The 72,089-nt window shown below is 40.9% G+C and overlaps 1 protein-coding gene across 2 annotated transcripts; it reads left to right on the forward strand.

Annotated features, from left to right (window-relative positions):
• The first annotated feature begins 4,149 nt into the window (after nt 1-4,149).
• Nucleotides 4,150-48,060, forward strand: Sucla2 (succinate-CoA ligase ADP-forming subunit beta). 2 transcript variants are annotated; one of them, XM_036199078.1, is made up of 11 exons: nt 4,150-4,293; nt 11,726-11,906; nt 18,344-18,443; nt 18,574-18,736; nt 28,686-28,814; nt 31,237-31,375; nt 41,488-41,649; nt 41,741-41,883; nt 43,820-43,940; nt 45,458-45,546; nt 47,283-48,060. In XM_036199078.1, exons 1-11 carry the CDS (start codon nt 4,204-4,206, stop codon nt 47,355-47,357), a joined length of 1,392 nt encoding a protein of 463 aa, XP_036054971.1. In that variant the 5' UTR covers nt 4,150-4,203; the 3' UTR covers nt 47,358-48,060. The 2 variants fall into 2 exon arrangements, with proteins under 2 accessions (XP_036054971.1, XP_036054972.1); XM_036199079.1 differs by lacking the exon at nt 4,150-4,293 and adding an exon at nt 4,394-4,604.
• The last annotated feature ends 24,029 nt before the right edge of the window (nt 48,061-72,089 follow it).

Here is a 72,089-nt window from a genome sequence, read left to right on the forward strand (position 1 = left end):
GCCAGGCTTTTTTTCTCAGGTCAGGAGGGTAAGGAAAAAGTCAACCACCTTGGAAATTTACTATCTCTATTATCTAGTCATGGCCCTTCTCCCTATCTGTCTGCCTAGCAGGGAATCTGTCTATCTCTGAGTTGCTCACTTCAATCCTCTAATTTGCTTTTTGAGACAGGGTTTCTCTGTGTAGCCCTGGGTGCCCTGGAACTCACTCAGTAGACCAGGCTGGTCCCGAACTCAGAGATCTGCCTGTCTCTGCCTCCCGAGTGCTGAGATTAAAGACGTGTGTTGCTATGCACAGCTTCAGTTCCTGATTTTAAGGCTGATTATCTAATAAAACAAAGTTGGCTGGTTTGGGGGAAGCGGTCATTCTTCACCTTCCTAAATTTTTTTTAAAAGGGGTATCTGGGTACACAGAGTGTATAGTTCTAGGTTTACCCACATGTCCTTAAATTGCCTTGGACTCACATGGTTAATTGTGCTCTGCTTTTTTTGTTTGTTTGTTTGTTTTTGTTTTTTGTTTTTTTTTTTTTTGAAACAGAGATTCTCTGTGTAACCCTGGCTGTCCTGGAACTTGCTCTGTAGGCCAGGCTTGCCATACTATGGAGGCAGAAGCAGGCAGATTTCTGAGTTCAAGTCCAGCCTAGTCTGCAGAGTGAGTTTCAGGACAGCCAGGGCTACACGTAGAAATCCTCTCTCAAAAACCCAAACAAACACAACCCTGAAAACAGATGTTATCAACCTATATCCACTTGCTGCTTCCAACATCTCTAGGGTATTTGTTTTAATGTTGTTTTCAACTTTTTGGCTGCTTTCAGCAAATGAGAACCACAACACACACACACACACACACACACACACACACACACACACACACACTGTTCTGGGTCAGGGCATGGAAGAGTATATAACGTAAGAGTAAAGCTAAGTATTTCACTTAGGTTGTAAAACCTGATTATGTTGGACATCCAAGACATAGTTAGGGTGGTACATTGTACTCCTAAAGATAGGTTAAACTCAAATAGGCTAAGCACACAGTAGGATAGTAGGTTGAATACATAGTTTTAAATGCTCTCAAGGAATAGTATTAACTCAGCTGCTAAGTCTAGAAAAAGTTCAGTCTCTTTGCTGGCAAGAGGGCTTTTCCAGAAAAATGTTATCACCACATCCTGGAACTTACTATGTGGCCAAAGATTACCTTTGGACTTCTGATCCTCTTTCCTCCAACACTTGAAACGCTCGCTGACTCTGCAGATATGTGCCACTGTGCACATTTGTGTGGTGCTGGAGATTGAAACCATGGCTTCATGCATGCCAGTTAAGCAATCTGTCAACTGAGCTACATTCCCAGTACATCTTCCACACAAGTCAAAACTCAGTGATCCTGGGAAAGGGAGCAGCCCCCAGTCATCTGGCTAGCAGGGGATTTTATGGCCAGTGCATGCTTTTGTGATGGTTGGCTTTAATTATGAATCTGACACAATTTAGAATTACTTGGGAATCGAGTATCCTTGAGGGATTGTCTGGATTAGGCTGGCCTGTGGGCATGTCTATGAGGAATTCTCGACGTAGGTGGTACTGTTTCCTGGGCGAGGAATCAGGATTGTATGGGAGTAGAGAAACACAGCTGAGCACTTGTGTGTGGGTAGTAGCCCGTTGTTTTCTGCTCTTGACTGTGCAGTTGTTTCAGGTTCCTAGCATCTTGATCTCCCACAATGATGGACTGTGACCTGGAGCTATGAGCCAAACAACCCTTTACGGTCTTAAGACACATTTGTCAGAGTGTTTTATCAGAGTGCCAGGGAGTGAAATTAAGATGATGTATGTGTCTGCTCCACCTAGAGACTCTAATAAAAATATCCGAATTTCTTCCTGGAGTGGGGCCTCGGGTGCTTTTCTTTTTCATTTCAAACATTTTAATTTGCATATGTTAGCATATATCAACTATATGTAATAATAGGTTTCATTATAGCATTTCATACTTTTTTTTGTGTGTGGAGCTGAGGATCTAACCCAGGGTGTAATTGGAGTTTTCCTGCTTGGCCCAGTCAGGACAAATCTCTCTTACCCGCCAGTCCCACAGTCGCTCAGACCCAACCAAGAAAGCACACAGAAACTTACATTGTTTAGAAACTATATGGCTGTGGCAGGCTTTTTGTTATCTACTTCTTCTATCTTAAATTAACCCATTTCTGTTAGTCTATACTTTGCCACATGGCTTGTGGCTTACCAGTGTCTTTACATGTTGCTTTTCGTGGCGGCGGCGGCTGGCGGTGTCTCTCTCCAGTCTTCTACTTCCCAGAATTCTCTTCTCTCTTGTCCCACCTATACTTCCTGCCTGGTCACTGGCCAATCAGAACTTTATTTACACAGAGCAATATCCACAGCACCAGGGCCTTGCACTTGCTAGGCAAGTGCTCTACCACTGAGCTAAATCACCAACCCCATACTTGTTTTTAATACATTTTAAATTCTCATTTTATGTGTATGGATATTTTCTCTGCATGTATACCTGTGTACCACTTGCATGCCTGGTGCCCTTGGAGGCCAGAAGAAGGCATCAGATCCTCTGGAACTGGAGTTACAGATGGTAACTCTCTGGCTCCAATATAGAATGCATTTTGGTCATATTTAACTGTTTTCTTCTGTTTCCCTCCCAATTCTGCAGATCCCCTTCCTCTTTCCAAATAATCTCACTTCACTGTCATGGTTTTTCTTCGATGACTGAATAGGTTTCAGTAGGCTCGCTTACAGGAGGATAGGCTACTTACTTCATTGAAGAAATTGGCTCTTCACCAATTAGCTATCAATTAATCCTCAGGGAGGGGTGGGGCTTCCTGAGACTCTTACCCACTACATGACAGGATGCTGATGGGTCCCATTTATATTGGGATATTTCCCCATTTTTCTTTTCTTTCTTTGTTTCTTCCTTCCTTCCTTCCTTCCTTCCTTCCTTCCTTCCTTCCTTCCTTCCTTCCTTTTTTTTTAAAGACAGGGCCTCATCAAGTTTTAGAGTAGTCTAGAAGTCTTTAACTTCCTGCCACAGCTTCTGGTGTGCTGGGGTCGCAGGCATGCATCACCAGGCATGTGTTGGGGTGGGTATATTTTTAAAAACTAGCATCCAGCTAACAGGTTTCCTTACGACATTTTTATATGTAGTTTTGGTCGATCCCCTCCTCCTGTCCTTCACCTCCCTGCCCCTTCTCACCTGTGTCCTATTAGTTATCACACCCCCACCCCAAGCATATTGTTCTCTCCTCTGTGGTTTCCTGGCCTCTAGCCCTTACTCACACATAAATACATATAAAAAATTTAAAGATAAGATCTTTAAATGAGAAAGAACAAGTAGCATGTCTTTCTGGGTCCTGGGTTATGTCGCTTAATATAGTATCCAATTCAAAAGTGACAGAACTTTCCTTTAATTGTATGTATGTGTTGCTGTATGTATGTGCATGTGAGTACAGGCACTTAAGGAGGCCAGAAGAGGGTTTTTACTTGTAGGTCAGATCTTTGAGTTACAGCAGTTGTTAGCCGCCATTTGAACCCAGATCCTTTACCTCTAAGGGAGAGCAGTCAGTGCCCTTAACCACTGAGCCATCATCTCTCCAGACCCCTGAAAGAGGGTTTTTAGATCCCATAGGCAGTGGTGTGCTTCCTGACATGAGTTCTGGGAACTGAGCTTAGGTCTTCGGCAACAGCTGTACCAGCTCTGAACTACTAAAGCCATCCCTCCAGGTCTCTTTCCAAGACATTTTGCTCATGTTTTCAGAGCGTAGTCTGCTTTAGTGAGTGACAAACTTTCGAGTATCAGGGCGCTATTTTATTTTATTTAAGCTATTGTATCCTAAAGACTCAGAGCATACATTCACTATCACGAATTAACCTCGTTTTTTTTTTTTTTTTTTTTTACAGGTGAGGCCACTAGGGCTCAGGGAAGATAAGTGGCGACGCTGCAGTTCTCGAGGAAGCGTTCCGGTGGCCCCCTGGCCACAGGGCACCCTTTGAGGCGGAGGTGAAAGTTCTGAGGGTCAAAGTCTGTTCTCCGTCGGCCGAGCCAGGCCGGTCCGGCCGGTCCGGCAGCGACAAGGTTAACGCGAGGCCCCGCCCCCTGGGGCGGGGATAGTCCAGGTTCGCTGGCCCGGGGTGCGCGTCGGAGGCAGTTGCGTCTCTGCGCCTGCGCGGTGCCGCGGGGACCGGTCGGACTCAGAAATGGCGGCGTCCATGTTCTACGGCCGGCAGTTGGCCGCGGCCGCCCTGAGGAGCCACCGGCAGCAGACTACGCTGCGGGCCGCCGCCCAGGTAAGTCCGCTCGGTCGGCTTCCGCCTCGGGGGTCGGCGGGCGAGGCGCGGGGCGGGGTCGCGGCCCGGCTGCCGGGCTGTCGGCGGCGCTGGCGCGTCCCGGGTGCGGTGCGGGGCTCGGCGGTGAGGCTGCGAGCCAGGAGTCCGAGCCCGGCGCATGGGCAGCTCCTCTCCGCTCCAGCCCGCGTCCCCGGGAGGCCCGGCCCGGCGCCTCGGCTGCCCGGCTTCGACTCCAGGAGCGTGGCAGGGCTGGTCGAGAGGAGCCTGGGGTCGTCCTGGGCCAGGCCCGGCGCTTCCGGGGCCCCTCTGGGGTAAGGGGGATGATGCCCTTCAAGTGAACCTTCGTGTCCCGGGAGCTGTCGTTGCCGGGGAAAGGACTTCGGAACACTAGCGGAATCGGCCTACCTACCCTCCTCAAGTCGTTGTGTTTTCATCGGTCAGCCCTAGCAGCGAGTGCTAGGGACGAGTTTTAAGTTTTCCCAGCTGATTAGCCGGGAGAGTAAGGAAGGAATCTTTCAGAGGACTTCATTTCTGGACGGACTCCGGTGTGGTGCCGACTTCTTTTTTTGTTGCTTTGTTTCTTGATATTTAGAGTGTGACAGATGTTGACCTGAGGTCATTAGGCTTGTCAGCAGCACAGTTGTCATTGATGACGATCTTGTGTGGCTAAGAGAAGTACTTTGGCCTCGGAGACAGACACAGCGGACGGGGTGAAGGCTGGGGTTTAATTTCCACGACTGCCCCTTCCTGAAGCTGTGGGTGTGCTTGTGTGTGCTCTCCAACGCCAAGAACATCAAAGCTGGGTGCTGGGGATGCTGTTCGTTTTGTTGAGTACCTGCCTAGCGTGTAGGAAGCCCTGGGTTCCAGCCCCAGCATCTCTGTAATCCTGGCATTCTAAGGGGATCAGACATTCAAGGTCATCGTCGTCTTCATAGAGAGTTCAAGGCCAGCGTAGGCTACAGGAGACCCTGTCTCAAACCAGCAACAAACCAATTAAACAAGCCCCATAAAGATTGGCCCTCGATGTTAACACCTTAAAACTTCCAGAGCAGGATATGTTTCTGAGCTAGTTCCAGAGTTTTTGGTTATGTTCTGCAGTAACTCTTCAGGCACATCATAGTTGAATAGATTTAGTCCCCCCCCCCCCCTTCCTTAAATGATGATGCCTAGTTTTTAGAGAATAGGGATTTAGTGAACAGATATGTTTTCATTCTAATAGTTTTCATCTGTTTGGAAATCCTATTAAAATGCCTTCGCCTCTTCCCTGTGGGATGTGTAATATGTTGTCTTTGTTGCAGCTCTTAGCCTGTCACTTGAGCATCAAGAGTGTAAGTGTGGAGTTTTGTTAGTAGTCTTGACACCTTGCTTGTCCATATGGACATGTCTTAGGAGGAAACTTGTTCAAGGTCACACATTCTATTTAGCAATTCAGTTCTTTAAAACAATTCCTGGGTTTGTTTTGGTCACCTTTTCTTTTTCCTCAAGTTTCCTTTTAGTTTTTTAGTTGATTCATAATATTTTAATTTGTGTGTAGTTAATGATTAAGTCAGGGTAGATAATTAGCATTTTGTTACCTCTTTTTTTGTGATAAGAGTATACATAGCCACCTTTCCAGCTGCTTCAAAATAGAAATACATTATTATTACCCACAGCTTCTGCAGTAGAACACCTAAACTCCCTCCTCCTATCTAACTGTAACTTCTGATGCTGCCCAGTCTTTGCAGGGATGGTATAGCTAACAGAATTTAAAACTAATGAAGTTTGAAGTTACAGCAGCTAGTGCTGCAAGGAAGCAGTTTATCTAAATACTTCAGACATTAAAACTCTTAAAGAGCTGGGCATGGTGGCACATGCCTTTAATCCCAGTACCCTGGAGGCAGAAGCAGGGGGATGTCTGAGGTCAAGGCCAGCTGGTCCATAGAATGAGTTCCAGGACAGCCAGGGCTACACAGGGAAACCCTGTCTTGAAAAACAAAAATCAAAACCAAACCAAACCAAACTCAAACTAATTAAAGTGTTCCAGTAGTAGTACAGTGGATACTTGTAATGCTTTCACCTAATTTAATATTTTGCATCCCCCCCCCCCCCCATTCTCTGTATAGTCTTTGCTCTGTAGATCACTCAACTCACAGAGATAGATCTGTTTGCCTCTGCCTCCTGAGTCCTGGAATTAAGGTTGTGGGATGCTGCTACCACTACCTGGCTTCATATACTTTATCTTTAAAATATTATATGCATGTATCTAAGAGTCAGAGACTACCTAACAAAAACCCCAGTAAATCTGCAAGGTAAATCTGTTCCTGAAGACACCATGTATTTCAGAAACGGGACCCAGAGACCCTTGATCTGGAACTGATTCAAATGCCCCCTCCCTGAAGACTGGCTTTCATGAAAGGCACCATGAAATCTCCCCAAAGGGAGGCAACCAACAGCCCTACCCAACAAACAGTCCTACTGGACTGTGATGCCTATGAACCATATCACAACCAGCATGGTACTCTAAGGCTGTGGTAGTGGCACACATGCCTTGATGGTGATTAACAACTTTCTAATTAGACTTAAGATCTGCTCAGTAAGAGAGAGACCACTTTATACTGGAAAGCCCAGCTACTACTCAGTGCTGTTGAAGTCATGGTTATTGGAGTAGAATCTACAACCACTAATTTATTAAACCATCATGATCCCTAACAACAGTCTATAAATATTTGTCCTTATACCCACATGTAAGTGTAGTAGTCTTCATCCCTCATCAAGGAAACTTCTCTTTGCAACAAATGGAGACCCCCCATAGAAAACCACAATCAATCAAAATGCAGAGTTGTGGAGCCCAGTCCCAGTGGATACATCTGTGGAACATCTCATACCTAAGGCTCAGGGAACATTGAGGAAGAGGGGCCATAAAAATTGTAGGAATCAGGATCAGGGAGTCTGTTTTGAGATTGTGTCTCAGTAATATCAGAAGCTGTACCCATAAAGTCTCACTGACATGACTGCTCAAATGTAAGCTGAACAAGGATGACACCAAGTGACGTGCCAGACTGATGAAGAAAAGCCCACAAGGCCTCCACCCGACACCAGGAGCTACAGGCAATTGAGAAAAGCTGGAAATGGGAGAGGTGGCCTTCCCCAGGGAAGAGCACATCTATTAGTTACTCAGTGCCAAATGATCATCCTTGAAAACATACATACAGGTAGCATTAGATGGACTGAACATATAGGAATGTATTTATATATATTTAGGAATATATATGTATATGTGAATACATATTTGCATACAATAACAACTAGTGGAAAAAAGAGGTCATGAATTTGAAGAAGAGTGGAATGAAAAAGGGGATGTATGGGAGAGTTTGGAGGGAGGAAAGGCAAGGCAAGAGATAAATATTATAATTAAACTATAATCTCAAAAATTATATATGCATATAAAATCACACCATTTCGTTTTTTGCTAAAACACCTGAGAGTAAGTTGCAGGTATCATGGCATTTCACCCATGGATACTTATATATCATATAATTTTTTTTAATGGTTTTTTGAGATGGGGTTTCTCTGTGCAGCTTTGGAGCCTTTCCTGGAACTCACTCTGTAGACCAGGCTGGCCTCGAACTCACAGAGATCCACCTGCCTCTGCTTCTCTAGTGCTGGGATTAAAGGCGTGCACCATTGGGGGTTGGGGATTTAGCTCATAGCACTTGGGAGGCAGAGTCAGGTAGATCTCTTGTGAGTTCAAGACCACCCTGGTCTACAGAGCAAGCTCTAGGACAGCCAAGGATACACAGAGAAACCCTGCCTTGAAAAACAAAACAACCAAAACCAAACAAACAAAAAGAATAAAACATATTGTGTAGTATGTGTAGTACCAGCTACCCAGGGACTGGGATATCAGTATCACTTGACTCCTAGAGTTCTAGACTGGCCTGGGCCACCTCAAAACAAACAAATAAACCAAACCAAGACAAAACACCCCCAATCCTCAAGGAATAGGACCTCCCAAATAACCATAGTGCACTCATATATGTAGGAACTTCATTTAAAGTGAATATCTAATGTGTAGTCCCTACAGTATCCTTTAGATTTTATGTTTTAGGAATTGGGATCCTTTTCTGTGGTATTTCTTTTTGATGCATGCGGCTGAGGAGGTGCCATCTAGTGGCATATACTGCTGTTTGACTCTTTTAAAAAATTATTTTGTTTTTAATTATGCATGTATGTGACTGTGCATGTGTATGTGCACATGTGTGCCGGTGTCTATAGAGTCTGGAATTGAGCACCTGATCCCCTAAAGCTGGAGTTACATGCAACTGTGAGCTCTGTTCAGTTGTGGATGCTGAGAACAGAACCTGGGTACTCTGGTGTATGTGTGTTAGTATGTGCTCCTAACTCTCTAGCCCCAGCATTAAAAGGTTTAGCATTAGTGCAACACTGTCTCCTATGGAAACATTAAAAAAATGAGTGTGACAACTTTACTAGGTTTATTTTTGAGGTATAGTTTATGTGCAGTAAAATCTATGATTAGATTTAATGGCTAGATTGATTTTTATGTTTGTGTACAATTTCTAAGTCATCACTCAGGTAAGATGGGTGTCTGAGTTTTCAGCTCCCGAGAGCTTCTTGTGCTCTTCCTTTACCAATACTCCCTTGAAAAGTAACCATTGGTTCTGGCTTCTGCCACCACAGGCTAATTTTTGACCGATTTGAGCTATGTAAAAAACACAGGGGCTGGCAGGATGGCTCAATGGGTAAAGGTATGTACCACCATGCTTGAAGACCTGAGTTGATCCCTGGGACTCACATGGTGGCAGGAGAGGACTGACTCAGGCAAGTTGTCCTTGGGCATGTTTGTGCCATGACCTGTGGACTCACGTACATAAATATAAAAAATGTAGTGAAAATAGGAAATACCGCCTTTAATCCCAGCACTCGGGAGGCAGAGCCAGGTGGATCTCTGTGAGTTCGAGGCCAGCCTGGTCTCCAAAGCGAGTTCCAGGAAAGGCGCAAAGCTACACAGAGAAACCCTGTCTCAAAAAAACCAAAAAAAAAAAAAAAAAAAAAAAAAAAAAGGAAATATCTTGGAAGGTTTTATTCTTATCTTTGGTGTCTTTACTTCAGCATTACATTTGTGACTTTAATTTACTATGTGAACAGCAATGGGTTTTTTCCCTCTCTGAAGTATCCTATTATATAAATATTTATAATTTATCCTGTTGGTGAACAATTCGGCTGTTTACATTTCTGTCCTATGAGTAAGGCTGCTGTGAATGTTACTGTATGTGTCTTTGGGTGGTATAAGACTCATTGCTGTTGGTGATATCTAGGATCAGGTCAGGAGGTAGACATCCAGAACAGTGGGAAGTTGCTGCGTTTAATTTCAGTGACACGGAACTAAGCTATTGAGTTAGCCAAATGAAATGTTATCCAGGTTTAATTTTATTATTGTTTGTTCTTGCTCTCATTCATGTTCTTCTTGTTCCTCCTCCTCCTTTCTCAGTGTGTCTCCTTCCTCTTCTCCCCGTGTGAGTGAGTGAGTGAGTGAGTGTGTGTGTGTGTGTGTGTGTGTGTGTGTGTGTGAACTCTGTGCACATGGAGTTCAGAGGACAACTTTGTGGAGTTGTTTTTTCTTCCACCTTTACTGGTTTTGGGGCTTGAATTCTGGTCACTAGGCTTGTATGGCAAAGCCACTTCTGTCTACTGTACCATGTTGTGGACCTTAGCCAGACTTTTAACTAGATGAGTTAGTGGTAACTTGCTATTATATGGGATTGCCTTGTTAGGTTAGAGGTTCTCAAACTAGGGACCTTAAGAATCAACTAGGTGATTTATTACCAGTTCAGATTTCTTTGAGTCCAGTTCAGACATTCTGGTTTTTATAGAGAATGGAGTCCAGGAATCTTCATGTTAAGAAATGTTTTAATTTTGATGTAGTAGATCAAGAACTCATTTCAAGAAATGGACTTTATGTAAGGCTCTTTAATTCTTATGGGACTGTACTTGTGAGAATTATGTTTTGGTGTGTTGGGTTTCATGTGGAAGTAATGGGAGTGTACAGCTAAAGCTTAAGAGTCCGTTGCAGCGCAGTCTTGGAAGGATTTTGTGGCTAATTTGTTCTGTATTGCCTTGGAGGGTTCAAAGGATTGAGGATTTTCAAAGGGAAGGCAGGTATTTTAACATTTTATTAGGTTTAGCTTAGACTCTGACTTGAAGTATTGGGACTAATAGATGTTAGAGCTCTAACTGATGAGTATGCTTTCTGAGTTGTGGCCTTGCTACAGGAAGCTGAAAAGCTAGCTGCATATTTCTTTCTTGTTCAGCAGTAGAGATTAGAGATTTCTTTTTGACATTCTGTTTAATAAGAAAAAATTGTGTGTGAGTGTGTGTGTGTGTGTGTGTGTGAGAGAGAGAGAGAGACAGAGAGAGAGAGAGACAGAGACAGAGACAGAGAGACAGAGACAGAGAGACAGAGACAGAGACAGAGACAGAGAGACAGAGACAGAGAGACAGAGACAGAGACAGAGACAGAGAGACAGAGACAGAGAGACAGAGACAGAGATAGAGTATGCTAGAGTGATATGTCTTCTGTGTGCTGGGTGTGTGTGTGAATGTTCCCCACAGGGCATGTGTGGAGGCCAGAGGACGACTTTCACTTTTGTAAGGGATCTGAGGAACTTAGGTTACCAGGTGTGCACTGCTAACACCTTATACTTTTTGGTCATAATTCTGATTAAACTGAAAACGGATATTTTAGTATCTCTCTGTATGACACTCTTTCTTATTGCCCTCTGGCATGTTTGTTTACTGCCTGTCCTTGTGCACAAATACACATTAGAATTAAGCCTTTGAGGATAATTTCACTATTCTATTTCTAGTTCCTGTGTGCTTTAAATGTTTAATAGAATGAATGATCATTCAACATGGATTGAAAAGGGAAGGAGTTTGTAATAGCCATGTTCTCTTGGAAGGAGTATGGGTCCAAATCATTCAGCTATCATACATCTAATGCCAGGTGATATAGATCTTAGAGAAGGGAAGAGAAACAATTGGGAATCAGTTTTAGTTTTGTGGAGAAGATGAGATTGGCCTTAGAACTTCTGAATTTATCATTCAGTTAGCCATTTCCTGTAGGCTAGTGGAGATATGGTAATGAAGCACAGATGTCAGATAAAGACTAGGGATGGGTGATGAGGAAACAGTTAAAAAGTTACAAGGGTAACTAACATTTGATAATTAACTGGTAGACCAGCTTTCAGTTTTATTATAATTCAGATACTCTGTTGTGTTTGGATGATTTAATGTAGCAATTTTGTTGTAGTTAAGAAGAACCGAGCACTCTATAACCAAATATGAGGGGTGGTTCATTTGCTCTTTCCTTCTTGTAAAACAACTGATAAACCACTGTCATACTTAAGTATGTCTCCATTTTTTTTTTTTTTTTTAGGTTCTGGGGAATTCTGGTTTGTTTAACAAGCATGGACTCCAAATACAGCAGCAGCAACAAAGGAATCTCTCGCTGCACGAATACTTGAGTATGGACTTATTGCGGGAAGCTGGCATCTCAGTTCCCAAAGGCTTTGTGGCAAAGTCATCCGATGAAGCTTATGCAATTGCCAAAAAATTAGGTACTTACAAACAAAACCAAAAACACCTTAGTCACCTTGACACAGAAACTTGGATAAGATGTAAGCTTTACTTGTGGTTTGATGACTTTTGACATTTGTTTATTTCAAGAGGTAGGTTCTCATGTTGCCAAAGATGTCTTTGAACTCAGAGTCTCCTGTCTGCCTTCTCAAAATGCTGGGATTAGGTGTGTGCCACCACATTTTACTTGGCTTTTTTTTTTGAGAAGGTAGGATTTTACAACGTTTGAAAATTTAGTTATTATAAGATGATTTTGAGCTGTGGTGTTAGTGATTTAAGAACCACTTACATTGGCCCTAGAATGCAGAAATCCTCTTTTTAGCTAGAACAGACTTACGGGGAAAGTGATTCTCTTTGTAGCTTGAAGGATGGTGGCTGTGAGGAGGGTTTTTTGTTTGTTTATATTTTTTGTTTTAGAAAGATTCTGAAGGGGATCTTAGCTGTTTGTGTGTGTGGTTGTGGGGAAGGCGACATGCACTTCCTTGCTTCTGGTGTGGGAAACAGCTGACTGAGAGTGAAGAAGCTGAGCTCTAGACTGACTGAGCTCCCTCCCAGCAAGCTGCGTCTGCTCACTGACCCATCCTAAAAGCTTAGAAAGAGGTCTGAGAATGAGGTAATGATTAGGTAGTCAGTACACAGTCGAGTTTGTTGAACGGGTTCAAGCATGGCCCATATTTTCTAGTACAATCTTTTATCGAGAGAATCCTTAATAACTTTCATTAGTTTGAATTTGTAGAAATATCTTAAACAATTTTTGAGTCTAGGAAATAAGCCTAAATTTACATTTTCAAAGGTTTAGCATGAAAACATAATGAAATAGTGTAGTGTCTGTGCACTGTTTTCTGTACTTGACGTTGGACCAGTTTTTAGGTAGGTGAGTAGGCAGTCATCTTGGATGTACTTCTCGTTACTATGCTATGACTTTAAATGTGCTTTGGTGAACTTTGTGTGTATTAGCTTTTCACATAGACTAGAGAGCATCTAAGAAATGTTTAAATTTATCTTAGCTGTAAAAATGAGAATATTCTTTAAAAATGAGAATATTACTATATAAGCTGTGTTTTGAATGAGATGGCTGTTGTTTTTTTGACTTGAGAGTATGACTTTATAGGGTTTTTGTGTGTGTGTGTGTGTGTGTGTGTGTGTGTTTCGAGACAGGGTTTCTCTGTGTAGCTTTGCACCTTTCCTGGAACTCACTCGGTAGCCCAGGCTGGCCTCGAACTCACAAAAATCTGCCTGCCTCTGCCTCCCGAGTGCTGGGATTAAAGGCTTGCACCACCACTGCCCGGCGACTTTATAGTTTTTATTGCTATAATCAAAAAAATTTTTTTCTAGATTTTTCAACAAAAGTTTTGTGGAATACTAATTTCAGTGAAATGCCTGTTAATTGAATGCAGTGGGATTTGAATTTGTGTGTGGTCAATGTCAACAGGTCTTGATTTATTTATGAATGAAGTTAGTAAAACTGTACCTATTTCAAAAATATTATTTTTTCCACTTAAATATTTTCTGAAAAAGTAATTGAAAACTTAAATGAGATAATTATTTTAATACTTTTATATTTCTGACAACTTGTGTGGATTAGGACCTAGACCTGTAAAGGACAGGTGGGAACTCTGACTTTAAAAAGAATTGTTACCTTTTAAAAATTATTTGTGTGTAGTGTGTGTGCCTGTGTGAGTACGTGTACCACGTGCATGCAGGTGCCCACAGAGCCCAGAAGAGGGCATGGAATTCCGCTGGAACTGGAATAGCAGGTGGCTCTGAGCCGGCTCTGGTATGGCTCCTCTGCAAGAGCTGTAACTGCTCTTAACCAGCAGGTCAGGGAGCTCTGCCTTGCAGGCCTGTGGAGGAGAGAAAGTTTGTTCTTGGCAAAGACTGAAAATGGTGAGAGGCCATGCCAGTCTGTAACAGGATAGCACTAAAGCTCTGCCAGGAGAGCCTGGGCTTTTCTCTACCCTGTTGCCTCTGCATCTTCTGTGGGGGTCTGCAAGGAATCTGTTGCACGAATTAATGGAGTTGGTTAAACTTTTTAATCATTTGACTCCATACTTAATTTTCTAATCCTTCTCCCCTTCTGCATATCTTTGAATGTAAATGAATATTTCTAAAATACTAGAGAATCCAGAGTTGGCAGATAGCCAGGGAGAGCTTGAATGAATACGAGCTTTTTGTTTTAGTGTGAACAGTGCCTGTCTTCTGGTCCCTGAGGCTACCTGTTGATTTCTGACTAAGGACATTATTGTTAGTTTTTAAATTAATGTTTAAACTGCCTTTAATTACCTATTACTAGTTTTCAGATAGTTGTGAGTGGTGGAGTCTGTGGCATATTGAAAAGGAATGGTTTTTCCTAAATAAGGCACTTCTGAGAGGCTAGTATTTTCAATTCTCGGTTTTTCAGGAACAGTGGAAAATTATATTAGATTTAAGAAAATTCTGTTCCTTGTAAATATGCTCCTTTTTCAACATCTAGCAGGATGTGTCGTCTTAGGAACTCTAAGAGCAGCTTATACACATCAATGACTACAGCTAAGGTTCTGCTGCCTGGAGCCTTGTTCTAGTGGGGAAGCCAAGCAACAAGTGAGACAGAAGGCTATGTATTAAGTCAGAAGTTGGTGAGTCTCTGGTGGGAAAAGCAGATCAGAGAAGGGGAATTGGCCAGAGGTAGGCAGATACATCACTAACTAGGCTTGTCAGCATAAGTAAGCCTAAGGCTCAATGTGAGGCTTGGAGAAGCTTGGCAGGCAGCTGACTGAAGAGTACCTCAGATGGTTAGAGCGAGTCCTGGGGGCAAGAGGAAAGGAGTGTGGCTGGAGTGCAGGGAGGGCCCGGGAACTAAAGGGCACTGTCTAGGCTCTAGGGTCTTGGAAGGCCCTTGTAAATAGTGAGTGTTTGAAGAGTTGTACGTAGAGCGCCATCTGCTCATTGGCTACCGCTTCAACTAGTCCATAGGACTGCGAGTCATCCAGGTGAGAAGAAGGCTGGCCAGGGCAGGTGTCCAGCTGTAGGAAAGAAGCAGTGGCCAAGTACTGCATTGTGGCAATGGGAGTATCCTCTTTGTTCCTAAATACTACCGGTAGGGCCATGTTCTGATTTAAGAAGTAAACATTTCTAATGTAGCTAATTTACATCATTCATTTTATAAGTGTTCTTTTGTAGTAATCATGTATGTAGTTTACTTTTTGTTTTTCAAGACAGGGTTTCTTTGGGTAGCCCTGGTTGTCCTAGAACTTTCTCTGTAGTCCAGGCTAGCCTTGAACTCAGAGATCCACCTGCCTCTACTTCCCAAGTGTGTAGATCAAAGGTGTGTAGCTCTATACCTGGCTTAGTTCACTTTTTATTTGATCACCAGAAGCATTTATTATCTCATTTATTGATTTGTTCATTCTGCTTTGTGCAGTGGGAAATGGCTTTTTCTCATAGTAGAGTACCTATCTTCAGCCTGTTCAAATACATATTTATAGGGTAGTGGTCATATCCCAGAGATGATTTTGTGTTAGAGATACATCAAATAGCACTAGCAAAAGGCCCTATATAGTTTTGCCATAATATGGTAAATGATACTACACTGGCAGGGTAGGCAAAATGTTCAGAGAGGCAGAATGAAGAGGACCAGAATTCCGCATGTCTTTGTGACAAGAGAATGCCTTTCTAAAAGGTATTAATTACCCTTGATTATGAACAGTGAGTAAAATCAAGATTAACTACCCAGTTTGCTAGGTTTGGGTATGAATGCCCCTGTGTAGGTGCATGTGAGGCCAGAGGATCAGTGTTGGGTATCTTCCTTTATTGCTCTCCACTTAAAAAAAAAATCTGTGTGTGTGTGTGTGTGTGTGTGTGTGCGCGCGTGCGTGCGCGTGTGTGTGTGTGTGTGTGCGCGTGCGTGTGTGTGTGCGTGCGTGTGCGTGCGTGCGTGTGTGTGTGTGTGCGTGTGTGCGTGTGTGTGTGTGCATCTGTGTGTGTGTGTGTGTGTGTGTGTGCGCGCGCATCTGTGTGTAAACACGAGGACAACTTTTTAGTTTTCTTCTGTGGGCCTGGAGATTGAACCTAGGACCCTAGGCTTGTGTGGCAAATGCTTTACCTGCTGAGCATATTGTTAGACCTCCACATGATGTTTTTGAGACAGGCTCACCTACTGAGCATGGATACAGTGTCAGTCGGCTGGCTAGCAAGCTTCAGGGTTCTCCCTGTGGCTGTAGATGTGCACCTGTGCCTGGCTTCTTATGTGGTTGCTGGGATGTGAACCCAGGTCCTCATGCTTGCACATCAAACACTGAGCCATCTTCTCAGCCCCAGGTTTGCTAGTTCTGTACAGTAAATTGGAAGTGGGGGGAATATAGTGTTTTTTTCCTGCTGGTTAAAGAAGTAGTATTATACTATTTATAAGCTATGTGAATGACATATGAGTGTAGCATTTAGGATTTTTTTATATGCCTATCTTCCTAACTCTTAGTAAGTAACTCTTCGAAGCGTCACTGCTCAGTGATGTATGGTAACAGAATTTGCTGTTGTGGGGTTTAAAACATCACCAGTCTAGGTACTGGAATTATCCCAAGTCCTGCTTAAAGTAGTATTTGTGACTCAGCATTTACAATGTAAGTTTACATCTGAACAGAGAAACTAGGAAGGTTTTTTTTTTTTAATTAGATTTGTTTATATGTATGGGTGTTTTGTTTGCATATATCTATATATGTACACTACATGCATTCCAAGTGCCTGTGTAGGTCAGAAGAAGGCATTGGATCATTTGGAATTGGAGTTACAGATGGTTATGAGTTACCATGAGGGTGCTGGGAACTGAGCCTGGTTCTGCTGGAATAGCAACAAGTGATCTTAACTACGATCCATCTCTCCAGCCATGGGAAGGGTTAAGAAAACATTTTAATCTTAGTATTGCGATTTTAATACCTTCCAAAGCATTAGTCTGATTCAGAAATGATTTAATGTGTCTAATCTTTTAAAGGTATAGATCTTTTTATAAAAATTTATTTATTCTTTCATATTTACATCCCCAACCACCGTTTCTCCTCCCTCCTTTTCTCCCAGGCCCTCCCCCCACCTCCCCACTCCTCCAGATCCACTCCTCCTCCATTTCCCTTTAGAAAAGGGCATTCCTCTAGATAGCTGCCAAACATGGCACAACAAAGTTACAATAAGACTAGGCACATGCCCTCATATCAAGACTGGGTGAGGCAACCCAGGAGGAGGAAAAGGGTCCCATGAGCGGCAAAAGAGTCGGAGACAGCCCTGCTCCCACAAGAACACCAAGCTTTGCAGCCATAACCTGTGTGCAGAGGACCTAGGTTAGACCCATAAAGGCTCCCTGAGTATTGCTTCAGTCTCTGTGAGTCCCTATGAACCCTGGTTAGGTGATTCTATGAGCTATGTTGTTATGTTGTCCTTGACCCCTCTGGCTCCTCTTCCACGGGATTCTCTAAGCTCAGCCTAATGTTTGGCTGTGGGTCTCTGCATTTGCTTCTATTAGTTGCTGAATGAAACTTCTCTGATTGATGATGATTATAATAGGCTCTGGTCTAAGAGTATAGCAGAATCATTTCATTGACTTTTTTTTTTTTTTTTTTTTTTTCCGGTCATGTTTGGTGTTATCCTAGGTCTCTGGGATATCCAGCCTCTGGTTCCTGGCCCTCCAGGCAGTGTCAGGCATGGACTCCCTCTTGTGGACTGGGTCTCAAGTTGGATCAGTCATTGGTTGGATATTCCCACAAGTTCTAGGCTACCTGTACCCCAACACATCTTGTAGGTAGGACAGATTGTAGGCTGAAGGTTTTGTGGCTGGGTTGGTGTTCCAGTCCCTCCGCTGGAAGCCTTATGTAGTTACAGAAGATGATCAGTTAAGGCTCCATATACCCCATTACTAGGAGTCTTTGCTAGGGTCACCCTCATAAGTCCCAGGGAGTTTCTATCCAACTAGGTTTCTACTTCACCCCCAAAATGCTTCTCAAAGTCCAGTTTTCTCTCCCAGTACTCTCTCCCTCCATCCTTTCACCCTTATTTGATTCCTCCTGTTTCTATCCTCACCTGTTCCAAGTCCACCCATGAAGTCTGTTTCCCCTTTCTAGGGAGAACCATACATCCCCCTCTTCAGCCCTCCTTGTTACTTAGCCTCTCTGGGTCTGTGGAGTGCAACATGATTATCTTTACTTTACAGCCAATATCCACTTATAAGTGAGTATATGCCATGTTTGTCTCATCTTTTAAAAGCATACATCTTTTAGATGGTGAATGTTCTACTTTTCAAATCTAAATCCAGAAAATCTTTATACATGGAATACCTCAGTCTTAGACATTGTAGATTAATGGGACTTCATTTAATAACACTACTTAATAATGAGTCTTAAATACTGTCTTGTGTGTGACTCCTGTTTCCTGTCTGTAATAAGAAGTATTTTTCTTCTAGGATCAAAGGATGTTGTGATAAAGGCTCAGGTTTTAGCTGGTGGCAGAGGAAAAGGAACGTTTTCAAGTGGCCTCAAAGGAGGGGTGAAGATAGTTTTCTCGTAAGTCATAGTTTTTAAAATAAAAACCTTATTTAAATTATCAGATTGTTGAAAACACTGAGATATACCTGTGATACAGATTTTTCTCAATTGGAGAAGAGAAGAATTTGAATTCTTTTTCTTATTATAGTCCAGAAGAAGCAAAAGCTGTTTCCTCACAGATGATTGGGAAAAAATTGATTACCAAGCAAACGGGAGCAAAGGGCAGAATATGCAATCAAGTTTTGGTCTGTGAGCGGAGATATCCCAGGAGAGAATACTACTTTGCAATAACAATGGAGAGGTCATTTCAAGTGAGTACTTGTAGACAAAGACACATGAGGATTTATTTATGACATTCAATTTCAGAAGTTGAACATTTTATATATATATATATATATATATATATATATATATATATGTATATGTATATGTATATATGTATATATATATGTATGTATATGAGGAATAAGAAGTATTATCCATAACTCACACAGAGAATTTATCATTTCTGGAAAACAGTTTATATAATGTAATATAATTTTTAAAAAGCTGTAGGAAAAATCCCACTGTAATACATTGGGTATTCAAGTTATTAATTCACTAGAAATCTTTGGAGATCATATTTGGGTTAAAAGACTGAGAAAATTAGTTTCTTGTATAGCAAAATAGTCTTACTAAAGATGAAAGTCAGAATAAACAAAAATGTGTATCTTTTGCCATCTTGTTCTTTTTTCACTTGTAGGTATATTTTATTTTACTCTGTTATGTTTTTTGGTTTCAACAGGTTATTTGGAGTGAGTTGAAGGTGACATTAAATAGTGAGTGATAAAGGCCCATTAGTACTACTTTGCCCTATGGAACCTAAAGTTCAAGCATTGAACATAAGCATTAGCTTCAGTTAAACCCTTTCACAGACAAGATGCATGGCAGATATCCTGTGGAAGTCCAGCTCTGACCTGTCGAAGGGTTCTTGTTGGGAGAAGAGAGGAATGAGGAAGTATTAGATAGAAAGATGAAAGGAGATGTTAAGAAAGACAGAGACACAAGATAGCTTTAGGGGGAGCCTGGGTCAATCAATACCCAGCCACCTCGAGGTTTATTCCAAAGGGCTTTTTATACAATGCCAAGGGGCGAGGCAAAAGACCTCCTCCTTTCAAGATCAAAGCACAATGTACAGCCAAGTATAGAATCTTTAAAACACCTGGTAACCATGCCTGGGGCCAAACCATCCCAATATGCAGCCCTGCTGGGTAAAACAAGCTCAAATTCTCTGACCTTGAGTAAGGTCTTACTAGGGAGTCGCTATGTGCCCCAACAAAGTCCCCCTTCTTAATAATATAAAGATCTCAAGTGAGGGTACAGAGCTTAACTCTATGCAGCTCTGAATCAACTTTCCACTAAGCTGTATTATGGCTGCTGTATCTCCTAGTAAAGGGGTAGAGGATGGTAAAGATAGAATGGCCTTTTTGAATGGGTCTAAAATAACTACAGAAGTTTTAGCTGCACCAAACCCTTTTTTTAAATCAATAAATTTCTGATGCAACTGCATCAAATCTAAGGACTCTTAGTATCACCATACTGTGGTTTATTAACATTAGCAAGTTAACATCATAATTCTAGTATGAATTACTATACAAAATTACAGTTCTCACAAACAAAAAGCAAACTCTTAATAGAATTATTTACATTTCTAAACATCCAAAAGTTTTTTTTTTTTTGGTTTTTTGAGACAGGGTTTCTCTCTGTATAGTTTTGGTGACTGTCCTGGATCTCGATCTGTAGACCAGGCTGGTCTCGAACTCACAGGAATCCACCTGGCTCTGCCTCCCAAGTGCTGGGATTAAAGGTGTGCACCACCACTGCCCGGCTCAAAAGCAATTTCTTAATAGAACTTTATGCATTTCTTGCTAACAGAACATAGGGTACATTAATACAGGCTAACATTATCCATACAAAGAACTCCAACTCATCTGTACTTTTTTTTTTTTTTTTTTTTTAATTAAATAGACTGAGGAATATAACAACTCCTTTTGAAGCTGCATCTTGAGCCTGGGTAGAAAAAACAAACTTCTCTATTTCTTTCTTTTCTTTCTTTTTTTTTTTTTTTTTGTTGGAGCTGAGGACTGAACCCAGGGCCTTGCGATTGCTAGGAAAGTGCTCTACCACTGAGCTAAATCCCCAGCCCCAAACTTCTCCATTTCTACACCAAAGAGTTCCATCCAATCCTACACAGCAGTTCCATTTCTACACAAAACAGTTTGTGAGTCACCATAGTTGATAGAGTATATATGTGTAGGTGAGATCAAAATTGTCCCATCACAATTGTACCACTCTTGTCCATCCCATTTCTTAATTCTGAAAAGTTCAAACAGTCAATTCTGATACTAGTCCTAATGTTCTACTGAAAGCTCAAGATCAGGGCCTGGCTCACCAGCTGTTCTGAGGTCTTTGTAAAACTGTCCAAGTCATAATGAATCTGAAGCAAAAGCTCCAAATATGAAGAATCTCACAACCAAAAATTTGTTGCAGTTCCCTTATATGTAACAACCCTGTTCAAACAAGAGTCTCTGCCAGCAAATAGAAGCAGCTAGCTCTGTTCCATTTCCTCATTTATAGTCCTGATCTGTCTGCACCTCCTGCCTCTGGCCTGCCAGCCCTGAGACCTTGGTGTCCTGAGGCTCAATGGCTCAAACCTGCCTCATGCTGCATGGCTCTGCCTTACCCTGCCATTGGGAACTCTGGCTGGCCTGAGTTCCAGTGCATCTCTGCTGCCATTCAGCCTGGAGTGTGGCTCTGTCTCATTCAGCAGTTCCAGCACTGCTGCTGCTGCTGCTAGGGACTCAGTCCTTGTGCTCAAAACCTCAGCTGCACTTTCTATGCCTGGGCATGTCTCCATAGGTACCTCAATGTCTCCAGAACACACACTCAGACTTGGAGGCACTTTTTCCCTGGCCTGCCAGGTGCATGCCCCATGGGCATCTTTCTCTGGAGGCTTTGTTTCTCAAACAGTGGCCAGGATGCCCTGCCCACTCGCCCTCCAGCTGCCCTCAGCTCTTCCCAAGCTCTCCTGGGGCGTCCCTCATTCAGTTCTTCAAGATTGCAGAGCCACATTCTCACAAACACCCTGTCTGATTGCACTCTCCTCACTGAGGCTCCACTATGGCAGAAAGCACACAGACTCTCGCTGCTCCAGACCCTCACCCTCACCGCTCACCCTGGCTCTCTTGGTGTCTGCTGCTGCTGATGAGTTGATGCCTCGGGTCTCAGCTGCTGCTCCTGCTGCTGCTTTCTGAAGCTGGCATTCTCTGAAGCAGCTTCTCATTCTTGGACTGCTAAGTCTGCAGTGGCTGCTCAGTCCCAGACGCTGCTTTCTGCATCCCAGGTTCTGTGCTGCCTGAAACCTACTCTGAGTTAAACCTTCTTAGCCAAGTCTTCACCATATCCCTATACCTAAAGCCTGTCTTTCTCAAACCTCACCAAAACTCTTATGACTTAACTTATATACAACTTTAGACCTAACTTAGAGAGAGAGAGAGAGAGAGAGAGAGAGAGAGAGAGAGAGAGGAGAGAGAGAGAGACAAGCTTGCTGTAGCCTAACTTCTACTATTACCTTGTTCTTTATTTACAGTTTTACTCCCAAAGAAAAGAATATCACCATATCCCAATTAATTATCAAGCACACCCAGTTAACCTGTAGTGTTCCTTCTCTTTTGTCCTCCATACCCAAACTCTATGTTCAGGTTCCATATGTGGGAGTCCAGCTCCAACCTGTCAAAGGGTTCTTTCTTGGGAGGAGGAGAGAGGAATGAGGAAGTATTAAAAAGATTGAAGGAGACAATTAGAAAGACAGAGACACAGGATAGCTTTGGGAGAGCCTTGGGTCAATACCCAGCCACCTCAAGGTTTATTCCAAAGGACTTTTTATTTATACAGTGGCAAAACATACCCCTCCTCCTCCAAGATCAAAGCACAATGTACTGCCAAGTATAGACCCTTCAAAACACCTGGTAACCATGCCTGTGGCCAAATCATCCCATTACTCAGCCCTGCTGGGTAAAGCAAGCTCAGATTCTCTGACCTTGAGTAAGGTCTTACTAGGGAGCCCCTGTAGGCCCCCAGGGTATCCTATACTGTAACTGACATTTTGAGCTCAGTAGGTTTTTAGATGCTCCCCAAAACAATAATAGGTCCAGCCTTTTTTGTTTTCTTCCAGGGTAACGACCAGCTGAGGGTTCTAATCTGAGGGATATCAAATGAATCGAAGCACACTGAGTTCTTTAGTCCATTCACTTTATTCTTCTATGGCGATTCTATCTAGTTTCTTTTGTTCTCATTCTTAGCTCTCTCTCCGTCCTTTCTGCTCTTCTCTGTTTTCTCATCATTCTCCCTAGTTCTTTCCTTCTCTGTCCTCATCTTTGTTCTTCTACATCAATTTCCCTAGTGCTGTGAGAGAACCAGTCTATATACACATGCAGTAATTCTTTGGCAAAGCAATTTGAGGCTCGAAGTTTTCAGGGTCGCAGAGAGAGGTGATAAGGATCCACACATAAAGCAATAATTGTCAGCTTCCAATTACAACCCAAAAGGGGAGTGACTAAAGGGAGTTCTCTAGTAGGGTCAACTAATGGCTAAGATCAATTAGGGAATTCTAAAAAGTCTTGTGTAAATAAACCAGGATGAAGGTAAAGAGTTGAGGTTTTTATTGTTAGTGGTTATTTTGTGTTACCTGTAAGTGAGATGAGCAAATCTGTAAGTGAGATGAGCTAATGTTTATCTGCATTTGTCCTTGGAAAAAAAGGTATCTTAGCTGAAATACTTTTGTCCGGAGAATGGCCCTGGCCAGATGTATGTAAAATAAACACAGCTGGGGAAAGTTATCCAATTATCCCAAATGTACAGAGAAAGTTGTGCCCCAGCTTGAGATACAATCATGAGATTACATGTACACATAACATGGAAATGCACAGTAACGGGGAGAATCATAGCTGTTATTGCACAAGGGTTTACAACAAGAAACAGCCAATTTCATGACGCCTTGTGTTGTCCTTTCCTCTAACAGAACCCTTAGTTCTGATAGGTTGACCTTCTGAACTCTAGTTGTCACCTGCTGTATACTCCTATGGTCTTTTGCTATCAGCTGCTCTCAGTGGTATGCTACTTGGTATGTTAACTAGTAATGTTTGGTTAAAACAAGTATCTAAAAATTTTTAATTTTTATAAGGTATTTCTTGAGGTATAACACTAGGTGGTAGTAAAAACTCACTCAATGCGATTTTTAAAAGCATTCTTTCATTTTTTGGCATTCTTTCATTCTTCGGTGAGAGCTGTAGAGATATCTCTTTGTGGTGTAATTTAACTTTGTAAGTTATCACGTAGATTTGCAGGAGGTGTGTTTTATGCATTTACTTGCTTTCTTTACACATTCTTTTCCTTTTTAGTATACATCAATACCTATTGTGTTAGTAAATGTCTGAACAAACTAATAGAGACTTTATTTTTTTTATTATGTTTATTTTGTTAGCTAGTGAGTATGTGTGTGTGCATGTGTACAAGCATGCATAGGTACATGGGACATGTGTGCCATGGGGCTGTATGGAGATCAGCAAGCTCCCAGGGCCCACTTCTCTCCACCTGCAGTTGGTTATGGGATACTGTGTTGTGCCCAAAGCTTGTTTTGAAGCCCATGCTAGCCTTAGACTTGCACGGATCCTTTTGCCTTAGCCTCCTGGGTGTTAGGATTACAACTTCTGCCCAGAATAACTTATTTAGAATGTAGTTAATGCAGCAAACTGAATGTTTTATTGTTAAGGAAACTAAATATGTTATTAAAGATAGGACAGAGCATTTGGGAGAGAATCAAAGTTGAGTTCATTTTAAGGACTTCAATATTCAGAGAAGTATTTGGGTCTTTCTTACTAATGGAAACGTGCTTCTATTTCAGTTATGTATTTGTAATGATTCAGATTGAATAGTGAAATCATTTGGCCAAAACCACTGTAGTTAGAGTTTTCCTGCCTGGCCCACAATCAGGACAAATCTCTCTTACCCGCCAGGCCCATAGATGCTCAGAACCAACCAAGTAAACACACAGAAACTTATATTGTTTACAAACTGTATGGCCGTGGCAGGCTTCTTAAATGAACCCATTTCTGTTAGTCTATACTTTGCCACATGGCTTGTGGCTTACCAATGTCTTTACATGTTGCTTCTTATGGCAGCGGCTGGCAGTGTCTCTCCCCCAGCCTTCCACTTCCCAGAATTCTCTTCTCTTTTGTCCCGCCTATACTTCCTGCCTGGCCACTGGCCAAACAGCATTTTATTTATACAGAGCGATATCTACAGCACTTCCCCTTTTCTTTTTTTTTTTTTTTAAAAGGAAGGTTTTAACTTTTACATAATAAAATTACATATAACAAAACAATTATCAAGCAAGAATTATAGTTATAATATCTAGTCTATTTGTTTTGGCAAAATTAAACAAAATATTTTATCTATCCTATATTTGTGAGTCTAAGGTTTTTATATCTAACTTATCTTTTATCGTAACTGAGGAAATTATAACTATCTAGTCTTCAACCACATCAAAGACCTCAGAAGGATATAATATTACCTGAGAACCGGGAGAAGGATGCAAGTAATTTTCGGGAGTCTTGCAGGGTAGACAGAGACAGCTGGCAGCCTGGACAGTCACCTAATATTCCTTTGTAAAGTTGGGGCATTTGTCTTCAGCCCACAAGGCTAGAGTCTCTCGGTCACTTCTCTCAGTGTCCTGTGGAATTTCTGGCAGTTTCCTCTGTGAAGCAGGTACCTGAAGGACCGTTTTGTCAAACAAAGTTTAGTGGTCACCTTTCTATGGGTCCTGCATGTCCAGTTGATCAAGCAATCCAGGCAAGAACAGTTTCTTGCCCAAATGGCTATTTTTGCCAAGGTGAAGATAAACTCCATATGAAGTGTCTTCAATGCCCATCCTCCTCTCGGTATTGTCAGGAGCAGACATGTCTCATTGTCCAGAAAGTCTAAATTTTAAAAATATTTTAAATGCTATATTCTGTAGGTCTTTGAAGTATTTGAAGATTACCTATCTGAAATATCTCTATGTATACCTAGAAGACTTAACTAACGTGGCTACGAGTATGATTATCATAGACGATTAATTATTAATCTATTTTTAATTATCCATTACAATTTTGCTCATTTTGTTTGAGACAGAGCCTCCTTCTACGTCCCAGGATGGCAAATTATGAAACTCTTTGATGTTATCACCTTAGATTGATAGAGAATTGGTTGTGCTTTCTGGAGTATGACTAGCTTTGGGAAAATCCCATGGATAGGTCTTGGTTGAGCAAGCAAATCTGGCAGTAACTGGGAACACAGCTAAGTGCTTACATAGCATGAATAGGTACTAGGTTTTAAAACCAAGTATATCAAAAGTCAGTTAGCAATTAAAGCTAGGAAGCAAAGAATAGTCTTTGATTGAATTAAAATTATAGACACGGCTAGGTGTGGTGGTGCGTGCTTATACGCCTAACACTGAGGAAACTGAGGTAGGAAGCAGGAGATTTCTGAGTTTGAGACTGCTTGGACTTCCTAGGGAGTACCAGGCCAGCCAGGGTTCCTTTTGTCTTTAATACTTTAGGTGGGGGTTCCTCTGGTCAGAATACTTGGGCAGGTATGTCTGTGAGTTGGTGCACCAGAGGGACAGACATTAGGTTACCCATTCTAGCACGTTGTTAAATGAGAGTTACTGACATTGCCTCCTGCCTTTTGGTATTGACTTTGTCCTGAGAAAATCGAATTCATCAAATGACCTTTGCTATTGTACTTTCCTAGTAAAACTTGGTATCATCTGCTGAATAAGTGGTTCACCTGACTGTCAGATTTTGGCTTTGCCTGAAATAGATGTGTACTAAAACAATTCCATTTTCTTAAATAGATTTTTATTATAGTGAGTGGCTACTATATACTTTAAATTCAAACTTAATTTAAGGTAAGGATTCGTGAAAAACAAAAAGGACAAAGAACTTAGGTTATGAAAATGAAAATAACATTATTAGTATAAATGTATTTGAACTTATACTATTTCCTCGAAACCAAATTGTTTTGAAATATTATAACAGATTTAAAACTAAAAGTCATTCTGAAGTGATTTTTCAAATGCATATAGAAAATGAACAGATTTTTATTTAATTGGGAAGGATGTTATAGAATTAGTATGAATAAAGGCTTTTCACCTTCTTTTATGTATTATTCCATATGTATCTATTTTTAAATTGGAAAACAATTCTAATTCCTTTTTCTTTTTACATTTTTATTTTATGTGTGTGTGTATGTGTTTATGTGTATGTGCAAATGACTGCCCACACTCATTGGTGGTGTAATATATGGGCTAAAGGATTCAGTTCCTTCCTTCTCCCTCTCCCTTGTGGGACCTGGGGTACTGAACAAAGATCCTTGGGTTTGGGGATAAAATCATGGCCTGCTGAGCTATCATGCTAATCCCCCCCCCAAAAAAAAATAAAAAATAAAAAACCAAACAAACAGGGTTTCTCTGTGTAACAGCCCTGGCTGCCCTGGAGCTCATTCTGTAGCCCCGGTTGACCTTAAACTCTGAGATCCCCCTGCTTCTGCCTTCCAAGTGCTCAGATTAAAGGTGTGCACCACCGCTGCCCACCCCACCTTCTATCTTTCCTTTCCCTCCCTCCTTCCTTTCTCTCTCTCCTGATGTTTTTGTTATTTGAATCTTAGTCTATTTGAGAGTTTGTTAATGTTGATTTTTTTAGCTTTCTAATTCTTAGTTTTGTTAATGGTTTTTAAAGTGTTTTTAAATCCCTGTCATACTATCACCAGATGGCCATCATTTGTTCTAGGATGTTACCATTGGTTAAGTTTTATGATGGCTGCTTAAATCAGCCCTCTTCTGAGACATTCTGACTACTGCCCATGCCTTGTCAGCTGGAAGCAGTTAAGAACAGTGCCTCAGTTAGTGTTTCTGTTGCTGTGAAGAGATACCATGACCATGGCAACTCTTATAAAGGAATGCATTTAATTGTGGTGGCTTGCTTACAGTTCAGAGGTTTGGTCCATTATCATCATGACGGGAAGCAAAGCAACATGCAGGCAGATGTGCTAGAGAAGGAGCTGAGAGTTCTTACATCTTACAACAGAAAGTGGTCTGTCTCACTGGGCATGGCTTGAGCATATATGAGACCACTATAGTGACACATTTCCTCCAAAAAGACCACACTTACTCCAGCAAGGCCACATCTCTTAGTACCAATCCCTTTGGGGGCCTTTTTCTTTGAAACCACCATAAGCAGTATACACCTCAAAACTCCTAACAGCAGTCTGGCTGGTAGTATCCCACACCCTTAATCCCCTCATTCCGGAGTCAGAGGCAGGCAGATCTCTGAGTTCTAGACCAGCCTGGTTTCCAAAGCGAGTTCCAGGACAGGCTTCAAAGCTACACAGAGAAACCCTGTCTCAAAACAAACAAACAAAACAAAACAAAACAAAACAAAATGAAACAAAAAATCCGAACAAACAAAAAACCCTAACAGCATTTAGGTGACTTCTGAGAGTGAGGAATGAGATGCTCGGAGTTACAGATTCCCTGATAGACAGACAAGAAAGATGATTAATTTCCAAGATAGCTTCTTCCTCATTCTTCTGATCAGAGACAAGCCTGGCAGCTTAAAAAGCCTTGTGGGCTTTTCTCTTGACAGTGAGGCTCCTGCTGATTTAATCATTTGTACTTAGGCCTTATTTTCTTAGTTGCTCATGGCAGTAGCCAGGGCTGTTCTTACAAGGTGATTTGTTTTCTTTTTATTTGTTTGTAGGAAGACTAGAAGCTCAGAAAACCTGCAAAATTTTCCTCAGATTCTTGTTTTCACTTAAGCAATACTTTAATGTCTCTTGAGATTTATGTGAAAAATGCATGTTATATTTCATGTATTTTATTATGTTTACATTTTGGTGTAAGTGTGTGAGTGTGTGTGTGTGTGTGTGTGTGTGTGTGTGTGTGTGTGTGTGTGTTTCTCTTGCAGGCAAGGTATCATTTTTGTTTTCTTTTTCTGTTTCTTTTTCATTTTTCAGTTAAACATTTATAGTGGTGAATTGTTGGAGATATGTTATTTTGTCAAAGAAAATTTAAATATGATATAGAATCAGTAGATACCCATATTAGTTAGTGCACAGATGAGTTTTAAAATTGTGTTGAGTCTAAAGTAAAATGTGATGGTTTGTCTTCTTCATTCCTTGTAGGGTCCTGTATTGGTAGGAAGTTCACAAGGTGGCGTTAACATTGAAGATGTTGCTGCTGAGAATCCTGACGCCATCATTAAAGTACCTGTTGATATAATAGAAGGCATCAAAAAGGAACAAGCTGTGACAGTATGTTATGTTCTGAAACATCTTTAGCTTTTAATTAGATAATTATAATACTTAAATAAAGATAGTTAACTTTATAAAACACACAAAACAATTAAAGCAGTTTAATTTCTTTTTTAAAATTGCAGTTTTTGAAAGTACCTACAGTACTTTTCTTTGTAGGCTCCATAAACATTTCTGTATTTCTTTGAAAAATGGGGATTTTTTTTTTTTTTTTGCCTCTTTCCTGGAACTCACTCTGTAGACCAGGCTGACCTCGAACTCACAGAGATCTGCCTGCCTCTGCCTCCCGTGTGCTGGGATTAAAGGCGTGCGCTACCATGGCTGGCTGGGGATGCTTTTAAATGGGTCACTGTGCCATTGCTGTATCTAGAAACATTAGCAGTTATTCTTAATGTTTTCACATATCTAGTCATTCACAAGTTCCTAATTATCCTGTTACTACTTCTTATAGAAGTTACCTGAGTCAAGATCGTAAGAGGTCTTCCATTGTGACTCATTAACATGGTCCACAGCACCTTTTTTCTAATGTACAGGTCTCCTTTCTCTTACTTTTAAATTTCAGGGTTTTTTTTTTTTTTTTTTTTTTTTTTTGTTTTTGAGCTGAGGATCGAACCCATGGTAAATTTCAGTTTATTTGTTGAAGAATCAGGGGTGATTATCAGTCATTGCTTTTCATAGTGTGAGTCTTCTTAAATGTTCCCTGTCCCCATTCTTTCCAATAAATTATGTACGGTGATGGGAGGCTGTCTTAAAACACACACACACACACACACACACACACACACACACACACACACACACGAGTAACATTTGTTTATAGTTTCTCTGGTTTTCTGTACTGTCCTTCCCTCCCCCTCCACCTAGCCTCTATCTGCCTGCTCCTTTCAAAGTGCTGTGTCTGTAAGGATTGCTTGATGTTTTTACTGATGTTGTTGAATTAGATTATTTGATTTATGTATAAAAGCAAGTTCAAGTGTTTGCTGTGGATAGAAACACAAGGTTTATCAGCTGCTCTGAGAAAACACTGTTAAAATAAACTTAGTCATTGAAGTCCAGCTACATAGGCTTTGACTCACATAAGGCCCACAGGACAGGAGGAATTTCTCTAGTGAGACCCATGGTTTAAACAGATTTGATTTATTAGGAGTTATCTGAGAGTGATGACTAGAGTGTGAAGTTCAGATGAGGAAGCAAAAATTTGATTCTTAAGAGCTAAGATAAAACATTTTGAACACAGCAAGAATGATGCATTTCTCTGTGCTTGGCAATGTAATGCATATTGGATTATTGAGAACCATTTTGCAATTCTTAAATATTTGTCTATATACAACTAATGAAAATCTTTATAGTGAAATGGTGCTTTTGTAGTATTATTTTTAATTTAAAAAAGCTCTTCACCCAAATGACACTTTTTTTTTTTTTTTTGGTCAGCTACTTTATTTTTTACTGTTTGGCTCTTTACATGAATCGTATTCACCCTCAAAGGATTTAAGATTTTTCTGTTACTGAAAATCAAGAATGTGTTGCAGCCTTTGATAATTGAAACAGAGGAAAGAATTCTGAGCTGTCTCGTGTATCACTTTTGAAATTTCTCATGGCACTTTGAAATGGATAATTTTTCCAGCTGAGAAGATAGCTCGGTGGTGGAGCACTTGGCATGCACGTAGGAGGTCCGAGGTTCAGAACCTGCTAGTAACCTAGCAAAAGGATGTATACTTGCTTCATCCTAGAAGTTGTGAACCAGAACTGCTTGCTTATGACTTTGATATTTGTTGTTTAAATGTTCCTAGATGTCTCTGATTCAGATTTCTGCTCAACTCTGTAACTCTTCTAGATGAGAGACTTATTACCTGGATCTCTAGGACCTGCCAGAGTTGAGTTTTGAATGGATGAGATAGTGTCTTTTAACTGTATCTGGTCTATTGGCCCAGCAGACCCGCCTTCCATTCCCTTAAAAGGAAGTAGGGTGCTTTAATAACTTTGGTCAGTGTTTGGACATTATCAACCCACTGTGTAGATGTAGTTTTAACACATAAAAGTTTATATTTCTTCTCCACACCGTTCTAATTTTTAGTTTATGTGCTGCTGAAGTGAGCACACATGTTTTTGTTTCAGTGTGGGTTGACTGTAAGTTTGGAGGCAGTGGGGAAGGTATGGAATGAACGCTGAGACTGGAATCTAAGAGAATAGCCAGCACTCGACCTCTGAGTCATTTTTTGATTGGTAAAATGGGCACAGAACCTACCCTGGGAGGATTCCAAAGCAATAAGTTTTATTGTTTGAATCTTTAGTGGCAGCTCTTTCAGTGATTGTTAACTATAGCTTGTGTTTATCTTTTTAAGTGATAAAGTTTCTATTTGCAATATTTTAATGCTGATTGGACATATGCAAACTACTACTGAAAAAGGCAAATTACTTTCAGCTTGCACAGAAGATGGGATTTCCAGATAACGTTGTGGATTCTGCAGCAGAAAACATGGTCAAGCTTTATAAACTTTTTCTGAAGTATGATGCAACTATGGTAGAAATAAACCCAATGGTAGAAGATGCCGATGGACAGGGTAATGTATCTCCTATCAGATGGTACCTACCGTGTGTCATCTGTTGTTTGTGACGCAGAATGAGCAGGCAGGACTCGTTCCCGTGTAGCAGCTTCTGTTCTCATGAATTAAATGTGAGCAGATTGGAAAGAAACCTACTAAAAAATTAGAGTTGCACTACCTCATATGGTGACCACCAGTCAGTCATGGGTGTCTGGTTAAATTAATGAAAGTGATACCATTTGAAAATCCAGGTGAGTAGTGACATTGGTCACACCCCAGGGCATCATATCAGATGGGGCATGCTTGGATGTTTTGTGGGAAAGGATATGCTCAGGCACGAAGTCATGTCAGTATTTGGAGCCACTAAAGTGTAGCTGATCTGTTGTGAGCTCTCTTTAGCATATGTGTACCTAGTACATCATTTCAACCGCTGTGCCCTCCAAATAGAGAGTTTGTCTTTTTTTTTTTTTAATGTAAGCTGGTCTTTTTGTTTTTTATTTTTTGTTTTTTCCAGACATGGTTTCTCTGTGTAGTTTTGGTTCCCATCCTGGATCTCGCTCTGTAGACCAGGCTGGCCTCAAACTCACAGAGATCCTCCTGGCTCTGCCTCCCGAGTGCTGGGATTAAAGGCATGTGCCACCACCATCTGGCTAGGTTGTTTTTTTCTCCTACTCTAATTTCTTCTTGTTATTTTGTATTAGCTGCTTCCACTGTTGTAATTATTTGGTTTTGTTTACAGGCTGTTTGGACAGTTAACTCCCCTTACGTATTTGTAGTCTCTCTTTCATACCTACAGTTCTTTCTGTTCTTTATGTAGTCATTTATGTGGTAACGTAAAGAATGAATAAAGTGTCTTATAACAGTAAATACAATTTGTAAAACAGAAAACACTGAAACATTTTTTGGAGAGTGATGGGTTACCCATGTAAAGCATCTGGTGTTACTGTTCTGATTATGTTCTTTGAGAGAATAGTCAGTTAACACTGTCAACAAGCCCATGGACTCGTTCCAGCTGAATTACAGCAGCTATGAGCTGCTATTGTGGGAATGCCTTCATGCTCTTAACTTAGTATGCTTGTTTTTAAGTTGTTCAGGTTTTCTTAGTGTACTTAAGTGTGTGTTGAGGACATTGTGTGCTTATTAAAAATGGCAGTGCACAGGGGAAGAATTAGTACAGCCCAGGACTATCTGTATGTGCAGTGCCTACTGGGCCATACTGTACTCTATTGGTGCCTTTCATCTCTTACCCTTAAAATACAGAAGTATCTTTTCTAGCTGTTTTGACTACATCTGTGATTGTCTTTCATACAGAATTTAGAAGATTTTTGGGTCAAATAGTATTTTTAAGGTATGTTTTGATCTTTCAGTAATAAGATTTTGTGATATCTTTTCCTAGGTAGGTTTCTTCTCATTCCATCTCTCCTATTCCTTTCTTTTTCCACTATTCTAATATATTTTTCAGATTCAGTCTTGTTGTCTACTTTAGCTGGAAGTTTTTCTGTGTCCCGTCCAGCCTCGCAGTCCCTCAGCTGCTTATAAAATAATCACTCAGAAGTAATATTAATTACAACTGCTTTAGCTCAGGCTTATTACTGACTAGCTCTTACACTTAAATTAACCCATAATTCTTATCTATGTTTAGCCATGTGGCTTGGTATCTTTTCTCAGTTCTGCCTTGTCATCTTGCTTCCTCTGTGTCAGGCTGGCAACTACTGACTCAGCCTTCCTCTTCCCAGAATTCTCCTTGTCTGCTTATCCTGCCTATCGTTCCTGCCTGGCTACTGGCCAATTAGCATTTTATATATCAACACATATTCATAGCATACAGAATGACATTCCACAGTACCCAACCTTAAAATCCTCTCTGTCCTCACCTGTTCCCTCTCTGTCCTAATTTTGGTTGTCTTTTTTTTTTTTTTTTTTAACTAAAACATTAGAAAGTATATTCATAATTATTCCCATAAACATTGTAAGCTATATGCATTTTGCATCTTGCAATATTCACTTAGTAATGTATCCTGGTGACATATCCAGGAATACAAGCTCTTTGTTTATTAAGGATGCTAACTTCTTTTTTGGCATTTGATCTGCATATTTTACTTAATTCTATTGTTTAATTTTGCTTACCTTGGGGGGACTTATTAAGGGTTGTAGGTTTTGTCTTAGAGTTTCTACTGCTGTGAAGAGACACCATGACTACGGCAACTCTTATAAAGGAAGACATTTAATTGGGGCTGGCTTACAGTTTTAGAGGTTTAGAACATTATCATTGTGGCAGGAAACATGGCAATGTGCAGTCTAGACATGGTGCTTGACAGGAGCTGAGAATTCTACATCTTGATAAGCAGGTAGTAGGAGGAAGGCTGTCTCACACTGGGTGTAGCTTGAGCATATGAGACCTGCCTTCACAGTGACACACTTCCTCCAACAAGGTCACACCTACTTCAGCAAGGCCACACCTCCCCGCTACTGCTGCTCCTATGGGCCAAACATTCGAACACATGAGTGTATGAAGTCCATTCTTATTTAAACCACCTCATTCCACTCCTTGGCTCCAGTAGCCTTATAGCCATACCATAATGCAGAAATGCATTAGGTTCAACTTTTTAAAAGTTCTCATAGTCTATAATAGTATCAGATTTGTTTAAAAAATCCAAAGTTCAAAGTCTCTTCTGAGATTCATGCAGTCTCTTAACTACAATTCCCTGTAAAAACAAAATCAAAAAGCAGATCACATACTTCCAACATGGCACAGGATATACATTACTGTTCCAAAATGGAGGAAAGGGAGCAGAGTGAGGAAATGCAGGACCAAAGCAAGACCAAAAGCTAGCTGAGCAAACTCTGAACTCTATCTCCATGTCTGATGTCAGAATGCTCTTCAGATTTCCAACTCCTTTCAGCTTTGTTGACTGAAACACTGTCTCTGGGGCTGGTTTCACTCCTTATTAGCAGCTTTTCTCAGCAGGTATCCCATGACTGTGGCATCTCTAACATCTTGGGCAATCCAGGCTTCACTTTCACAGTTCATACATTGGCCTCTTTGGGCCTCCATTCAGGGACACCCCTGACTCATGCCTTGCCTCTGTGGCTTTCCTTAGACGTGGAGGAAGATTCCATAACCCCTTTCTTCTATCCCTGACTTATAGCCAGAACTATGTGGCTGAAGCTGCCAAGTTCTGCTGCTTGCTTGAGCTGGAACATGGCCCCCTTATTCAATTACATCTTCATTTACTTTTCTGTTTTCAGTGGTTTCCTTCATTGCCTAAACTTGCTTATCCTGGAACTTGCTCTGTAGACCAGGCTGCCCTGCATTTAGAGCTCTTCGGCCCTGCCTTCTGAGTGCTGGGATTAAAGGGATGCACCACCATACGTGGCTCTTAGCTTTCCTTTAATTCCTTTTCACAAGTTGGAAACTTAGCTGGATTTTGTCTTGCCCTGAGGTCACCACTCTCTTTAACATCCAGCTCTTTAATCAGTTTATGTCTTTGAACATAGGATTTAGCTCCATTCCACTTCCTGGTGCCCCTTTCTCCTCATTCAATATATTTGGTATTTTTACTTGTTCAGCATTCTCCTTTTTGTTATAAAGTGTTATATAATGTTCATAAGAATGAATATTAGTAACCACATGACAGAGTCTGTGCTAGGCTGTTTTGAGATTTTATTTGCCAATTCAATTAATCCAAAATTCTTCACTTTAGCTTCAGGCAAACTTTTTTGGACAAAGACAAAAAGCAGCCACCTTCTTAGCCAAAGTATCATAAGAATAATCTCTAGGCCACATACTAAAATTCTTCTCCTCTGTAATCTCTTAAGCCAGTCCTCAAGTCTTCTTCCATTATTCTACTAGTATGGTCCATTAAGCATCCCTTAAAGAATTCCACTGCTTGCCTAGCCCAAAGTTCCCAAATCCACATTCCTCCAAACAAAAGCATGGTCAGTCCTGTCACAATATCCCACTCCAGGTACCAACTTCTTAGGGTTTCTACTAATTTGAAGAGACAGCTATGACCATGGCAACTCTTATAAAGGAAAACATTTAATTGGGGCTAGCTTACAGTTTCAGAGGTTTAGTCCATTATCTTCATGGCAGGAAACTTAGCAGGATGCTAAAGAAGGAACTGAGAGTTCTACGTCCTGATTCATAGGCAGCATAAGGAGACTATATACCACATTGAGCATAACTTGAGCATATAAGAACCGAAAGTCCACCTTAGTGACACACTTCCTTAACCAGGCCACACCTAATAGTGCCACTCCCTGTGTTCGAAGCAATCAAACACATGAGTCTGGAGGCCATCCCTAGTCAGACCACCACATATTTCAGTTAGTCAGACCCCTATTTGATGTCTTTCATTTTCAAGATGAGATTGTTTCCCCATACCTCAAGAGCAGTAACTATTAATATGTAATGTGTTCTTTTGTTATTGTTTCATTTAACAACTTTTCAGCTGAAAAAAAAAAAAGAGTTAATCCCAGCTCTTGGGAGGCAGAGGCAGGTAGATCTCTGTGAGTTCGAGGCCAGCTTGGTCCACAGAATGAGTTCTAGGACACCCAGGGCTACACAGAGAAACCCTGTCTTGAAAAACACACCAAACCAAACCAAACCAAACAACCAAACCAAACCAAACACCAAACCAAACACACCAAACTAAACACCAAACCTAACCTAACCTAACCTAACCTAACCTAACCTAACCTGACCTAACCTAACCTAACCTAACCTAAGAGTTAGAAGAAGGGTGGTTTCCAGGCTTGTGATGTGGGGAAATGGGAAGATACACTGGTCATAATATTAACTTTGAGCTATGAATATCTCTAAGACCTAATTATGGCAGGTGATGGATAGCACATTAAAATGAAGGAGAGAAGTTTATTTAGTTCACAGTTTGGCTTCCTCCCTGTTGGGCTCCTAATGAGAGCCTCTCTTGGGAATGGTTTTCTGGGATAGGAACATACTGACAAGTCACACCATGGGGCAGGAAACCAAGAAGATCCTGGATGCAGTCTTGTTTTTTTTTTTTTTTTTTTTTTTTTTTAACTACAGCTTGCTCTTATATAAACTAGCTAGTTCCCAAAAGAACCATGTTAACCCATTCAGAGAGCAGCACCCTCTATTAGTTGGCTGCACTAGCCTTTCCTCTTTAAGGTTCCAGCACTTTCTACATACCACACAGGACGGAACCTCTGCAATACAGGACCTTTGGGGGTGCTTGACAACCATACTCAGATTGTTAACACTACCTCAGGTCTCTTGTGCAGCCTGCCCTCTTACCTGTAGCCACCTTTCTAGCTGCTGGTTGCTGTTTTGAATGAGATCTTTGCCATCATTTCTACTAGAGTGAGACTTTGGTGTTTGCTATAGATTTTAATTCTACCTTATTGTTTTTATTTTTCTTAGTTAAAACAAAAAGCCTTTTGTGTAGCTTGCCCTCCATGTTTTTTTAAAATTTCTTTTTCTTATTAAACATTTTTGAATTCTGACCTTACCAGCATGTATTCTAAGTATAGTAGGTTTCTATAGTAAATTTAAAAAATCTATTTTTCATTAACAAGAATATACTGTTGTAAGTACAAATGTGGACCTCTTTAGTTCTTTTAATATTGACAGTACTTCTGTGAGGTAGGTATTATTGCTATCTTTATTTTATAGATTATGAAACTGGGATCAAGATATCAAGCTTGCCTGAGGAATTGTGATTAGTTGTAAAGATGTGCTGTCAACCCCAAACCAGTGACCTGTAGGACTTGAGCTCTTAATTACAACACAGATGCATGCCAGGTTTATTTATGTTAGGGAAATGTATATTGCTATGTTGGGAGCAGAAGGAGATTAGAAATAGGGTAGACTTCAGAGAGCTGTGTTGTAAGGTATAGTTACAAACATTACAGATTGACAGATGGTACATACTTAGTTTTGAAAGTATTTGTTAAATATTTATCTTTTTGTAAACTGTTGTCATAAAACATATAGTGTACATTTGGAGAAGTTTACACATCAGTCTTTAAAATAGTAGTTTGAAGACATTTTTGGTAACTAAATTTAGAATTGCTGCTTTGTGTAGTTTTTTGGGAACATATCTACTGGGTAGGATGAAGTATATCTCGTAATGTATACAGTGTAGTTGTTTGAATAATTGAAAGATGGAGACCTAAGAGTCTGGTTTTTTAAGTAATGGGAATACAATGTCTAAAACAGGATAATATAAAAAAAATAATACGGAGTTGGGCATAGTGGTATGTGCCTTTAATCCTAACACTTGGAAGGCATAGGCAGGCAGACCTCTGAGTTTGAAGCTAGCCTGGCTTGCATAGCAAGTTCCAGGCTAATCCAGACTACATAGTGAGACCCTGTCTTAAAAAAAAAAATCTGAACAGATTTTGCTTAAATGGCTTATCATCCATTGTCATTGGATCTCCTTGAGGTCCTTCAGTGATTACTTCCATTCCCTGCCAGGATTTCAATCAAAATGGATGTGATAACTCAATTACAGAATTAGATAATCTGTGTACTCAAATGCTTGTCAGTAGTAGGACAGAATTAGCCCTGGAATAGCAGGTAACTCTTCTCCTGAAGCTCAGTCTAAGAGAACATAGATTTATAATGTTTGCTGTTATTAGACAGATAATTTGTTCTTCATCCTCTGGGAAGAAGTGAGTATAAAGAGGAGGAAATGGGCCAGAAATCATGTTAATAGTGAATCTTTGTTTTCGTGACCTTACCTCAACTCTAGTATATTGGAGTGGACATAGAGCTCTTGACAGGAAGATAGTCGCTTCCTATTTGGACTTGGACTTGGTGGCCGCTCTTCCCAGTCTCATGACAAGCTAACATGTTTGCTCCCAGAAGTTTCTAGTAAATAATATACTCATTACAGCTAGGAGAAAGTGTTAGATGCATCCTGAAAATGTATTTTCTTTTCCCCATAGTAAATTATGTTTAATCATTTTGTTTAATGTAATATCAGGAATTCCTGCAGTGAGTTTAATTAGGGAATTAAGATATTCTAACTAGGTGGTGGTGGCACACGCCTTTAACCCCAGCACTCGGGAGGCAGAGGCAGGGGGATCTCTGTGAGTTCAAGGCCAGCTTGGTCTACAGAGCGAGTTCCAGAACAGCCAGGGCTACACAGAGAAAGCCTGTCTTGAAACAAAGATATTCTAAATACTGCAATAATAAACCGCCTCAGGACGCATCTGGAACCCAAAGACCAAATGTGGTGGAGCCCAAAGGCCCTTAACTGAAGCTTCTGCGTTGGAAGTCTGTAGCTGTTTTCATTTTTTGTTTGACTGTTAGAGGGGGATTAACAGAGTAGAGGCAGAGTTAGGATTGTTTCAGTCAATGTCCTTGCTTCTCCCAGGAATGGGCAGTTTCTTCACAGACTTAGAAATTATATTGTTTGGATTTCAAGTCTTTTATTGTGCCTTACTTTGAAAGCAATAAGATATTTATAGACCCAAGTGTCTCACAACTTTGGCTTCTTAGCACATTTACAGCAGCAGTAAAATCAAGTCTGTAAACTCTAGCCATTGAGGGTCAATCACCAGTTCCCCAGGCAGTATTTGTCTTAGACTTTCTCTCAGCCCTTTTTAGTGTTATCAGAAGTCACATCAAGTGTGTAGTGCTCATAGTGAGGAAGATTATCAAACGTGATAAGCAGTTTCTTAGTAAATGATGTAAATTTAAATACCCAGGAATTATGCAATAGTGCATCAATGTGCAGTTCATGTAGGAAATGAAAGGTAAGAATTGTCATTTTTCCCCCTTGTCAGTATTAATTATGATGGGTCATTTATTAAGTTAATTACTGTCTCCTCGTGTGTGTGTGTGTGTGTGTGTGTGTGTGTGTGTGTGTGTGTGTGTTTGTGTTTAATTTGGTTGATTGATTCTTTCATTTCCAGAGTTGTATTTGGTTCTTTTTCAGCACCTCAATTTCCTTGCTGAATTTTTCTTTGAATTTCTCCTCTGAGTTATTGATGGTTTGTCTACCTTGGTGACTTTCTTGTCTAGGCCCTGCCTGAGTTGATTTTCTCCCTTTTTCCCTCTCCATGTTCGCTGACCCTTTTTGAAAGTGGAACTTCGCAGTCTTTTTCTGATTGTTGAGAAGTGGTTCCTTGTGGCAGTGTTATGGTATACTATTGTCCCATGTATCTGAGTTTCTTTGTTGTGTTTAACACATCTGGTGAGATGAGTGTGTCCTTGAGTTTTCTTTTCCCCCTTTCCCACTGTTTTTATTTGTTTTATTTTATGTGAGTCCTCCAGGAGAGTTGGCTTCACTTGGATTTATTTTCAGAAGGAACACTATCTGTAGCAAATATAGTGGCTTGGTAACCATTCTAGTGTTATGTTTGAATAGTACAAGACACTTGTGAACTTCAGCTGTGCCCCTAATAGGTTCAGAGACAGCAGCACAAGGGCACTTGTTATGGGAAATGTAGTTTATAGGTGTCTCATTTGATCTTTTTGAGATTTATTTTTATTTATAAGTGTTTGCCTGAGTGTATATCTGTGCCTCTCATGTGTGCAGTGCCTGGGGATGCCAGAAGAGGGAGTCAGGTTCTCTGGGACTCTAGGTACAGTTATCAGCCACCATGTGAGTGCTGGGAATTGAATCTGGTCCCCAGGAATCACAGCCAATGCTCCTAACTGCCTAATCATCTCTTCAGCCCTAAGTTTCTTCTTGTAAAGCTAAGGAAACCCTCAAGTAGCAAAGTGAACAGGAAATAGGCATAGGAATAAAGACTTAAAGTAAATGGAAAGACTGTTTCCCCTCCTTGGTGGGGGTGAGGGCTGCAGTCTGAGGAGTTCAGACAAGAGAAGTCAAGCTGATGAAGATTTCTATGAATGACATCCACTTTCTCCAAGAACTCTCTGATCTGACTCCTTCAGCCTGTAGATTACAGCCTCATTGCTTGGAGATCAACCTGTGCAGGGCTTTCTGTGACTGAGGCTGTGAGGGTATGGGAAGGCCTGATCACCCGGGTTAAGTTCCAGCTTGCATTCCCCATGGTCAAGCAGGCACTGATGGGTGTGTTGGATGTAGAGACAGTAACTGAAGCATTAAACATCCCCAACTCTTCTCCAAGTTGGGAATCTCTCAGCTTCTGAATCCTGTGCCACACTTCTGCTTCTGTGTTCTTACCCTATACTGAGAAGGGTTAGGCTACTGAGAGATAAGTCAGAGAAACCGCTTCATAGGGCTCTTGGTGTTGGGCTTGGTGTCCTGTGCCTCTGATTCCTACGGAAGCTGAAGGGGGAAGAGTGTGAGTTTGACTTAGAGTAAGACCCTGTCTCAAACAACCTAGGGTTGGGATGTAGATCATGGGTAGAACTTCCCTACTATGTGCTGTGCTCTGCGTTAGATGCACATAATACCTAAAAAAAAAAAAAAAAAAAGGAAATAAAGAGTGAATGATAGGAGCAAAAAATTTTGTGCTTTATCAGCATTCACAGTCTTGAGGTTTGGAGTTTTTCTTATTTTTGTTCCTCTATTCTCCTGTTCTACTTCTTAATCTTTTAAAACTGTGAATCACATTCTTGGTTCAGAAGTCATAATAGAAATAGGCAAAAGCCATCTGGTCCTTGGGCCATAGTTTGCTGACTCTCACCTCTTCTTAACATTCAAGTCTTTAGGGTTTCTGCTGCTAAGGATGAGAAGGGGGGGGGTTTGAGGGAAATTTGCATCACTGTTCACACTATTTTGCAGGTCAGTGGGATTTAGCCATTATGAAAGGGGGAGTGGGTTTAGGATTTACCAGAAAACAGAATATCCTTGAGAGATAAGAGGGCATGGTATCTGGGCCCAAGGGAAATGTTTTTAGCTAAGAATGCAGTCAGTTAATTCTTGGAAAGGTTAAAAAAAATATGTAATGTCTTTGAGGAAAGTTTTTTTCTTTTTTGTTGTTTGGTTCTGGGATAGCTGCAGATAAAATAACTTTGGGGAATTTTAAATTCCTATTTTTCATTAAGAAACAGTTTGAATTCATTGTGAACATAAATTGAAACATTTTGAATAAATAACAATTTAAAATGTGCTCATTACCCTTAAACTAGACCATGTTTATTGTTGGATAGTTTTTGTGTCTGTCATAAAATTAAGATTACTTTCCTCATTTTCCTCTCTAAGTGCTATGTATGGATGCAAAGATCAATTTCGATTCAAATTCAGCCTATCGCCAAAAGAAGATCTTTGATCTTCAGGACTGGAGCCAGGAAGACGAAAGGGAGAAAGAAGCAGCTAAAGCAGATCTTAATTACATTGGCCTTGATGGGAACATAGGCTGTCTAGGTACCTACTGTGCTTTCATGTTACAGTTGGCTTTCTAAAACTTAATGCATTTTCTCTGTGCCTTATACAAATCATCTTTCCCTCTTGCTAGTAAATGGTGCTGGCTTGGCTATGGCCACAATGGATATAATAAAACTACATGGAGGGACTCCAGCCAACTTTCTTGATGTTGGTGGAGGTGCCACAGTCCAGCAAGTAACAGAAGCATTTAGGCTTATTACTTCAGATAAAAAGGTAAGTTAGATGGGGCTTATATGTTAGAATTGGAGTTGTGAGAAGTAACTTAATTGGTAGATGTCATTATGTTAATTCAACATTAAAATTTAGAGTACTACAATAGTTTGAAAAGAGGAATTGAAATCTTTAAGTGAAATACAAGTTAGAGAACCTTTGACAGAATTAATTAATGTTGAAATTTAGCAAACAGTGAAGAACTTTGATAAAATTAGATAAAGATATTAATGCTTCTTTTTTTAGCATTTTATTTATTTTTCTATTATTGGCTTGATACAGTATGATATTAATGCTTCTGATGAGCTTGCATGGGAGCCATTCATAAGGAAAATAGTCTTGGTGGTATTATTTGACTGCAGAAGCCTGGGATTGTGAAACTATATGTACTCATGCATAATTACTTAGTTCATTAATAAATATTGTTGAGGTTGCTGACAATATTTAGGTTTTTGGCATTAGACTTTAGGAAAAAGGAAATCACAGAAGATGCTAGAGGTGGAAACTATTCTTTGTTCCTGGATAGAATTAAAAAAGACTTTTTTTACTGTCTTTCCCCTGGAATCTCATAGTTATTTACCACAAATAAATAATATTACACCAAGGATTCAGCTAAAATGAGGCGCATTGGGGGCTGGTGCTGTTGTACTACAGGGGCAGTGGTTAAGGATTTTGGAATCGATGTGCTGAGCTTGAGTTGTGTTGACTATCTAGTAAACAGTTGGTTGTAAATATGTTATACTTTTAAACATTTTATTTTCATTCATGTATATGTGTGTGTCAGTGTGTATATGTGCAAGTGGGTGCCCACAGAAGCCGGAAGAGGATCTCCTGAAACTGGAGTTACAGGTGCTCTCGAGCCCCCTCATGTAGGTGCTGGGTGCTGAACTCTGGTCCTCTGCAAGAGTAGCAGTCACTCTCTCTCCAGCCCCAGGATGCTATCCTTCTTCAAATGATTGGAGATAGATTTGAAAGTCCTCAGCATTTGGGAAAACTTGAGTTCTTAGGCGATTGGGAGATGAGGAACAACAGAACCTGTCCCCCAGTGTTGTACAAAAAGAAAAGCTATGGAAAGAGAGAGTAAACTGACAGAAAGAAGTGAGATCACCTCAGGAGAGGTTGATGTCTGGGCAGACAGTTTGAAGAAGTGAGATCACATCAGGAGAGGTTGATGTCTGGGCAGACAGATTGAAGAAGTGAGATCACATCAGGAGAGGTTGATGTCTGGGCAGACAGATTGAAGAAGTGAGATCACCTCAGGAGAGGTTGATGTCTGGGCAGACAGATTGAAGAAGTGAGATCACGTCAGGAGAGGTTGATGTCTGGGCAGACAGTTTGAAGAAGTGAGATCACATCAGGAGAGGTTGATGTCTGGGCAGACAGTTTGAAGAAGTGAGATCACGTCAGGAGAGGTTGATGTCTGGGCAGACAGTTTGAAGAAGTGAGCCTGTAGGCAACAGTGAAGGCGACTGAAAGAGCTCCCGAGATTGGCAAGACCAGCTTGTTGAGGACTGAGTTTTGGTTAGCTAAAGGGACGGGGATGCAGAGGAAGAATAGTTAGTTGTCTTATGACCTGGGTTTGAGTCAGTCAAACATTGGTTGTGTTGATAGGGCTGAATGAAGAGAATAGCAGATGAAAGCTACTAATGGCGATGCTTTCTGTGACACTCCTGTAGGAGATGATCTGAAATGATTGTGTTGGTGAATAGGGAGTAGATTGAATTACAAGGTTTCATTGTATGGGATATAGTAGAAAACAAATAGAAGCGAGCGTTGCAATTAGCAGAAGTAAGTTATGGTTGGTAGTGGACTGAAAGAAAAGAAAATGATGGTTTTATCTGAAGATGTTTCCATGGGATTGATTTTTATAAGACATGTATACTGCTGTTTTGGGAGAAGAGGACAAATACTTATTCCTTTAATTTACTTTATTGATTAGGTGCAGTCTATTCTGGTCAACATTTTTGGAGGAATCATGAGATGTGATGTTATTGCACAAGGAATAGTTACGGCAGTAAAAGATTTAGAAATTAGAATACCTGTTGTGGTACGGTTACAAGGTGAGTGTTAAAGATATTGTTTCGAGTTGTTTAAATGATGTAATTGTAAGGACACAGTTAATTTAAAATATCATTTTACAGATAACTATGTCCTTTCAGTGAAAGTATTAAATATAAAACTTGGAAACTGTGTTAGTTATTTTTCTGGTGCTGTGATAAAATACCATGACCAAATGCAACTTAAGGCATGGGTGGCGCACGCCCTTAATTCCAGCACTTGGGAGGCAGAGGCAGGCGGGTCCCTGAGTTCAAGGCCAGCCTGGGCTACAAATCGGGTTCCAGAAAAGCTGGAACTACACAGAGAAACCCGGTCTCAAAAAAGCAAAGCAAAAACATAAAGGCGACTCAAGGAAGAGTTTATTGTGGTTTACAGTTACAGAGGACAGGATAGCCATAATAGTGGAAAAGGCACTGTGCAGGAGCAGGAAGCTGAGCTCCCATCTCAGTCACACACACAGTGGAGGAGGAGGAGGAGGAGGAGGAGGAGGAGGAGGCCATAAACCCATCTCTAGTGATGTGCTTCCACCAACAGGTCTCTCTATCCTAAAAGTTCTGTAACCTTCCCAGAAAGCGCCAGCAACTGGGGACTCATCTTCAAATACATGAGCCTGTAAGGGTCATCACTCACTCAGACCACCACAATGATTTTTTTTTTTTTTTAATTTACTACACTGGGCAAAAATGCTCAAAGTTTTGCTTTGTGTAATATGACATGTTAGACTTTTTTTTCGGGACTACCGATCAGCTCCTAAATCATGACACGGAGACTTATTATTAGTTATGAATGCTCAGCCTTATCTCTTATTTTGTTTCTCTTTATGTCTTGCCTCAGGGCTCTTTTTTTTTTTTTTTTCAACCTTTCTTTCTTTCTGTATATCTTACTTTGCTGCTGTCTCTATGTCTGGCTGGCGGTTGCCTGGCTTCTGGCCCCAGGCAAGTCCCTCTTTGTCCCTTGTGCTCTCCTCCTCTTCCTCCTCCTGCCTAGATTTCTCCTGCTTATTCTCTCTGCCCGCCAGTCCCACCTACCCTCCTGCCTAGCCATTGGCCCTTCAGCTTCTAATTAGACCTATTAGGTGCCTTAGGCAAGGTGAAACAGATACAACACATCTTTACATAATTAAACACGCATCCTTACATAGTCAAACAAATGCAGCATAAACAAATGTAACACACCGTTACACAGTTAAAGTAATATTCCACAACTTAAACAAATGTCATACATCTTTACATAATTAAAGTAATATTTCACAACAGTGATGTGTTTTGTGATTTTTCTGAGATTCCGAGCTTTTATTACTATGGATATGGTAAAATGAAATATTTCACAAGGCAGTTTTAAGCTCTTACAGTATTTTTCTTAATAAGTATTTGTGTTAAATAGTAGAAGCTCCTGTGCTAAAATACTCAATGTGAAAAAGATTTTAAATGCTTTTGTGTGTGTACATATATACACACACACACACACACATGTATGTATATTTATCTCATTTACTTATATTTGTGTAAATTGTCTCCAGGTACACGAGTTGATGATGCTAAAGCACTAATAGCAGACAGTGAACTGAAAATTCTTGCTTGTGATGATTTGGATGAAGCTGCTAAAATGGTAAGTGGGCTCTGATTATCTAAGGAGAAATTTGTATGTAAAGGATCTATACATCTTTAGATTCTAAAATGATCCAGCAAAGTATTAAGACTGCTAATATTCGTGCTTAATCTGCATATATGGAAAGCAAGCTTAATGCTGGGGAGTGACAGCAGTTTATACATATTGCTGAGATGGAGTTTGCAGTGGGGGTAAAGATTGTACTCAGCCTCAAATGCAACAGGAAAGGCGGGAATTTCTATCCAAGGATCCAGACCTTGTCAGCAAGTCAGCAAGTGGGAGATTACTAAAAGAAATCAGTGTAAGAGATCTTGTTGAAACTGGACAATGCAGGAGAGTTTGGAGGCAATGAGAATTGAAAAAAAAATATTTTTTAGAACCTCTTAAACCTTATATCTATTGTTCATCTTAAACAGTGGCCAATTTGTACAAATCTTGTCTAATCTATATTCTTTCCTATTTCCTCTCTCATTTATTATTAGTTAGTAAATCTCCATGTATATCATTTTATACATCCCAATCATGTATATGAAGGTGAAGTAGTATAATGATGTAAAGCAATTACTGTTGTTTAAATAGGACCGTGAACTAGGTGGTGGTTGCAAGCCTGGTGGTGATGGCACATGCTTTAATCCCAGCACTTGTGAGGCAGGGCCAGGTGGATCTCAGTGAGTTCAAGACCAGCTTGGTCTACAAAGCGAGTTCTAGGACAGCCAGGACTACATTGAGAAACCTTGTCTTGAAAAACCAAAAATATAAATAAATAAAAATTAAATAGGATGCTGGTGTTCTTATTGTGGAAGTTCAGTAGTTATCTCATACCATCTAGGTTCTTTGTTAGACGTGGGGTCAAACTGTTTGTACTGCAGTTGGGTATTATAATTGCATTTTTAAATCTGTAGCCCTCCTATTTTAGAGTAATCCTCCTCTGGAGTTTATTTGTTAAATATTGTGTTAAGGTCCTGTAGAGTCTCCTTTGGTCTGGAGTTAATAGTTACAATCCTGGGTATCATCTATTTATTATGTTCTTCTGTTCTCTGTATTTTCTCCTAAACTGGAAGTTCAGTCTGTAGTATTGACTAGGTTTGACAATGCTTCCCGCCACCCCCCCCCCCCCAAGGATTCTCTTGGTGGTAAAATTCCCATGTATATAGATGAAAAAATAGTTTATATAAATTCACTTATTTAAAGTCATATTTCTCTAACCCTAGACTCTTTGTAACTACTTTACTGGGAGAGACATGTTTAATTTGTATGACATTTTGTATGGAAACAGATATTCTCATATCTTACAGGGCATTAAAGTTTTTGTTGATATCATTACCTCACAGAAAACATAGTAGCAACTCTTATATCTAAACTCCTTCCCTCATATTATAAATTATAAATTAAGCTTGTGAACTTTTTCAAAGTAGATTTTATTTAGTTGTGCTTTGAATTGTGGTATCTTATAAGGGTACTCACTGTCTTTGTCTTCAAGATCAAATTTAGGTAAGATGTATCTAGTTATATATCTTTATCAGAACATATATGGTTGACTATATATTATGAAGAATATCAGACTTAACAATCTTGCAAGTGTCAGTTCCTAAAGACAGTTGTTTAACTAACAGCAATGTCAGAATAGCCCTAGTGTTTTAAATGAAAAATATTCTGTATTCATTTTGTCTTGGTTTATAATGTGTGTTCACCTTTTTATGAACATAGAATCAGAGATGCCCTCTTCTCTCTTTCAGGTTGTAAAGCTCTCTGAAATAGTGAGCTTAGCTAAAGAGGCCCACGTGGATGTGAAGTTTGAGTTGCCAATCTAAGCAAGAACTCGGTGGATGGCTGAGGTGTTAATGTGCTGTAATTCTTTATTATACTGTGGTCTCAGCTATTGTCCCTTTTTAGTGTGTGGAGAATGTACTCACCATATAGCGCCTCACAAACCTTTAAAAGCATTTGGTCTGCATTTGATTCTGCTGCTCAGAATGAACGAACTGTTTGTATAAAGAATATATGATGCAAAGTGCTGGTTTCTTTTTTTGCAACCATCTTTTTTGCTTCCTCTACAGAATGTCACTTGGAGTACACCTCTTTTCTGTTGGATACAAAGTTCTTTGCTAAGAGTCCTATAAATAAAATAACTACAAAGATAAAGCTTTATTCTTTAGTATGAAAATATATCTAATAACTGCCTCATTAGAACAGTGGCGTGTTAAAACACTGTTTTGTGTAAGAAATATTTATCTTCAGCATCAAATAGATCTTAACTGTATCTTAAATGTATCAATCATTATTTATACCCAGAACTTTCAAGCACTCCTCAGAATATCTTCTAAGTATTTCAGAGAAGTAACTTGTTGATTATTTGAACATCGTTTTCATCATTACAGGACAGTGATAACTGCCAGTCTTCATGCTTCTGTGGTGGTAAAAACACCTGCAGGTTGATATCTAAGACATTTATTAAGAACTTGCTGGGCAAAATTAAGATTGCCAATTTAAGTTAATAAAAGTTTCCCAATGTAATTTGGAGTAATGTATTTTCTTTTCTTTTGAAATAACAGTTGTAGGTGATCATTTTAGTAAGTAGGTCTAAGGAGACAATTTGTAGATTATACAGCTAGCTGTATGTGCCAGTACATGCTCTAAAGCTTTCTATAGAGGATTCTGTAGAATTCTGCTGTTCACGGACATACTTTCTAGTATATGTATCATTATTCCTTCTAACGTGTATGTTTGTATCTTTCAATTTGGGAAGGGTATATAGGGATGCTTTTCTCTTTATGGCCCTATGTACCTCTTCCTTAAAAAGCCCATTTTAATGCTTAAAATCTCTAGTTTATAGTTAAGTTATAGTCCATATACACTACACTAGTTTCTGTGGAGACTTTAACAAATTTTAAGTGTGTGTGTGTCTGTGGTTACATAGATGATTTGGGGGTTAGAATTTATGGCCTCCTGTGCCAGGCAAACACTTGACTACTGAGCTACAGTACTAATCCTAATTTTGCCTCTTCATTTGGCTTGGTAGATACTAAATCTCCTCGATGATATTACTGTAGCGGATGTGTGTGGTCAGGAGGGAAGAGCAAAAACAAAGCTGTGCTCAGGCAGCATACTGAAGCTGCTGGTGTTGGTGGCATGTATTATCCAGCGAAGAACTGTATTTAGAGAAAACCAGTGAAAATCTGTGCTTTCTGTGGAAACAGGAAGGAGAAGAGTGTGCTAATCAATTTTCAGATTTTAGTAATTTGTAGTGTAAAAAAATGTAAATTGAAGGTTTGATTTTAAAGAGTTGAAAATGAACAGTAGTGTTGATTTAGAAGTTGGTATCTAAAATGACATTGAAGAGCTGGGATTACAAAGCCATGAGTTCCTGGAAACCAGGATCGGCTTTACTGATTAATATCTGTACTCATATAGGAGGGCCTCTGTCAGCTGGAGCCAGCCTGGTCTATATAATGAAGACAGATAGTATTCTGCTATCTCCGCCATTGAAGTTCCCCCTCTCCCCTGGCTTCCTGACTCTCCAGACACTCCAGGTTAAACATACAAGTCTAAAATGTCAAAGCTCCCACATGCTAGAGAGAACTTAGTGTTTGTCATCCTGGGCTTGGTTATCTCTGATTTAGTTTATTTTCTAGTTTCTTCCATTTTCCTGAAAATTTCCCAAGTTCATTCTTCCTTGCAGCTGATCAACATTCTGCTCTGTACATGTAGCACACTTCATTACTCATCAGGTGATGAGTATCCAGGCCGATTGTTTCCTAGCTATAGTCAGTAGAACAGCAGCGAACATAGTTGTGCAAGTCTCTATTACAGAAGTGGTAGTGCTGGATCATACGCTAGTTCTTGTTTTGCTTTTTGAGAAACCTCCACACTGGTTCTGTAGTGGCTGTATTAACTTACACTCACATCAGCAGAGGCAAGTGACTTCTTCCCATCTTTACCAGCATTTGTTGTCATTCATTTTCTTCCTTCTTTTTTTTTAAATCTGTGTCTTTTTTAAATCTATTTTGCCGGAGCTGAGGACTGAACCCAGGGCCTTGTGCTTGCTGGGCAAGTCATTTGTTCTCTTGATGATTGCTGTTCTGAGTGGGGTGAGGTAGAATCTCAAGGTAGTTTTAACTGGCATTTCTCTGATGACTGAATATTAAATCATTGCTGAACACTTTAAAAAAAAAAAAGCCTGTTAGTCATTTGTATTTCTTTCGAGACTCTGTTCAGTTCCCTTAAAATTGGGTTGTTTTCTATATTTTTAGTTCCTTGATTTATTTGTCTATTGATGTATAGCTGGTGAGGGTTTTCTCACATTTTCTGGGCTGCCTCTTCATATATTGACAGTTTGTGTTGCAGTTTCCTGAGGTCTCATTTGTTGATTATTGATGTTATTTTCTGTGTAATCAGTCTTCTTTAGAAAGTCCTTATTTTACCCGTGCCTAGACTCGAAGTGGATGCCTTAGGCTTCTAGCAGTTGCAGGGCAGAGGGTCTTGTGTTGAGGTTCCTAATCCATTGTGCAGGTTGAGAGATTAGGATCTAGTTTCGTTCTTCTACATGTAGATATATCCAGTTTCCTCAGCACCATTTGTGGCTGATGCTGTTTTCTCCAGTGTGTATTTTTGGTGTCTTAGTAAAACATTAGGAGGCTGTAGGTGCATGGACTTCTATCTGGGTCCTTGACTCTATTCCACTGATCTTCATGTCTGTTTTTGTGACAGTACCATGCTGTTTTTTGTTTATCTGTTTGTTTACTATGGATCTGTGGTAGATTAGAAGCAGATAATGATGGTATCTCTAGCATTATTTTTGTTTAGGATTTCTTTAGCTATCTAGAGACTTTTGTGCTTTCACATGAATTACAGCATTTTTTTTTCTGTTTCTGTGGCGAATAATGTCTGTAGAATTTTGATTGGGGTTGCACTGGATCTGTAGATGGTTTTTGGTAGCATGACCATTATTACACTATTAATCATGCCAGTTCATGAGCATTAGAGGTCTTTACATTGTTCAGTGTCTTCCTCAATTTCTTCACTGTTTTAAAGTGTTAATTTTAAAGTTCTTTCTCCCAAGTTTATTTGTTTGTGTTTTGTTAATTGTGGATAGAATTGTTTCCCGGATTTCTTTGTCAGTATGATTGTCCTCGGTGCATACAAAGGCTGTTGTATTTTGTATCCTGCTGACTTAAAGTGTTTATCAGTTCTAAGAGTTTTCTGGTAGATTGTATGTTGTCTTGTATATAGAATCATATAGAGATACTTTGATTTCTTTTTCTTTTGTATTCCTTTTGATTTTTTTCTCATTGCGCTAGTTGAGAGTTGGAGTACTATATTGAACAAGAGTGGAGAGAGTGGGCACTTGTTCTTGATTTTAGTAAAAATGCTTTTAGTTGTCCTCTATTTCAGTGGCTCTCAACTTATTATGGGTTGTGACTCCCAGGGAGTCAAATTACATTTCACAGGGGACCTGTGGACCCCTTGTCCCCTAGGTCATTGGAAAACACAGATATTTACATTACATTTTATAACTATCAAATTTACAGATATGAAGTGCAACAAAGATAATTTTATAGTTGGGAGTCACCACAACATGAGTAACTGTATTAAAGAGTTGCAGTATTAGTACGGTTGAGAACCACTGCTTCTATGTCATATAATACAATGTTGGCTATGGGTTTGCTATATATAGCCTTCTTTGTGTTGAAGTAAGTTCCTCCTGTTTGAGTTTATTGAGGACTTTTAACATGAAGCAGTGTTGGATTTTGTCAAAGCCTTTTTCGTATCTACTCATGATCCTGATTTCTGTTCTTGAGACAATTCATATAATTTAGAGCATTTATTGATTCATGGATATGAACCATCTCTGTGTTTCTGGAATAAAGCCAACTTGATTGTGATATATGATGTGTTTTTAATTCTCCTGGCAAGAATTCTTGTTTGCTTCTGAGGGAAGTTGGTCTACAGCTTTTTGTTACATCTTTATCTGGTTGATAGGATGATACTAGTTTTATAAAAAAGTTTGATAATGTTCTTTCTTTTCTTTATTATGTAGCAATTTGGAGATGTTGATATTTGTTTCTTGAGGATCTGGTAAAATTCACCAGTGAATATATCTGAGTCTGGGACTTTACTTTTAGTTGAGAGATTTTTTTTTTTCTTTATTATTGTGTTTTAAATTTTATACATCAGCCATGGGTTCCCCTGTCCTCCCCCCTCCCGCCCTCATAGTTGAGAGATTTTTAATTATGACTTTAATCTCATTGTTTGTTATAGACCTATTTAAATGTTATCTTGTGTTAGTCTAATTTTGGTAGATCATACACATATAGAAATTCATTCCCTTCTTTCAGATTTCCCAATTTAGTAGAATGTAGGCTTTTTTAGGTAAGATCTGATAGTTTTCTCAATTTCATTGGTATCTTGTATGGCTCCCGTTTATCTCTAGTAAATTGAATCTGTTTAGTTTGGCTATGAGTTTGTCTATATTATTTACATTTTCAAAGAACTCTTTGTTCCATTGATTCTTTGCATTGTTGTTTTGTTTGCATGTCATTCATTTCTACCCTGATCCTAGGGAGCTCTTTCTGTCTCTGTTTCTTCTTTTTCCAGGGCCTTAAGAGATTGTATTAGTTATTTTTCTGTTGCTGTGATAAAATACCATGACCAAAAGCAGCTTTGGCTACTGTACCAGACAGGGGTTTCTAGAATGGCGAGGAAGGCATGGCAACAGGTGGCTGGAGCATGAAGCTGACTGATGACATTTTTGTCCCAAGAAGCAGAGAAAGAACAAGAGGTGGAATAGGGCTGTAGAGCCTCAAAGCCCACCCCTACTGACATACTTCACAATTCCTTAACTTCCCCCAAGAAGTGCTACCAGCTGCAGACCAAGTGTTCAAAGACTTGAGCTTATGGAGGACATTTCTCATTCCAACTACTATGGTCATTCAGTTACTTGTTTGGGAGCTTGTGATTTCTTAATGTTGCTCTTAGAGCCAAAATAAAAATCACCCCAAAACTGCTTTCAGTGTATCTTAGAGGTTATTTTGTGTTTTCATTTTCATTTTTGTCTAGAAATGTTTTTTATTTTTTTCTTTAAGGACCTACCCACTGGTCAGTAGTGTGTTGTTCAATCTCCATGGTTCTGTGTGCACACTAAGGTTTCTCTAGCTTTTGCTTTGAAGTCTTGCTCCATTGTGATCAGAGATTACAAGGAATTGTTTTACTTCTCTTATTATTGAAGACTTCTTTGTATCCTAATATATGATCTATTTTATAGAAAGTTCTGTGGGCTGCTGAGAAAAAGAAGTTTGTTAGATCCATTTGACCTGAGATGTAATTTGATTCATGTATTTCTCATTAGGATGGCCTATACATTGGTGAGAGTGTTGTATTATATTGATGTTGCCTACTATTACTATGCTGGGGTGAATCTGTTACTTTACGTCTAGTAGTATTTGTTTTATGAAATTAGATATATCTGCGTTTGGTCCATACGTGGTTAGAATCTTAATGTCATCTTGATGGATTGTGCCCTTCAGTGGTGTGAGGCAGGCTTCATTATCTTTCCTCACTAGTTTTGGTTTATAGTCTGTTTTGTCAGATGATAGAACAGTGACACCTGCCTGTTCCCTAGGTCCACTTGCTTGGAACACCTTTTTATACCTTTTCCTCCTAAGGAAGTATATGTCTTTTGTGGTGAGGTGTTTTTGTTGGAGACAACAAATAGTTCTTGCTTTTTTTATCTGCCTACTTGTATTAGGGTTTTCTGGAGGGACAGATGAATAGAATGAACATATATGTGGGATTTATTAGTGACTTACAAGCTGTGGTCCAGCTTGTCCAATAATGACTATGTCCCAACAAAAGGCAAGAATACAGTAGTTGTTCAGCCCATTAGGCTGGATGTCTCAGCTGGTCTTTGGCCTATGTTGGAGTCCTAAAAATTGGCTTCTAGTACCAGTGGAGGAATGTCCTAGCATTGGGTTAGATGAAGTTGCCAGCAAGAGTAAAGGCAAGCAGGCAGAAAGCAAAAAAAGACCACAACACAAAAAAGTGCTTCCGTCTTTGATATCCTTTTATGTGGGTTGTCCGTCCCCTCCCATCCAATCAAGAAAATCCTCACAGGTGTGCCCAGCTAGTTGCATTTTAGTTGACTCCAGGTGTGGTTGAAGGAACTAAGGTCACTAAAGTCTTGATTCTATTTCTCAGCCCTCTTTCTTCCAACAGCCATATTTGCCTTGACAACATATTTGGTATTTCCGTGATCCTGGCCAAGGTCTAGACGCATTAACCAAAATAAAGTTTGTATCAACTAAACATAAACTAAAGTAACTGATAAAGGTGTAAATCAAAATTGTGATGTTGTGTCTGAAGTAACTGCTCTGTTCTGCTGAAACAGATCTTACATGGTTGCTCTGCCCCTCATCTAACATTGGTATAGTCTGTGTGTTTTTAAAAAACGCTGTACCCACTGGAGAGATGGCTGAGCAGTTAAGAGCACCTGCTGTTCTTCCAGAGGTCCTGAGTCCAATTCCCAGCAACCACATGATGACTCAACCATCTGTAGTGAGATCCGGTGCCTTCTTCTGGCATAAAGTCATACATGCAGACAGAGCACTCATATACATAAAATAAATCTTAAAAAAAAAAAAAGCCAGGTGGTGGTGGCACACACCTTTAATCCCAGCACTCGGGAGGCAGTGGCAGGTGGATCTTTGTGAGTTCGAGGCCAGCCTGAGCTACCGAGTGAGTTCCAGGAAAGGCGCAAAGCTACACAGAGAAACCCTGTCTCGAAAAACCAAAAAACCAAAAAAAAAAAAAAAAAAACCCAAAAAAACAAACCCAACAACAACAAAACAAAACATTGTAACAAAAACGCTGTACCCCTGACCTGGCACCAGCATCTTTCTGAGACATTAGCCAAGAGCAGGTCACCACCCAAAATAAAGCCACTCTTATACTCTGCCCTCGCTCACTGTGCTGATGGTCTGTAACTTTCTCTCATGGGTTATTTCATATCAAGTTGGCTACCAAGATCAGCTGCCTCACTGCCATGCCTTTTGATTGGCTGAACTGAGATGGTTAATCCCCAGAGCTGTTATTGCAGAATATATTCAATTCCTATCATTTTGTTTTATTTTGTAGTTCTTTTACCTCCTCTCTCACTTGACTGTGTTTTAGCAGTTTATTATTTCTTGTAGCCTAATGCATGGGTTTTGCTTGTTTGTTTTTCAGTCTCAAAGATCCCTTCAAATACCTTCTGGAGAGCTGCCTTAGTGGTGGTCATAATTCCTTTAGTCTGTTTGTATCATGAAAAGTTTGTTTTTCCTTCAGTTATGACAGATGGCTTTGCTGGGTGTAGCAGTCCGGGTTGGCAACTGTTGTCTTTAGAGTGTGAAATACATCCTCTGTGGTTTTTAAAGTTTCTGTTGAGAAATAGGCTCTGCCTTTCTATGTGATTTGGCGTTTCTCTCTTGCAGCTTTCAGTATATGTCCATCATTCTGTATGTTTATTGTTTTGTCCATCTCTGTATGTTTATTGTTTTGTCCATCTCTGTATGTTTAGTGTTTTGTCCATCATTCTGTATGTTTATTGTTTTGTCCATCATTCTGTATGTTTATTGTTTTGTCCATCTCTGTATGTTTAGTGTTTTGTCTAGTGCTCTGTATGTTTATTGTTTTGTCCATCTCTGTATGTTTAGTGTTTTGTCTAGTGCTCTGTATGTTTATTGTTTTGTCCATCTCTGTATGTTTAGTGTTTTGTCCATCTCTGTATGTTTAGTGTTTTGTCTAGTGCTCTGTATGTTTAGTGTTTTGTCCATCTCTGTATGTTTAGTGTTTTGTCCATCTCTGTATGTTTAGTGTTTTGTCTAGTGCTCTGTATGTTTAGTGTTTTGTCCATCTCTGTATGTTTAGTGTTTTGTCTAGTGCTCTGTATGTTTAGCACTTTGACTGTGGTGTGATAAAGGAGGGTTCTCTGGCCCGGTCTGCTTGGTGTCCTAATGTCTCTGTGTCTGGACCGGCATCTCCTCTGTAACTCTGGGAAGTTTTCTGTTAGCCTTCTTTTGAAGATTGTCTCTATGCTTTTAGGGTGAGTCTTCTCCTTCTCTGCCCAGATTTGGTCTCCCACTGGGACCTTAATTATCCTCTGTCATTGTTAGACTGTCCCAAGCTCAGTCTCTGTTCTCCTTGGTCCATTCTATTACTGAGACTTTTCCATAGGATTGTTGTTGTTGTTGTTATGTTTTTTCCCCAGCATTTCAGTTTATGTTTTGTATTTCTGTTTCTTTGTTGGAATTCTTAGTGTCCTGATGAAAGCATAGCTAACCGATGAGACTGTAAGAAGAGAAGTGAGCCAGACCCATCCAGATTGTGTAGCAGTTTTCTTCTGACATGAAGCCTTCCAGGGGAACTTGCTAAAACACAGGATGGTCTAAGTGGTTGCTTCTCAACCTGTGGGTCACGACCCCTTGGTGGGTTGAATGACCCTTTCAGAGGGCTAAGACCATCAGAAAACACAGATATTTATATTACGATTTACAACAGTAGCCACATTACAGTTATGAAGTAGCAATGAAAATAATTTTATGATTAGGGTCACCACAACATGAGGAACTGTAGTATTAAAGGGTCTCAACATTAGGAAGATTGAGAACCCCAGTTCTAAGGGGAGGTAAAACATTCTGCAGGAAAGCTCCTTAAATTCAGAAAGAAAACAACTCGGAGAGCTGAGGTGCTACTGAGCAGACTCCCTAGGCTCCTCTCTCCTCCCCAAACGTGTGTGTCCAGTAAGGATGGCTGAGAGACACTCAGATCAGCTGAGCAGCCTGGCAAGGACACTGACCTGCTCAGGCTGTGTGATGCGTTGTAGTTTTCCAGATTTTGTGAGTCCTCACCCATGCAGGGGTGGGCTTTTAGTGATGCAGCTATTTTTGTTATTTCTGCTTTCATAAGCAATCCCAATAAAATTCATTGGTTCACCAAGTTAAATTTGGGTAATGTCCTCACTGGTCTGTCATCAGCCGTGAGCTGGGCTGAGTGGACCTTTGTTCCTGTTTCTCCAGGAATCATGGCACACAGCATCCATGAGGATTTTCATATTTCAAGCTAAGACATTCTGGCATTTTTATATGAAACAATATACTGTCATACCCAGTAGTACTCTGTGTAAGTTTTACAAACCAGTTTGAATAACTTTTCAAAAAATTTAGAACTTAAAATTTCAATCTGCCATGACCCGATTCTTTGATAAAATAAAAACAAAAGTCATTACTGGAAAATGAAATGTTAAAAAGTCATACAAAGTAGTCAGTCCCAATTTAATTAATTTTGGTCCAACACCATAAAAATACCTTTTAAAATTGTTTTAAAGTTTCTGCTATTCACGACCATCATCAATCCACAGATCATGTTTACATAGGACCAAGAATAGCTCTGTCACAGTTGGTGAGAGCATGTCAATTCTGAAAGTGCAAGTCAGCTGTAAGGAAATCCTTAGGAGAGAAGAGAGGCTCCTTCTCAAGCTCATGTGACTTGGGGTTTATAAATCTTTGTGGCAGTCTCTTTAATCACAAAGCCCCAGAGTCTAGTCACAGCCAGTACAGTAACAAGTCAATAAGTGTAAGATGGGGGATGTGTTTATTGTCAGTGAACAGAAACATTCATCTGTTCATGCAAAACAGCCTTTGTCTCAGTGGGGAAGAGAGGGTTTATTCGTGGGCCAAATACTGACTGATCATGGCCCACAGATTCACGTTTCTGTGTTCCAATGTGGATTCAATTTCATCATAGTTACAGAGTAAGAAAGCCACCAGGCACTCACCAAACGCGTTGGTGGAAGTGGCTGGTTAGTTTGGATTGGTGGAAGTGAGTGGTCTGTTAATGCATTCCAAAAAGAATTTATCTGGTAGTCCCAAGGATGTTATGTCAGACATTGAGGTGAGCAGTGAAGGACTAAAGGCTTAAAGAGAATTTGGCTATGGACCTACAACATTCCAACTACACCACAATCATGAAGTTTAAATCAGTCAGCCCTGTAGACTCTTTAGCATAAGTATGGCTTCCTTCATTTCTGGGACACTCAGTTCACAGGTGTCTGGTAGGAATTGATTCACCACTAGTTGAGGCTGTAGTCAAGTAGTTAAGGATGGTAGTTCCAGGAGGCAGGATGAGCATGAGAAAAGGAAACCAGAGGTCAGTTTCCATAGCATAAAAGCATCTTTTAAAATTGGTTTTATATAGTGTTGGGTGAAGCAAGCATCATTTTTAGAAAAAGATAGCTATTTTGGTTTAAAAAAAAAAAAAAGACTGTAAAAAAAACCCAAAAAACAAACAAACAAAAAAACCTAACTAGAAAACTATTTAAACTAGAAAACTATTTAAAAAAAAAAAAAAAAAAAGCACAAAACCAAATGAAAACCGGCAAGCATTTTCCTGGTCTCCACAGAAGCACAGTGCTGTGCGTGCCTGTCCTTGGAACTACAGAGCCACAGTCTTTGAGTCCCTCTGTGCCCACCTTCCAAGGTTGCATGCATATAGACATGCATGGCAAACACACACACACACACACACACACACACACACACACACCTAATTAAGTCCTGAAAGTTTTCATCTGTTTACTGAGCATGTGTAGAAGTTGTGTGTGCTTTCATGTGTGTACATGATGTTAAGAAATTTTTGTATATTTGAGATTATCCGTTTGCCTGTTATATGTTACATGTGTATTAGACACCATATTGTAGCTTTAAATCAATACCTGAAATAAAGGAGAAAGTTCTGTTTTGTTTAGCTCATGATTGCAGGTCTTCAGTTCATAGTCAGTTGGCTCTCTTGCTCCGGGGTCGGAGCATGGGGAAGCCCAACATCACGGTGGATGGGTGTGATGAAGGAAAGTGGTTGACCTTAAGGTTTTTTCTTGCTGAAAGCAAAGTGAGGAAGAGCCTGGGACTAGAGGCCAGGGCATGCTCCCATTGGCCTACTTCAATTCCTCATCTCCTAGATTTCATCACTCCCCAGCAGTGCCGTCAAACTATGAATCCATGACACTGTTGACATTAGAGCTCCTATAATCTAGTTGCTCCCCAAAGTCCATCAGCTGGTAGCCAACTCTTAACACATGGGCCTTTGGGAGATACTTTATGATTTAAACCATAATAACATGTTTGCCATATATCACTTAACAAACAAATGTGTCACTCAGGTTTCTGGTTTTCATGACAGATGTAAAGCCTTAATTTGGGCACAAAATCTGAATTTGGGCTATGTATGCAGGTCTTTTCTCCCATATGGCTTAGTCAGACAACAATTATTTACAATATTTGTTTTTGAAATGTCTTATTTCTCACATACTAAGTCATGGTATGTTCTTGGGGGTGTACGAAACATTTACAAGGAGACTCTAGTGTTCGCTTAACAAGTCAGGGTTTTGCTATGTATCCCAGTTTGGCCGTGAGCACCTCTGTGCAGTCCAAACTAGCTTCAAGTTTTGTGATTCTCCTGCCTCAGCTTCTCTTGAGTACTGGGATTACAGACCTGAATCACTTGGCTCACAGGAAGACATCTAGGAATTAGGAAAGTGATCTAGGCTATACTGTTCAAGTCCCGGTATATTAAACAATATGAGCTGCTGCTGTGAAATTGAAACACTGATTGGCCTAGTGTTTTACCAATTGTGTCTGGTGGGTCTTGGCTCTTGAGAGGCAACACTAATGTGTTGAAAGCAGGGGAGGAGTGCCAGGCCTCAAGTCCAGGCCTTTGTACACACTGAGCAAGTGCTTGGCGGCTGACCTACACACCACCCAGTCTGCATCTTACATAATGCTTTTTCTTTGGGAGGAATACTGAAGACAGACAGGCCCAGGGAACAGTTCTAAGTAAACTGGTCATGACTTTCATGAATACTGTGACTCAGTCATCACCATTACATACCATTTCTGAGCATGTGAGAACAATTTCATTAGAGGTTTTCTTTTAATCACTACCAGTTGAACTTACCCAGGTTGTTGGTTCTCATATGTGTGCTGTGTAAAATATCTGGCCTTCATCAACCGAGACCATGGGACAGTTAGGGAAGCACATCTGACTTTTCCCAGCGTGCTCCCCAGGGCCTTCTGGGACTCCTCCCCAGGCTGTTCCCCCCTGCTCAGATTCTGCCCTTCAGGGCTCGTCTTGTACTCAGCGTCCAAGACCAAGCGCTTCACTGACCATTGTTAACACAGCAGGCAGAGATGATTCATTGACTCATGGGGCACTGCACTGCACCGGCTGCTTGTTTCGTAGAGTTGTTGCTGTCTAGGCAGAACTGTGAGAGGTTTAAAGACACCTACACTCTTGCATAGTCACCACAGTGGTACGGCTGACTTTGTTAGTGCCTCAGCCTAATCATGTGAGCAGTGTTTGGCAAGCCAGGCATCTAGGGGACTAGTGAGTAAAAGGGCAGGCAGAAGGCAGTTGTTTTGAAATGTCCCATTGAGAAGAAAGCAAATTGAAACCTGTACTGCCTCTGAGGAGACGAAATTTTATTAAAATCCGAGAGAAAAATCCAAGGATCCATTGCTTCTCAATTCAATGTCATGAAATACCTAGTATTTTTGGGAAATGGGTTACCCAGCAACGCGAAACCTATGTGGTCAAGGACAGTGAGGCAGAGGCCTAGGTGTTGCAGTTCATTTGGTTTGCTTAAACAATGACCAGTGAACAGACTGTAAGGCAGAGCCTGTTTGTAAATGGTGTTTGCATCTGCTGATTAGCCGCAATCGTGTTCACATGCTTTTGGAAATGTGTATGGCAGGGATAGGTGCCCTTAACTTTAACTTTGGACTTTTTGTTTCTTTTGTGACTGTAGAGAAAATAAAAATGAGATCTTTTCTGCAGGCTTAGCTGCAGATCTAGATACATATGTGTCTTTGGATGCCTGTTAAGCATGCAGTTCCTTCAGCCCATACTCAGTTTCTGGTTCAGCTAGGTGGTGACATGTATACGTAATGTATTCCTTAGGTGATTGTAATAGAGGCCATCACTTGAAAAACACCAGATTGTAACACAAATCTTAAAGGTCTTATAATAAAACCTCAAGCCAAATATTGGGGTGAAAGCTGAAAGATCAGAGAGGCACAAATTCTTACCTCTAGGGCATCCTCAGTCTCAAGAGAGTGAGTTCCTGTTTCCTCACACCTTATATACCTTTCTGTGTCTTGCCATATTACTTCCTGGGATTAAAGGCATGTGTCCTTCCCAAGCAAAGACATGAGATCTCAAGTACCGAGATTAAAGGTGTGTGCCACCACTGCCTGACCTGTATCTTTAATTTAGTGGCTGGCTCTGTCCTCTGATCCCCAGATAAGTTTTATTGGCGTGCACAGTATATCACCACACCTGATTAAGATGGGGAAGAAGAGAATTGGATTGGTATTTAATACACCATTCACAATCATGACAGTTCCTCATTTTGGTGGATTCCTTCCATATCTCAAATACTATGTCTACCTGCTCCAGACACAGTGCTTTGCATGTATGTTGTGAGAACTCACATTTAGGGTATGAGGCTTATTGTTGTCATTTATTTTTATTTATTTATGTGTATGTGTGTGTGTGTTTCTGAATGCATACCACATGTGTGTGGGTACCCTGGAGGCTGGAAGAATGCATTGGATCCCTGGAACTGGAGTTATAGGAGGTTGTGAACTGTCATTCAGGTGCTAGGAACTAAGCTCTGGTCCTCTCCAAGAGCAATTGGCACTCAATCACGAGACCATCTCTCCAGCCAGCCCCTCACTGGACAGTGGAAGTCATCATTTTAGGCCTTATACATGATGCCACTTAGGTGTCAGTCTGAGGCCACATGCTCCTGATTGGAACCAGGCTAAGGATTCTTTTTACCAGAATGTTAGCCACTGAGCAGATTCAGGGGAATCTGAATGGGAACAAGTAGATTCAGTACCAACTTGACTAACATTTGAGCCATAGAGTGTGCAAACAGCATTTTGGGGTACAGGAACACCTCGCTCTATGACCCTGGGTTGGAAAAGTGTAAGAGACATTAGCCACCACATACTAGCTCTGCTTGCCAGACATGACTAATGATAACTGGCTAGCATTCATACAGCTTGACTTGGGTTTTGTTTTTGTTTTTGTTTTTTGTTTGTGTTTTTCTATCTAGCCCGTCCAACTGTGAAAATGCCAATGAAAGAAAATCCAGTTAGAGTATTCAGAGAAGGGGCTGAACTTATCAGTCTGTGGCTTCTGGATTAAGGGAAGAAGGGTGATGGATCAAGGCAATGTCTTCCTCAAAGAAGTGGGAGCTGAAGTCTGGTGAGCACTTCAGTTTTATTTTTTTTAAAAATGTTTTAAAAGTCTTTTTAAGTAAGTGTGTGTGTGTGTGTGTGTGTGTGTGTGTGTGTGTGTGCAGGTGCCTGTAGCAGCCAGAGGCATTAGATACCCCTTGGAGCTGTAGCTACAGGGGGTCATGGGTGCTGGGAACTGAACTCAGTCCCTCCATAAGAGCAGTGCATGGTGTTCTGCTCTGAGCCATTTTTCCTGGTGAATGCATCTGGTAGCAGTTCAGAATCGTCCTATCATTGCTATTGCACCCATCCGGAAGATTAGATTCTCAGGTCTTAACTTGTTCACCCCAATGCCTGTAGTTGGTAATCCTAACCAAAAAGACTACAGAGGTCTCTTCTAATGAAAGAGTCTGTGATTCCAGAATTCAAGTATACAGTTATTTCAGGGAATGACGTTCAGTATCCATTCAACTCATTCAGCACAATTAAGGATCCCTTTTGTGCTACGTGGTGCCAAATCAATGAATGACACATGATCTCTTATTTAAGCAGCTAAATCCAAAAGAGCATGCACCAAATACATAATCATGAGCTGTGAACCCCTGGTGGAAGACAGGTTTTTTGACCATCACCAGGTAGGAATTTCAGTCTAATCGAAGCTAGTTGGGATCATTTAGATATTTAAATACAGTGAGTACTGACCTTCTGTTCCACACACATAAGGCAAAGTGTACAAAGGAATGAGCTTCCTGTTGCCTCCATCTTACAGCCGAAGCTGCAGCCAGGTTCCTTCCTTGGAAACACAACCAGGGCTCCTGCTCTTTTATGTTACAGCTGTGAGGCATTGTGTCAGTTCTGTACGATGCTCCTGTTCTCCTGGCATTTCCTTTCTTAAACAAACAAAGTGGACAAAGTGGTGAAAGGTCATTTGTGCCTGCTGCCTTCCACTGGTGTTAGTGTTTCTACTCACAGTATGAGAAGGAGAACTTCAGTTCAGACCAACTCACTCAAACAGCTGGAGCTGGGATAGTGGTCCAAATGGTCACACTCAGAGCAGGACAGAGGTGAGAAGGGAAGACAGGAGTCTCTGTGAGATAGTGAGGGCTAAGTTCTCCCCACCAGGTTTACATCGATCAGTGAGACAGATTTTTAAAGTGTGTGTGTGTGTGTGTGTGTGTGTGTGTGTGTGTGGTGGTGGTGGTGGTGGTGGTGGTGGTGGTGGTGGTGGTGGTGGTGATCCAAACAAATCATTCAAAGTCAGCTGAATTTTTAAGTTCTCTCAAGAGAGCTCAACTAGCTCAACCAGAACAGAAGCTGTCCAGATGTTTCCAGGATAGCTCATCTGTAACAGTAGCAGTCCTGATGTTCCTAGGATAGCTCCACTATAACACTAGCAATCTAGCTGTTTCCAAGATAGGTCAACTGTAACAGCAATCCAGATGTTTTCAGGATAGCTCAGCTGTAACAATATCAAGCCAGATGTTCCCAGGAAGAGAAGGCAGAGCCCCTGCTTTCCTGGCAGCCCTGTGTCAGGCTCCCAAGGATGCTGCTGCTGCTACTTTTGCAACTTTTCAGTCTCAATGATAAGAAGAGCTAGGATTGTAAACGAAGTAGCCCCAGTTCACAATGCTGTGGTGAAAAAAAAAATGCATTTCTTCTTTTTTTTTGACCACAAAGAGGAAGAGATCAACAAAAGTGGTTCTGGCATCACTGGCGTCAGGTCCGGAGTCCTTCAACAGTTTCGCTGAGCTGTCCACCATCCTCTAGCTCCTCCTCAGCCTTTACCACTGTTCTTTTCATCTTTCAGGGGCCGAGGGGACAGAGGTTGCCAGTGTGGGAGCAGTAGCCACGACGGTGGAGGGGCGGCAAACCATTCTGAGTATTGACTTTGTACCAGGTGTTGCGCAGGGTATTAGAGTTAGAAACTCTTGGATCTGGTCCCTCTCCTCGATTCTCATTGGATTTTGTGGTTGATTTGCCGGGCTTTGACAGTTTGAACTGCTGTTCATCTTATTTTCTTTGAGTGTAGCAGCCAGGCAGACATTCCAGGATGATGTGAATTTGAAGTGAAGTATTTGTTGGAATGCTATGGCCTGCCTGGTTAGCCTTAGTTGTCAATGTGACAGCCTCAACTGAAGGATTGTCTGGATCACATTGGCCCCCGGGCATGTTTGTGAGGGATTGTCGTGGTTGTATTAATGTGGAAGGAACAGCCCACTGTGGGCAGTGCCATTTGCTGGACAGGTGGTCCTGGAGTGTGTGAGAGTGAGCAAGCAGCCTGCCTTCATGGCTTTTCTCAGTTCCTGCCCTCACTTCCACCATTGGTGGAATACGACCGACCTGGAAGTGTAAGCCAGGAAACCCTTTCTTTCCTCCTCAAGTTGCTTTTGGTTGGAATGTTTTATCACAGCAATAGCATGAAAGGAGGACTGGTCACCGAGTCCCCAACCCAACAGCTGACTTGACACCAACCCAGCAGAACTCCAGGTGCTGTAGAACATCAGTGACGAAATCACATTCATTGAATCAAAGTGATCACAGACAGGGTTTGCTTCCCCCCTTTCTCATCATGTCTGGGAGCCTCCTATGTGCCAGCCACACTGTTCAGACACAGGGTTCCACCAGCGAACAAAACAGGCACAGGTGGTTTCCCGCCCGCGGGCAACTTGGGATCTGACCCAGTATCTGAATATCTCCTGACAGTTGGCCATGCTTCTCCACTTGGACATTTTCACCCTAAGTGTCTCCTTGCTAACTCAGAGTTTCCTAATTCTCCAACAGCTCTGAACATTGGAAAGATTCCTATTCGATGATGCCATACTTTTGCCTGTAGCATTGATCTGCATGTTTGAGCAAGGTTCTTCTGTTGCAGTCCACTCTGGATATAGCCAATTCTTGTTTCATATGGTGGAAAAAATACCTTTGTTCTTTTCAATCCCCACACCGTGCCTTTTTGTGTGTAGAAATACATCTGAGCACAGGAGTACTTGTAAAGCAGTGGCATCTTGGTTTGGCTTGGGTATCTTCAAGCTGCAGTTCTCATAATCCCCTGATGTACTGGCATGGGAATGCTCTTTCCACCCAGAGCTGAAATATAAACTTACCCTTTCATGTACATTGTCACAGCAGCCCTCTGTGGCAGCACTCGACAGATGACCCTGAGAGGCAAAGGCTAAGTGACTCACTCAAGGTGTCACAGTGCTGTGACCTGAGCCAGTCTTTCTGCCTGCACTGTATCATCACACGCCTCTTCCATCACTTTGCTGGCTTTAATGGAGAAGTGATGTTAGTCTTTTAAAGTTTTCTGGCCTTTATGGTCATTGCTGAAAGAAGCCTGAAGTCAACCCAGAAGGGCCTTTGTCTAGGTGTTAGCAGGACAGCAGGGGGCTGCGCCTGGCAGCCTCTGTGGTCCCTTAGTTCTTTGTTTCATGTCATCGTCCCCCCCCCTTCTGTCTGCTCCCCTTTCTGCTCTCTGTCTTTAAGTTTTGCTTCCCCCCTCTTCCAATTCACTGGCTTTAATGTTGGGAATGAGAAGATGCTTCAACCTCAGAGCTGACACATTGTCTGTCCTTGTCAGGAGTAGAGGCTCCCAGTGCTTCTGAATTCACAAGGATGGAGTAGGGAGTTAGGAGCTGACTGGCAGGTATCCAAACTGGAAAGTGCATTGCTCCAGTGAGAGGTTGTATGCCCCAGGATGGGAGGCAGTGCCAAAGCACACAAAGGAAATACGCCAATTTGCAGGTTGCCGCCGAGTGAGAGCTTTGGTTAAGGACACAGATGTCATATTTGTAAGGAAAGGGTTCTTTTTTCATAAGTACATTCCAGAAAGGCCATCAGGGCAGCACAGGAGTAGGCACAGACCTCAGGGGGAGGAATGTGGCCAACTCCCTAGAGGTGACAAAATCAGATAAACCTGTCTGTGACTGACAAGTAGTTCACCTCTGCTCTACCTGCCATCAGTGAAGAGCATGTGTCTGGGAAGGGTGCCAACATTGATGTTCATGCTACTATAAGTTAATGCATTGGGTCAGTGAAAAGCCTCTCTGCCAACACAGTCATCCAAATCAGACCAAATCAGACTGAATTAAGAAAAAGCCCAGATCTAATGGCTAAAAGGTGATTTTTCCTTCCCCCAGAGAGGAGATGGGGAAGAGAGACCGAAAAAAAAAACCACATGTGTCTGTTTTCTGGGGGTCAGTTTAAATACCCTGTGGGAGTGGTCTTAAGCATCTCTGGGGAAGGAACCACAGTTTGGTGGGTTTTCTGAGGTGAGGCAGGGTTTGGAGAGAGGGAGAGATGGGGGAGGGGATTGAGGTGGAGCTTCCTCCAGAACATATACAGTCATAAGTAAATAAATAATAAAATTACAATTGGATGATGTGGTACACACCTTTTATTCCAATACGTGGGTGGCAGAGGCAGGCAGAGTTCTGGGAGTTTGGGGGCCAACCTCGTCTACATTCTGAGTTCAAGGACAGCCAGAGATACATAGAGAGGCCTTGTCTCAAAAAAATTTTTTTTTAAACTTTGATTTATATTGACTCATTCTAAAATCATTTTCCAAAATTCACTGAAGTATTCCAGCTTAACCTCAGCAGATGTCCCAAGGCTCAGGACAGTATCCCTTAAAGTTACACACACACACACACACACACACACACACATACACACACCACACACACACACATAGTTGAATATAATTTTGCTCTGTAGTTTGAGACAAGATCTCATTAGAATGCTCCAACTAGCCCAAAACTCACACTGTATAGTTTAATGAATAATATATATTGAATATTTGGAAAAAAATTCCAGTAAACATTTGATTCCATACCATTGGCTCATTCTTCAAAGCATGACAGTCAGCACTGCCCAATACACTTTCCCCATTTCTACACAAGACAGTGTTTCAATTAGGCACCCAAAAATTATCTGCTTTTATCCACATAAGATCTCAGCCACCTTTAAGACAGTGCCAGAGGTTTATTTTCTTTGTCAGACCATGGTACTCATTATCAGTTAAAGGTCCCTTCCTGGTTTTCTGTTGTGACACTCTATGGTTTAGTGAGAGGATACTTGCAGGGGTATTCCTTTCTGAGTGGTAGAGCTACTGTAACTCATATTTCTTTTTTTTTGTACATTAATTTTTTTCTTTATTATTATGTGTTTTAAATTTTATACATCAGCCATGGGTTCCCCTGGCCTCCCCCCTCCCGCCCCCACCCCCACCTTCCCCCCAGCCCCTCCCCTCCATTCCCATGTCCTCCAGGATCAAGGCACCCCTTGGGATTCATTTAAACCTGGTGGATTCAGTACAGGCAGGTCCTGTCACCTCCTTCCAGGCCGAGCATGTGTCCCTGTGTAAGCCCAAGGTTCCAAACAGCCAGCTCATGCACTAAGGACAGGTCCTGGTCCCACAGCCTGGATGCCTCCCAAACACATCAAGCTATTCAATTGTCTCACTTATCCAGAGGGCCTGATCCAGCTGGGGGCTCCACAGCCCTTGGTTCATAATTCATGTGCTTCCATTCGATTGGCTATTTGTCCCTGTGCTTTTTGTAATCTTGGATTCAACAATTCACGCTCTTACAGTCCCTCCTCTTTCTCGACAGTTGGACACCTGGAGCTCCGCCTGGGGCCTGGCTGAGGATCTCTGCATCCACTTCCATCAGTTATTGGATGAGAGTTCCAAGACGACTGTTAGGGTGTTTAGTCATCTGATCACCGGACTAGGTCAGATCAGGCTTTCTCTCGACCATTGCCAGCATTCTACAGAGGATATATCATTGTGGATTTCTGGGGACCTCTTGAGCACTCTGCCTATTCCTGTTCTCGTGTGGTCTTCATTTATCATGGTCTGTTATTCCTCATTCTCCCTTTCTGTTCTTGATCCAGCTGGGATCTCCTGCTCCCCTAAGCTTTCTTCCCCTCAAATCTTGCCCTTCATTACTCCCACTGTCGTCCAGGTTGTTCATGTAGATCTCATCCATTTCTCTGTCATTGGGTGATCCTTGGGTCTTTCCTAGGGTCCCGTTTTCTAGGTAGCCTCCCTGGAGTTGTGTAGCAGTCTAGTCATCTTTGTTTTACATCTAGTATCCTCCTATAAGTGAGTACATACTGTGTTTGTCCTTCTGAGTCTTGGGTTACCTCACTCAGGATAATTTTTTCTAGATCCATCCATTTGCCTGCAAACCTCATGATGTCATTGTTTTTCTCTGCTGAGTAGTACTCCATTGTGTATATGTACCATATTTTCTTTATCCATTCTTCAGTTGAAGGGCATCTAGGTTGTTTCCAGGTTCTGGCTATTACAAACAAAGCTGATATGAACATAGCTGAGCAAATGCCCTTGTGGTATGATTGAGCATTCCTTGGGTATATGCCCAAGAGTGCTACATCTGGGTCTTGGGGGAGATGGATTCCCAATTTTCTAAGGAAGCACCATATTGATTTCCAAAGTGGCTGTACAAGCTTGCATTCCCACCAGCAGTGGAGGAGAGTTCCCCTTGCTCCACATCCTCTCCAGCATAAGCTGTCCTCTGTGCTTTTGATCTTAGCCGTTCTGACAGGTGTAAGGTGGTATCTCAGAGTTGTTTTGATTTGCATTTCCTGGATAATTAGGGATGTTGAGCAATTCCTTAAATGTCTTTCAGCCATTTGAACTTCCTCTATGGAGAATTCTCTGTTTAGTTCTATAGCCCATTTCTTAATTGGACTGTTGGGCATTTTGATGTCTAATTTCTTGAGTTCTTTATATATTCTGGATATCAGCCCTCTGTCAGATGCAGGGTTGGTGAAGACCTTTTCCCATTCTGTAGGCTGTCGCTTTGTCTTGTTGACCTTGTCCTTTGCTCTACAAGTCACTAGTGTGAGATTTCTCCAGCTTCTTTATGTGTGCATTCAGTGCTATGAATTTCCCTCTTAGCACTGCTTTCATAGTATCCCATAAGTTTGGGTATGTGGTGTATTCATTTTCATTGATCTCTAGGAAGTCTTTAATTTCTTTCTTTATTTCTTCCTTAACCCATTGGTGATTCAGTTGAGCATTATTCAGTTTCCATGAGATTGTAGGATTTCTGTAGTTTGTTCTGTTGTTGAAATCTAACTTTAAACCGTGGTGGTCTGATAGAACACAGGAGGTTATTCCAATTGTTTTGTATCTGTTGAGATTTGCTTTGTGGCCAAGTATGTGGTCGATTTTAGAGAAGGTTCCATGGGGTGCTGAGAAGAAGGTATATTCTTTTTTGTTTGGGTGGAATGTTCTGTAGATATCGATTAAGTCCATTTGAGCCATAACATCAGTTAAGTCCATTATGTCTCTGTTAAGTTTCAATTTGGCCGATCTGTCCAGAGGTGAAAGTGGGGTGTTGAAGTCTCCCACTATTAATGTGTGGGGTTTTATATGTGATTTAAGCTTTAGTAATGTTTCTTTTACATATGTGGGTGCCCTTGTGTTTGGGGCATAAATGTTCAGAATTGAAACTTCATCTTGGTGGATCTTTCCTGTGATGAGTATGTAATGTCCTTCATCATCTCTTTTGATTGATTTTAGTTTAGTTTGAAGTCTATTTTGCTGGATATTAGGATGGCTACACCAGCTTGCTTCTTAAGACCATTTGATTGGAAAGTCTTTTCCCAGCCTTTTATTCTTAGGAGGTGTCTGTCTTTGAATTTGAGGTGTGTTTCTTATATGCAGCAGAAAGATTTGTCCTGTTGTCGTATCCATTCTCTTAGTCTGTGTCTTTTTATAGGTGAATTAAGTCCATTGATATTAAGGGATATTAATGACCAGTGGTTGTTTGTTCCTGTTGTTATTTTTATTTTTTGGTGGTAGTGTGTGTGTACTTCTCTTCTTTGGGGTTTACTGCTGTGGTGTTATCTATTGCCTGTGTTTTCATGGGTGTATCTGCCTTCCTTAGGTTGGAATTTTCCTTCTAGTGCTTTCTGTAGGGCTGGGTTTGTGGATAAATATTGTTTAAATCTGTTTTTTTCTTGGAATGTCTTGTTCACTCCATCTATGATGATTGAAAGTTTTGCTGTGTTTATTAGTCTAGGCTGGCATCCATGGTCTCTTAGTGTCTGCATTATATCTGTCCAGGTCCTTCTGGCTTTCAAAGTCTCCATCGAGAAATCGGGTGTTATTCTGATGGGTTTGCCTTTATAAGTCACTTGGCCTTTTTTCTTTGCTGCCCTTAATATTCTTTCTTTATTCTGTACGTTTAGTTGTTTAATTATTATGTGGCGAGGGGACTTTTTTGGGGGGTCTAGTCTGTTTGGTGTTCTATAGGCTTCTTGTATCTTCATAGGCATTTCCTTCTTTAAGTTGGGAAAGTTTTCTTCTATGACCTTGTTAAATATATTTTCTGTGTCTTTGAGTTGGTATTCTTCTCCTTCCTCTATCCCTATTATTTGTAGGTTTGGTCTTTTCATGGTGTCCCAAATTTCTTGGACATTTTGGGTCATGACTTTGTTGGTTTTAGTGTTTTCTTTGACTGATGAATCTATTTCTTCTACTGTATCTTCAACACCAGAGATCCTCTCCTCCATCTCTTGCATTCTGTTGGTTATACTCGCCTCTGAAGTTCCTGTTTTTTACTCAGATTTTCTATTTCCAACATTCCTTCTGCTAGTGTCTTCTTCAATTTTTTTATTTCCCTCTTCAGGTCTTGGATTGTCTCCCTTGCTTTTTCATGATTTTCATTCAAGGATTTATTGTTTTCTTCTGCTTTAGTTGTCCTTTCCTCTAGTTTTTTATAGCGTTCTTCCCATTTTTTGTTTGTCTGTTCCTCTACTTTATTTTTGATTTCTTCTATATAAGGCTCTAGCCTCTTCATGATGTTACTTATAAGGTTGTTTTCTTCTTCTTCTTCCATTCTGTGATGTTCAGGTGTAGCTGTTGAAGAAGGGCTGGGTTCTGGTGATGCTGTATTGCTCTTTATTTTGTGGTATGTACTTCTGCCTTGACGTCTGCCCATCTCCTCTTGGGTTCGTTCTTGGTCTTATCAGTGTACTTGGTCCAGAGAAAGTTGACAGATTTAGGGAGCCTCTCTCTGGTCCAGATGGAAGTTCTGTGCCAGATGGGAGTGCTGGTCCAGATGAGAGTGCTGGCCGGATAGGAGCTGTAGGGCTGGACTCTGAGTCTTGGAAAGTCCCTGGGGTCTCCTTATTTTGTCCAGATGAGAGCTCCTCTTGTCTAGATGGGAGTTCCTCTGGTCTCTGGTCCAGATGGGAGTTGCAGGGCAGAATGGAAGCTTGGGGCTGGTCTCTGATTCTCAGGAAGTTGCTGGGGTCTCAAGCAGATGGGTGTGGGGGCAGTGTGTGGAGACTGCAGTGTCTGCCTGCAGTCTTGGAAAAGGGGAGCCTTCACACAGGGCCTGCTGATTGGCAGGAAACTGGGGCCAAGTTGGTCAGGTCCTCCTGGGATGGCCTGTGTCCAGCTGTGGGACCCAAGGGCAGTTGCCTCTCTGGCTATAACCCCAGGCACTCACCTCTGTTCCAGGACTGGGAAGATAAAGGTGACAGAGGCAATGTCTCTGCCCTCTAGTGGCTTAGAGCCGAAAGCAGGGTGGAGGGGGAGGGAGGGAGCCATCTGCTTTTGCTAGACTGACTTCCACAACATAAAAGTACCAAGGGGTGCGTGCTGTGCTTCACCATGCTGGAGATCAAGGGAAGGCTTGCAAAGTCAGATCTGGAAGGAGAAGTGAGGGTAGCTAGGCAAGCAGGCATCCCGGGCAAGGAGTGGCCTGGAGGCACGTGGGTAGGACCCAAGCACACAGGGATGTTAACCAGTAGGGCATAGTGATGAAGGAATGAAGGCTGGAACTAGGGGGTTGGGTGGGGGAAGTGGAGGGATTGTGTTCTTCATTCTTTCCTAAGCTCCTCAAAGGAGCTTTATCGTATGAAGAATGGATTGAAATTTCCCCTCCCCCACCAAGCTGGTTGTCCCAACACTTTAGTGCAAGTATCAGCACAGTGCTGTTCCATCTTCTTGTGTCATTGGCTCTGTTTGGGGACTTTTCCTCTTCTTTAGTGGTCTGGTTGTCTACTCCTGTGCATTATGGAGACTTTGAGGTATACTTTGATATCTGGCTTTTATTTAAAAAAATCATTTTTGTGTGTTTATTTTTTTAAATTTATTTTTAAATTCTATGTGTATGGGCATATTTTACCTGCATGTATGTCTGTGCACCTAGTGTATGCCTGATGCTTACAGAGGCCACAAGAGGTTGTTGGAGTTACCAATGGTTGTGAGCCACTCTGTGGTTGCTGGGAATCGAA

Source organism: Onychomys torridus, chromosome 9 (assembly GCF_903995425.1).
Source record: "Onychomys torridus chromosome 9, mOncTor1.1, whole genome shotgun sequence".
NCBI lineage: Eukaryota > Metazoa > Chordata > Mammalia > Rodentia > Cricetidae > Onychomys > Onychomys torridus.

Excerpts from the sequence above, each read along its gene's own strand:
- Sucla2 (XM_036199078.1), top strand. The coding sequence starts at position 4,204 with ATGGCGGCGTCCATGTTCTACGGCCGGCAGTTGGCCGCGGCCGCCCTG. Across the intron at positions 18,444-18,573 it reads GGGGTGAAGATAGTTTTCTC|TCCAGAAGAAGCAAAAGCTG; the intron begins GTAAGTCATAGT and ends TTCTTATTATAG. Across the intron at positions 18,737-28,685 it reads CAATGGAGAGGTCATTTCAA|GGTCCTGTATTGGTAGGAAG; the intron begins GTGAGTACTTGT and ends CATTCCTTGTAG.